Here is a 58,770-nt window from a genome sequence, read left to right as displayed (position 1 = left end):
CTGTGAGTGGCTATAACCTCCCATAAAGCACAAACCATCGAGCACCAGTTCCTGCCCAGCTGAGCCATAACTGACAGGATCAGCCGTGGGCTGCCCTGGATCCTCTTTTACCGCACTCCCAGTCTCCCAATCCAAGGAGCACCCCAGAAAAGAATGCGCCCCCAGGAGCTACTCGGGCAACTAAAGATGCTCCTGACACACAAATGTGAATGCCATTCTAAACATGTACACAGCAGCTGGGTAAAAACTCCAGGTCTGTGACTGTACAGAGACATACATACATGCATGTGCGCATATATGAGAAGGCATGGGCTCACATGCAATGCTCATTTGTATATAAGATCCAATTCTAAGAGCTCCTTTTTAGCACTTTCTAGGGGTGATGTTTGGTTATCGGGCTCCTGGGATGAGTAAAGCCACTCACAGGACCTTCCACGTAGCCAACTTCTGCAAAAGCGCTGAAGGTCGAATCCAGAGGGTTGAGTTGAGCAGGCAGGCAAACTCCGAGATGCCTCCAGTGTACTTGGGGGTTTATATTTTCTAGAGCATCATTACTTTCCTGCTCTCCTTTGTAATTTGCCTGACTTCCAGAGCGGCTGTGGCAAGAGCTCACGAAAGAGCCAGTCTTTGGCCTCACAAGCTGCCTGCCTGACTTCAGCTTCCTGTCCTGACGAGGGTCTCTGTGACTTCCGGGATGATGATGGTCCAGAGGTTTCCTAGACCAAGGTACCTAGGGAGCATGGCTGAGGGGGACTCTGACCTTCTATCCTGGCCCCTGATATGAAAAGTCTTGGTCACAAACTTACAGGCAATTCTTAGGGAAAGCAGAAGAAAAATAAAACCACCCATTAACAAAGTAACTCCTTGAGGGTAATTTCAATAATGGAAAATGTGATTTTTTTATTGAAATATTGTTTTGTCAAAACATTTCTGGATACAGAAAGCTAGAAACAGAGTACCCCAAATGGCAGAGCTGGGTAGGACCTTAAGTTTCCCCAGCGGAAGGAACTAAAGCCTGGATGAATAATCCTCCAGGTGACTCAGGTGCTGGAAGGATATTGATATGGTCCCCTGAGCAAGCACAGTACTGTTGCCTCCAGGGGTGAGGCTGGGTGAGGAACTGTCACTCACAGTGTGCCTTATGACAGCCTTGTCTCTCCTCAGCAGACAGCCCAAAACCTCAAGCTGAGGTAACACCAGAACTCAGAACAGGAAGTCCTTGGAATCTGACTGCTGTTGCCATGGTACCCACAATTACCTCCAGGAAGTTAAAGGCAGGCTCCCCCAGCAAAGTATCGCATCCCATAGGGAAAAGCGGTGAGCCTCAGATGTCATGAGAGCTTTCAAGATTCAGGCTCAGAAGGTGCCCAGCCTCCAGCAATCCCAGAATTCAGAGTTCGGTGTAACGATTGTTCCTCCACTCCACGCGCAACCTTTGTGAACACCCACTCCCGTGGGCAACAGGACTTAAGAACTGTAAGTGGAACTGGTACCTCACCCACAGCAGAGACCAAGGGCTCGCCCACTGGTGGGAGGGGCTTGCATGTAGCTCCACCAGAGCAGGGAGGCACGGCAGAGGTTCCTGGCTGGTAGCGGAAGGAGAATCACAAACAGTTTCCTCACAACCAAAGCCCACCAAGCACACAGCTCCCAGTGAGACATAAAAAAAATAACAATACATTTTGATGCCCTTGAGATGCCCTGGGATTCAAGACCAGCTAATAAGATGCTTGAGTAGAAGCAGGCGTTGCACAGCAGCCTCTCAACTGAAATGAGCCTTCTGTGTGGAGGGTCCAGCAGGGGCATTCCTTTCTGTGATGACTAGCTCTGCATAAAGTCCACACGAAGCCCCCTCCTCTCTCCTTAGATGTCTCTGGGCCACAATGAAGACTCGGAGCTCTTATCTAAAACAGTAGGCAAGGGTTTTAGGCTAGGGAGGTGGAGGTCATTCTGACTACTATGTGGAAAACAGGTCAGAGAAGCAGCTCTGTATTCCGCAGGTTGTGGGCAGACATGTGGAAATCCAGCCGTGAAAGAAAATGTGTGCACATGTATGTACGTCTGTGTGCATGTATTATTGTACATGCACACGTACACACACGCGCTGTTGCGGAGTCAACCTAGGGCTGTGCTACCGTTCGACCCCTTCCCACCTGGGATACTTTGATGTACAAGTTTGTAAATGAGAATCAGTCCAAGAAAATAGAGTCACACACAACATGCTTCCCATACCTAATTCTCACTGACATAATTTAGAAAATATAAACAACGGCAATCCAGATGGTATGCTGAGAATGTCGCACACCTGTGAAGCCCTCGGGGCAGACACGTACATGGAAAGCTTTGCGTTCCCAGCGCTGTGCCTAGCAAGCGCCAGGGCGATGCTCAGGGAACTTCAGCAGCTCAGTAGGAGATGGCGAAGTCCAGGAAGGAAAAGGTACAAGGTAGAATAATGTGTGAAGGAGCACCCACACTTACTAGTGGCCAGGAAAGTTCAAATGGGAATAGCCCTGTTCTCTCCCCTTTGAAGCTGCCAGTTTCACACAGCAGGGATAATGCATAACCCAGAGGCCATATATCTATTTCCTAAAGGTTGACTCAGCTCATATTCATAGGCTAGCTCTCAGTGTGCAGAGAGATGCTTTGGCCTTGTGAATAGAGCTATGTGTTGTAAAGCGGAGAAACCCACTGTTAATAGTTCATCCTCAAGCTGCTGAGAAAGCTGTTGACAGTCTGTTCTCATTCTCCTAGGCTTACAACTTTATATTTCTTTATTTCTACATTTTTATTTCTGGAATATGCGTTTTAATTTGTTTTTTTATTTTTGGACTCTTCCTGAAGCCGTCTGTCACCAGATAAGCAAAGATCATACACTGATAAGCCTAGCACTTAAAAATTGATGCTGGGAATGCAAATTGTGGCAACCTGCGGTAAGGTGAATGGGCATTCATCTATTATAATTAGACAAGTATAATTCGTAATTCCATTAGATGATCTGGTTTGTAGAAATAAATGTAGTAGCATACAAAGATACATGTTTAGATATCTGCGTGTTTGTGTGCCTAGGTAGATGGCATACATGCATACATTAATATAAACTTCCAGCCTTGATAATGTGTGTGCTGCTCTTGCTGTCTATGGGAATAGAACACAGGAAGCAGCTGCAGTGACTAAGGATAGGGGACCTATTTTAATGAAGAATGAGGCACCCATTTGTGAAATACCATGTAAACCTTGTCACGTTTTCTTTTTTTAAAAAAAAAAAAAAGTTTTATTTATTGTGTGCACAGTGTTCTGCCTGCATGTACGCCTGCTGCCAGGAGAGGGCACCATATGTCAGTACAGATGGTTGTGAGTCACTATGTGGTTGCTGGGAATTGAACTCGGGACCTCTGGAAGAGCAGCCAGTGCTCTTAAGCTCTGAGCCATCTCTCCAGCCACTGTCAAATTTTTCTTTGCCTACTGTATTTGTATTGCCTCAGCTGCTACTTTTGCAGTGCTTTTTGTTTGTTTGTTTTTAATGTGCTTAATTTTAAAGGAAAAGACAATTCTGTCTGCTCACATGGGATGGAAATCCCAGGAAGCGAGGTCATTCCCATCTTTCTCTCTACTATACCTCAGAAACAAGCAAACCTTCCTGAGTTCACACCAGAAGGTGCCTGTAGAAAGAATTTGTTTTGCATACCATTAATCAAATTAGTTTCTGTTGCTTGTCACCAAACTGCCCCAATTGCGGTCAGAACCGCAGAAGAATGTATCCTTTGCCAGTCCTCTCCCACGGCCCTTAAACCAAGGTCGTCACAGATCTACTGGGCTCCAGTGCGGCCCTGACTCCACCTGTTGTCGGGGGCTAATGAGGAAAGCCTCCCCTTTGTCTCCTGAGCCAAATGTAGAATTACGTGCTCACCCTGCTTGCAGCCTTCTGTTGCTCTTCCTCCTCTCTCGTTGTCAAGAGGATGAAGACCAGCCTGTGCTGCCCTCTCTGAGCTGCTTTTCCAGCCCAATAGCATAGATCTATCCACAGATGTGCCTTTGAGAACCCAGGCCTGGGGATGGAGCTCCAGGCCAGAGCTTTGGTGGATTATGAGGCCCTGCATTCAACCACAGAACACGCTAACAGCAGAAAGCCTAGATACCATCTTGCTTTGATATGTGACCCACATTTGAGGCTTTCTCTTTATTCCTTTTATGGTAGAATAGAGGTTCTTTGGCTGAGCCTCTGCTACAATATTCTGATGAGACGCTCCAGGGTCGCACGCGTTAAAACGCTCAGCTTTAGCTCTTCTGTCTTCTAGATATTCATCTCTTTCCTTCTGTGTCATCTCCACCACCGTTTATGAAAATGTTGAATGCGGTAAGTAGATCCTTTCACCAGAAGGCAGGTAATGGCAGGGCTGGGGTTGTGGATGCAAAAACCACAACTCTCACCTCAAAGCGGGAAGAGGGATGGTTTATTCTGGAGGCTCGGGGACACAGATTTAGGTTACGCTGAAGTCCATCTTCTGGCATGGTGACAGATTTCATGACATTGTACATTAACAGAACATGGAAAGTTAAAGATTGATACACCGCCTGGTACTTGGCCATCAGGTCAATAGGTCACACCAATGTGGGGAAATCTCTGCTTACAGGTGTCTGGGTTAACTGATGACATTTTGAGGCTGTCACTATATTGCAAACATGTTCCACCTGACAGTCACAAAGATGTGCCAGACAAAGAAGCAGGCGAGGAATGACTAGAAGGGACCAGAGACAGCCCGAGATAAATTGCCATTAGGCTCTGCACCTGCAGCACTCCACCCCTCCCCACTCCCCCCCCCCCACCCCCCTGCAGTCCTTGAAGCCGTCCGTCATCAGTGAATCAGTCTTGCATAATTTTCAACATAAGGCGTAGTTTCTAGGGAAACTTTCATTCACAAGGCTGAGTCAATAAAGTGCTCGCCATGCAAGACTGATGACTTGAGTTTGATCCCCTAGCACCCATAAAACCCGAGTGTGTGTGTGGAGCACCCCCAATGCAGGGGGCAGGAAAAGACAGGGGAATCTTAGGGCTTGCTAGGCAATTGTTCTTTGCTGAATTGATGAGCTTGGGTTCAGTGAGCAACTGTTATTCAAAAACTAAAACAAAGGGTGATAAAGGAAGATATGCATTACCAGCCTCTAACTGTGCACATGTTCATGTTTACAGGCATTCACAACATGCTCTCACCCACATGGCATGGGATGGTAAGCAGCGCAGGGTTACAGTGGGATTCCCACGTTTCCATAAGGGCCAGGGCCTGCACCACTGAGGGCTTCAGGCTTGACTGGCCGACCACAGGGAAGGGCAAGTCCAAGCAGCACTGTCCAGGAACCAGAGAGCAGCCCCACCGCGGAGCTGACCCTTGCTAGTTCCTCGTGACAGCAGGGCCACAGACAAACTCAGTCCACAGCTTACAGTCACCTGCCTGGACAACGTGCAAAGACACATTTCCTGGACTGTTTCTGTTTATCCTCTTAATAGCTCTAAAACTAAGGTGGTATCATGATCACCATCTCTGTCACCATTATTGTCATTGCTACCACCACCATTACTAATATCATACCATCAGCATCAGCACCAACACCTCACCACGTATTACTGCAATGGATATCACCATGACCACCAAAATCACTACTACATCATCACCATCCTGGCCTTGCCACCAGTCCCATCACTATTGCCATTAACTTTAATCATCCTTCCCATCATCACTTCACCACCCTAAGTACCTACCAGCAGCACCAGCACCATTATCATTATCCTGATGATCACTGTCATCACCATCATCACCACCACCATCATCACCAGCACACACACCACCGCTGCTAGTGCTACCATTGTCACAGTTGTGACCACAATCCTTATCATCACCTTTATCACCATTCCCATTTGAGTCAATCCCCAACTTAAATGATGTCTGAGGGGCTCAATAGGCTAGGTGACTTGCCCAAAGTGGCCCATCGGTAGGTGGCCATAATAGACATTAGAGTGGGATCCCACATCCCATATTTCCACTGGTCTCTGGTGCCTGGATGGCTTAGGATTGGTGACTTCCATTCCCATGGATCCCTTGTGGCCAGTTTTCCTTGCTATGTCTTTGAGTCCATCTGTCTGAGAGTTGGATGCCTGGGGTTCTCTTCCATTAAGGAAACTGTATAGACGTTCCTGGCGGCACGATTCAGAACAGCTAGAAGCAGGAACAACTAAATATCATCAACTGGGGAAGAGATAAACAAATTGTGCTGTAGTCACACCGTGCAATATCGTCCAGCCCTGAAAAGGAAGTGAGCACTGATACATGAATGACCCTTAGAAACATGGTAACTGAGAGGAGCCAGACACAAAGAGCCAGACACTGTGAGATTCCACCCTTACAATATCCAGCGTGGGCAAAGCCGGAGTCAGAAAGCAACTTAGTGGTCACCAGCAATGGAGGGAGGGCGATGCTTGGGGAGCCTGCTGGGGATACAGGGTCCTTTGGTGAGTGATGAAGATGTTCTGAAGCTATATGAGATTGTATAAGCTATATGAGGCTGTATAAGATTGTAACTGTACTGAATGTCCCTGAACTGTACACTATAATGAAGACGATGGTGAATTTGTGTTGTGTACTTTACCGAAAAGAAAACTCTCCGTCCTTAGTATCCCTCTGACAGTTTTAGGCTAAGGGCTCAAAGAACAGAACTTGAAGCATAGTAATATGCCTACTTGTAGATTCTTAGCTACCTGCAAAAAAACAATTGGTCTTTTTATCCCAGGCAGTTCTTGTTCTAGACCCCAAATTCCAAAGTACTTCATAGTTTGAACCACAGAACACTCCACCCTCATCTTGAGAAGATGCCTTGTGACAGATGCTAGCCAGGTCTGAGAGCTCACCAGCAGCTTAAAGTCTGCACTGATTTTCTTTGGGCTGCCCAGCCAGGGAGAGTTGGCATTTAGGTGAAGTTAAAGGCCCTTCTCTTTGATCCAGCAGCGCAAGACTCGGCTGGAGCGCCGGATTGTTGGTGCAACCAATCGGTGGCGTTTTCCCCAAGATCATTTCTGTGGGGACCTGCTGGCACTCTCCCAGATGTGCAATGTTTTGAACATAGACCTTGATGAAGCTCTGAAGAACCCAGAAAGGTAGGAAGGGTTGAAGGACCATGGCAAGGGATGCCAGAAGGGGAGGGAGGTACTTGATGGCTAGACCACGCTGGCTACAGGCAGTTCAGGCATATCTAGGAGGAAACCTCACTAGGGGAAGACACATAGGCATGGAGAGGATCTGAAGTGACTTCTTGTTCTGACAAGGTCTGGCTGTGGTGGCTAAAAGCAGCTTTTCTTTTACATATGAACTTCAGACTCCCATCAAAATCTAAATTCATCATCCACGGACCAAATGATCGCTTGAAAAAAAACCAGCGCTATGGCTAAGTGTTTTGGTGTGAATTCTGATGTGAATTCCTATGGATTCCCGTTTCTACACAGGCTACCATTCCCTTTCCCTCTCTTAGTAAGAAGCCTTAGCATCAGGCTAGACTATCACTTCTCCAAATTGCGAGTTCTACCTGTCCAGAGGACACAGCAAAGGACCTTAATGCAGAAGGATCCTTCACTTCCGAGTGTTTGTGCCCTGGCTTCATGCCACTAATCTCTGAACAGGTAGTCCTGTCTCACACGTTCGTGGTTAAGTCGGTCTAAGCAAAGGCTGCCCCTCCCCCCCCCCGCCACCTTGGAGCAATATCTGGCATGGAAGATCTGATGGCTCCATGTTTGCTGAGTGACTGCTCAAATGTGACTTTCAGCCTGTGGCTAAGGCTCCCTGAGCCTCACTTTCCTCGTCTGTGGAATGGGGATGACAGAAACTCCCTTGAAAACTCAATGGATGATTAAGTCTGGTGTGTTGTATCAGGCTGTGCCCTAGAAATGCTTAGTGTTTTTCCTACAAATAGTGGACTCCAAATAAAGTGTACGGTTTTCTCAGTGGAGTCTGCCAGGGTGTGGGGGTAATGGGTTTTCTTTCACAAACATGGGATTGCAATCCTGTCTTTGCAGTGGGAATCTATCCCTGGGACTGTGAGAAACTCTTGGAAAGCACCTTAAAGGTTCTATTTTTTCTGTTTTTTTTAATGTTGATAGACAACATTTAATTAGGTAATAAAGCTAATAATTTAGGTAATAAAATAATAGCTAATAATGTGTACCTTTAGATACCAGGAGACTTTCTGATATCATGTTCCAAGGCCAGTGTGTGTGCGAGTGTCTGGAATTGTCCCGTATAGCATGCACTTGCCCCAGAACACACACAGCTCCCCAACCCTACCTGATCAGTAAAGTCCTGGCCTGATCTCTTGTGTTGGAACTGTGACTTCTCCCACACGGGGTCATTGTCAACTTTGGCAGGAGCCAGATCCAACTGTAGTAAACACATCGCATCAAGGGTCACTCAGCTCCCAGCTTCCGTTTATTTTGGGTCTGTAGCTGTGACTTGGACAGGTCAGTGCCCTGGGTGCCCCCCAGCTGGCCGGTTCGGCTTGTTGTGTGTAGAGCTTGTATAGTAAACAGCTCTCACACCCAGGAGAGGCAGCGTGGCCGTTTCGTCATCTGGCATCTCCTGGCTCAGCTGGCAATGGGGATGTTTGTGCAGTTGGCTGAGCTCATGGGCAGTGCCCTTTAGTTTCCAAAACCAAGCTGTCCCATTTAAGGTGACGGTCTGAACTCTTAACCCTTCTCAGACATGTCACCTAAGTGACTGAGGGAGGGTGTGTGGGTAACTGGGTCCAGTCCCTCACTCCTGTTGAGTAAACAAGTCAGGCTCCCAGGGCCTTCCTGAGGTTGAGTCATTTGCAGCCCTCTCTGTCCTGGAAAGGGTGGCATGCTGTCACTGTTATTCCGGAAATGGGCTCCTGCCCAAACCACCTCCATGCACCTGGCTCCCGAGGGCTCCTGAATCACTGGTAAATAGCCTTGCCAAGCGGACGCTGGGACACACAGACCAGAGGTGGTCTCAAGTGTCCCTTGACTGATTGGCTTTCTTGGGACCGTCATCCTCTAATTGAATATGTGACTCAAGCTTTAGCTTGTTTCCGCACTCTGCATGTAGAGTACATAGTGTCTGTGAAAAGCATTAGTACTGTTGCTATTCATACTCAGTGGACATCGACCAGACACTTGTACAGCGGCTTGTACCAGGGCCACAGCAGTAAACAGACACCCTGGTGTTGTGTAGAGGACCCAGGAGTAGGCAGGCAACCAGAAGACACTGCAGAAGTTTTAGAGGGACAGACTTGGGGATCTGTGGGGCTGGGGGTGCTGGGCCAGAGAGAGCAACAATGGAGCTTTTCCTAGAGAATTAGTAAGAACCCCTGGAGACAAGAACTGACAGTCTCGGAACAACTGAAAATTAACCTCACAGCCTACCCCAAACCCTGTTCCTCCACTCAAGTTCTTGTCTCGGGACATGGACCCCCAGGTACATGGCTGGGGAGCCCTCAGCCTAGGAACAGGACCTATGAGCCTGTGGCAGCTGCATTCAAGAAGCCAGAAAAGACTGCAGTCAGACTAGGAGGCACAAGATCGTAGTGAGGCAGGAGCCTGTAGCTTTGCTGATGAGTCTGTGGGGACACAATGGTGGGTCCCCAACAGGAAAGACAAGACTAGCTCTGTACATTGTGTGGGGCGTGACAAGGAGGATGCGCTAGAGGCCAGGACACTGGCATTGACTGGGACTTGGCTGGGTGGACAAGAAGGAGCCTGGACAAAGGTTGAACAATGAAGCTAAGGAGCATTTCATTAGATGGAGACAAGCGGTTAGAAGTGACAATGCCCAGTTGGCTGGCGTGAGGACCTAGGGGTCCCTGTCCCGAGACTAGAACTGGGGGAGAGGAACAGGGTTTAGGGTAGACTGTGAGGTTAATTCTCAGCTGTCCTGAGACTGGCAGTCAATGTCCTAGAAAAGAACACTCTATGCTCTTCTCCAACAGATATTTATGGAGTCCCTACTGTATGCCATTTTAGAGTTTCAAGTTTTAGAGACTTTCCAAAGGAAGTGCCGTTCCACAGGCAGGGGTAGCCTCAAATACCTCCTTGGTGGGTCATGCTCACCAGCAGGAACAGGGGTCGGTGTTTAGGGTCAGCCACATCAAGAGCTGAGGAAACTCACACAAAGAGGAAGACGTGATAAGGTTCTGTCTTAGGGATGGGTGCTGTAAGGATTGATGATGTAGGGATACTGGAATGATGTGTGTTGTGGGGACAGATGCTGTAAGGATCGATGATGTAGGGGTGGCTGCTGTGGAGATGGATAATGTCGGGGCTGATGTTTTAGTAAATTATACAATAGGACGAGTTGTGGCCCAGTTTCTGAACCCTGCCATGAAATACTATCATATAGTTGGTAAATAGCAATAATTATACACAGGTCACACAGCCAAACTAATGGTGAAGCCGAAAGTAGCCAGACAGAGCTACATGGCCCTCGGGGTTCTATCTGGTGCAGATATATAAGGTTGGGGATGTCGCCCTTCTTTCTCCAACTCTTGGCTCACATAACAAGTTAAGACATATAGAATCTGTCTCCCACGCCTCTCATAACTATTACGGTTAGCAAGAAATTGATTTATTATTAACCTCTTGTGTTTTCCCTCAAGATTATGCATTTCAAAATTCCAAAAGTTCTTCTCTGAGAATCTCACAGACAGTGGCATCCAAAGCGGGGAAGCAGGTGAGTTGTCACCGGTGGACTCAGCCAGAACTGTGCTGACTTCACGGCTCTCCTATGGTTCCCTGAGGAAGGGAACCAGCCAAGGGCAGGTATCTGTTCTGCGAACCACCATTCTCATGAACCACAGTGTCTCACGTGAAACAGGTGCCTGCGAGCATTCTTCTATGTGTGAGGAGTGGATCCATGCTCTGCATACACACATGTATGTGGCACAATAAAGGCAAACACACCGATGACATTAGGTCGCCTTTGGAGGAGTCTACACGGAACATTCAGGCACCAGTAGCTGGATTTTTGTCCCCTTGGGACTTAGCCAGTCATGATTGACATCCAGCTTGACACTTGTTCCAAAGGCCTTTTCTGGGATGGGAGTATAAGTCAAAGTAGGGAGAAGGCCCACTGAGCCAGGTGAGGACAGTGGGAAGATAGCTGTAGTAGTTTTCCTCCTACCTTTCGTTATGCTGGAGGCTGAACCTAGGCCTTCTTATGTGCCGGGCATACACTCTATCACTGAGCCACACCCCTACTCCAAAGTCATCCCCTTAAAGAGCTGTTTGGGATTAAACCCCACAGAACAGTTGCCTTAAGTCAGACACACCTCTGTTTCAAGGGAAAGCTAGCAATTTCTTCTCATCTGTCAACTCTACTGGATCTAGAGAAGCAGTTTGATTCCTTTTCATGGTGAGGAGAAAGAACACCGGGATTGATTAGTGATGTCTGCCTCGTAATGGCCATCTTTGAAGTTGAGATTGCTATCCAGCGAAGGAACATGCTCGATCTGTAATTCTGTTCCTTCCTATAATCACCCCACATCTATGGGACTTTTTTTTTTCCTAACCCAGCATAACCACACTGCTTGAGGTCATCCAAAAAGATCCGAAACGCAAACTCTGTTTCTGAACTCCAACATAAAACAGTATCTTAAGCTGGCGAATGACAGTATCAGGAAGGAGAGATAGGTACCCCAAGTCACACCGTCCAACTAATGGCAAAGCCAAGAAACAGCAAGCGGCCTTCTAGGTCATGTCTGGTTTAGAACAATTGTCCCTTTCACCAGCCCCTCCCCCAGCTCTCTGCTCACAGTAAGAGCTGAGTCATGCAGAGTCCTCCCACCACCCCAACCCCATACCTCACCTTGGCCTGGCAATCCTTGAATCATTTCACCTGCCCTCCAGTCAAGATCTCCTCTTAATGATCTATGAGAGACACAGGTCAAATGCCCCACACAAAGCCTCCCACAGTCAGCAAAGGGCTTTCTTTACAGTGCCATTTTACTTCAGTATGAAGCCCCCTAAGAGAGTCCACTCAAGATGGTGCCTAAAGTCCCTTCTGAGCTATTTCTAAGCCCTCCAAGTCAGAGAGCAACTTTCATGACTTGGAAATCTACAACTTCGTCAGCAACACTCAGAACACTGATATCATTGCTCACGGAGTCACCCTCAAAGCGAGCAGGTGCTGGCCCCATCCTGCACTAAGGCCTGGGAAGCCCCGTTATCTACTGAGTAACTATGGCCATTGGGAGAAGCCTATGCATCCTCAGGTGGCAGCGTTCCTAACTGTGACTCAGCATCCTTTTCTCTCCCCAGATGTGATTCTAGAGTGCCTCGGCTACAAGTGGGAACTCCACCACCGGCAGATTTTTCAGTCTGAGACCTTGGCCAAGCTCTACCTGACAGCCCTGATACAGAACACAAAAAGCCCCCCAAAGGAGCTGGAAAAGATTCTGAAAGGTAACCTCCTAGGGGACCTGTGACAAGAGCCGCAGATCCCCTCAGGATTAAGAGAACATGGTCGTTGATTGACACACGGTCATCTTCATTAACATTAAATCATGCTCTATCGTGTGAGCTCACCATGTGTCGAGCCTGCCCCCTCAGCTATGAAGTGAGCAATAATTCTTGTTGTATGGTTTTGGAACTTAGAGAAGGTAATAGGTGTAGGGGTTCTAGAACAATACCTGGTGCAGAGCAAGTACTCAGTGCATCTCCATTAATATCTTTGTAACAAACAAATCTTATCCAGCCATGTAAAACACGGAGCCTACCTCCTTCTTAGAGGAGACAAGAGGGGCTATGTAGACTCTCTTGAAAAAGTTCTGAAAGGAAAGCACAGTTCTGAAATCTGACTTGTTCTCCCTGTTCGTGCTGGTTAGAGGTTTATGTGTGTGTTTTTCCTTCTGTTCCCTTCCCTGCTGTTCTGTTTTTCTTTTTCCCAGCTTGTCACCTTCCAAAAAGAATTTAGGTCACTTCTTTTATTCTCTCTTCTTTGCACCCCAGCCACCTTGGCCCTCCTCTTCCCTAGTCCGTATGTCTTCAGCAGTCACAACACCAACTTCTTCGGGCACCAGCCTGACTATCCTCCAGACTGACTCATAGGCAGGTGAACTGGAAAATCCATGGTCCCCAAAGCTAGCCAGCATGCTGGTCAGAGTGGGGCTGCATCCTCAGGCTGTGGAAGCAATGCCTTACTGTTCTGCAGGCCGCCAGGCAGCCAGAGTCACTCAGTGGCCCTCCCTGAGCCTGGAGCACACTCTCCTACCTGTTTACACCCATTTGGCCAAACAGCATCTGAACCGGCATGGAGCCAGATATGTAAGCGGCTTCTGCATCCCCACAGAAGCATGAAAACCCGAGTCCCTTCTTGCAATGTCTTTTCTGTTCCTAAGCATTAGCATTTGCCTCACGTTCTCTAGAATAGGGCTGCACTCCTCCACCTTCCCAGAGCTCAGCTGACTGAGCCATGGATGGAGACTCTGATGGCTTAGAGGGGAAGTCCATTGGAAAGTAAGAGAGCCTGTGGTAGGGAAGAGGGCAGCGCTCATGTTATCTTTCATGGGTCTAGAATTGTGTCACTAAAGACTAGGTCCCGCCCCTCTATCCCAACACCCCTGCTAGTGACAAGGTCTAGCTGCAGATCTCAGAAAACATATAGTAATGAGAACTCCCTGTCCATGATTGCCGCTGCTCTCCTCATAACCACACACACCAAGAGGTGCCAGGACACGCCTTTCCAGCATGTCCCATGGAACCGCCACCACCTTCTCGATGCCTTTAGAAAGAAGCAGGGCCTCCGTCCCAAGGCTGAACACTGATCTCCCAATCGTTGCTTGGGTCCTGTTGGGAATGTCTGTGCACTGTCCTGGAGCTGGCATGGATAAGGTTTCTAGAAAAGTGCTGGAGAGCCGAACTCTGTTGGTTCCATGGCTGCTCGTCTTCTTCCACCTGATGAACCGCTGAACTAGGAGCTAGTGACAACCGTTTAGGATGACACCCAAAGGGAACGGTCTCTTCTACTAAGAGCACTCCAACCTGGTCTGATTTCCACAGACGTCAGGGGCATGGTTAATTTCCTATCTGTCTGGGTGTTGGTGACCTAACCTGGAGGGGAGGTTGAGCCTGTGTGTCTGGCTCTCACTCCGGCTTAGCTGGTACCGTCCTTTCCTTCAAAAAAAAAAAAAAAAACCATAGACTATTCTACTTATACCAGGCAGCTAGTGGGATAGAAAAATACCCCAAAATAATGATTAAAAAAATGGCAAGCAGCATGAACTGTTATAATACTAGCCAACCCCTCCTGTGTGTCTACTGTGTGCGAGGCATTTGTGTGTGATGTCTTTTACTTTTTGCAATGGGGGGAGTAATTGGTAAGAACATGCATATGGAGACCATGCAATCAGGCTAAAAGGAAAGTGATCCAGAGTTAGGTAAAACCTGGCCCTTAGTGGGTACAGAGGTAGGCAAGGATGGTGCCTAGTGGGTACTTCATAAATACTGGGTACTTCCTGAATGTCAGAGGGTTGTGAGGGGACGCTGAGAAAAAGGAACTTTTGTTGACCCTTTTTTTCTGCAGCTCCACTTCCGCTTTGGCTCCCACCTCATGCCATCTTGAGCTCTGTGGTGCTAGAATCTATCCATTTTGTCCATTCAGCTAAGAACCATGGCACATCCTGGGGATGGCGTGGCTAGTGAAACGTCAATGCACCTACCCAATAAGTGTAAGATTAGATCCACGGTGTAACAGCAGGTTGTGGGAAGTTGGTCTTCGGAGAAGAAACAGGCCATATAGTTGGAATAACAGTGCTGTCTTCCCTATGGGGTCAGCCAGGGAAGGTTTCTCTGAGAAGGGGACCTATGTGTAGGCCCCTAGGGAAGGATAAAGGCAGGGAGGGAGTGCCTCACTATTTAGGAGACAAACCCAGTCTGGTAAGTTTAGGACCTAAGGAGAAATTGGAAGCCATGGAAGCCAGGAAGCTCCTGGGATCGTAGGTGAAGCTCTGGCCTCTGTGCCAAGGGGAAAGGGATGATCTTGGAAACCCCCCCCCCATAACCTCAGTTTAGAACAGCTCCAAGTACATGGACTAGCTAACAGTGAATTGCCTGGCCCATCCCTTCACCCAGAACTCTTGGGTGGCAGGGGGCAAAACCTCGAGAGCCACTATATGGGGCTTATTAGATGACTCAGCAGGACCACCAAGTCCAGCAATTAGAGTTTGGTCTGGGACCCACATGGTGGAAAAAGAGAACTGGCCTACACATGTGCCCCAGATATAAGGATTTAATAACATTTTTGAGAATTTTATTTGTTTTTTGAGACAAGGTTTTTCTATGTAAACAGTCCTGACTGTCGTGGAATTCACTTTGTAGACTGGGCTGGCCTTGAACTCACAGAGATCCACCTGCCTCTGCCTCCCAAGAGCTGAGATTAAAGGCTTGTGCCACCACCACCTGACATAATAATACTTTTACAAAGAAGAGAGCCGCCATGTGGCTGCCACAGCTCCCTACTCAGCCTTCAGCAGGTGGTCCCACTTGCGACTTGCTCTGCCCATAAAGCCTAGCCACCAAAACTAATGGATGAGGCCCGCTTTGCCCTCAAATTGCTCACAGCTTAGATGGGGGGAAATGGAAGAAGGACAGAGGGAGGGGCACAGAGCAAGACATTGTATACACACCCAGCAGCGCGATGCAGAATCCAGTCACCCATTCTATCAATGCTAATATTATGTGGGGGGAGGGGCTGGGAGAGAGTGACAGAGGAACTTCTGTGACACTCAGCAGCTACTTGTGAGTCCCAAACTATTTCAGAATAAGTAGGTACCTCTAAAAGGCATCCACCAAACAATCGAACTAAAAATACAAATGACATGTGCCAGGACCCAAGCTATGTGCATGGTGCTGGGGCCCCATTCTCCGCCTTCACACTATGTTTTCTTCATTAGCTCAGGCACCTGAGAAGATCAAAGAAAGGTCCCCTGTAAAGAAGATCATGATTTCCTTGAAGATCAATGACCCGGCAGTCACCAGAGTTGGTAAGGTAACCCGTCCGTCCATCTTCACATTCTGAGAAGGCCACTGTACGGTCCTCCCAGAGACAAAAATGAACAGCAAAACACAGCAAATATGTGATACCTGCTCCTTCCCAAAACTACTGAGCAGGAACTGGAGTGATGGCTCAGTCAGTACCGAACCTGCTGCATAGGTGCAAGGATCCAAGATCAGATATCGGCACACAAGTGAAAACCAGAAGCAAGCACATCTGTAGCCCAAGTCCTGGGTGGGGTCAGGGAGGCAGACATAGGCAAGCCCTCATCAGTGGCCAGCCCGCTGAGCCAAAGTGATGAGATTCAATGAGAGGCCTGGCCTCAAAATAGGGTGAAGAATGATTAACAAGAGCCTGACATCAACCCCTGACTTTCACACACACACACACACACACACACAGAGAGAGAGAGAGAGAGACAGAGAGACAGAGAGACAGAGAGACAGAGAGAGAGAGACAGAGAGAGACAGAGAGAGAGACAGAGAGACAGACACAGAGAGAGAGAGACAGAGAGAGATATAAAGAGACAGAGATGAACAGTGCAGAAAAAGTAGGACCAAGAAGGCTGGGATACTAGGAAAAACAGAGGAAATCAGAAAGATCAATGTGGTCACTGGTCAGGGGACAAGATACAGGAACGGAAGGATGTTCAGGCTCCCTTCAGACCTGGGGGAAGCTACCTTACTGAACTCACACCTGTAGGGTATAGGGACATCCATGGGCCTACCCTTCTTCTCAAACAGCACTTGATATATCCCCCCCACACACACACACTCAAGCACACTGGTCCCCATTGACTGGTTTCCAGCAGCAATAGAAGGTTCCTGCAGAGTGTTCAACCTTTCCCCCAGGTTTCCCAATCAGTCATCTGTGTGAGCACAGCTTGCATGACACACTGTGATGACACAGGTCTGTAGGTAGGTAGGTCAGGGAGCACTGCAGATAGTGCCCTGGAGCACTGACACAGCTTGTGGTCTTCATAGTACACTGCATCAGCATAGCAGTGCTCTCTTGGCACATGGTGTGTTTAGAGGAGGCCAGGTCCATCTGACCTCTGGCCAGGTAGCCTGGTTTCTAAATCACTAAGTTACCCTGGCTCTTCCCAGAACGGCCTGGTTTCTTCTGAAGTTCTCAGACTCCAAGGAAAACCCATCACTCAGCTCCATACCAGGGATCTAGAGAATAAAGTGCACTTGCCGATATGTAGGTGTATTTCACAGAGTCAAGTGGACACATTCCTGTGGGGCCATGGACCCCAGGTTCAGGAAGACAGGCTGGGGGACATGCTAGCCTTGTGGTTATCTGACACGCAAACCCTGAAGACAGGCTCAAAGGAGGATCTGCCTTCCTTACCTTCATCCTCGGCTTCCCTAGGAGGCTGCAGGTCGAGGGGGTCGTCTCCCTAGGTAGTCTGCAGCCGAGTCTGCACTCACCATTCCTCCAAACATCTCCACCCGCTCCCCGCTGCAGTAGTGAGACTGCCTGCCGGGTGGGCACACAAATCCCACACTAATGGCTCCCCCTCTGCTGCTGCCTCCTCAGCCTTCGCCCTGGCCCTGAAGAACCTCTACATGAACGAGGTGGAGATGAATGTGGACAACGTGCTGGGTGTGCTGGCTTCTGCTCACATCCTCCAGTTCAACCGCCTATTTAAAAAGTAAGGCTGGCAGGAGGGACAGGCCAGCCTGTGCAATCTGGGAGTATTCTTGGCGGCTCATTTCATGAAACGTTCCTCTTCCTTAGAGTTCCCTTTGTACCAAGCACGACTTAGAACCCAGAAAGGGGCGTCGTGAAACTCAGACTGATGCATTAGGTGTTTATGACATCCCCCCATTATGCTTATGCATGTCAGTCAAGTGATTCTTGATGCCCAGGAATGAATTACAAGTGGGGAGATCCTACCATGGGAAGAGATTTTGCAGGTATGCAAAGTGACTTCCTTCGAAGCCGGCTCTCTTCTCGATTTTACCTGAGTTCATCTGGGAATAAAAACCTTTCCCCGTTAAGTACACACACTCCTAAGCTGTCTTTCTTACTTCTGCCTGTCCTCAGACCTTTCACTTCAGATAAAACCTTGCTTTATTCTTGAAAATATTTTTTAATTGTGAAGAGTGTTGCATATAGTCATCGTAAATTTTTTTTGAAGGGGAAAAATGCAAAGATCAGGCCAGCAAGCAGTCCAGATGGTACAGGCACGTGCCACAGCCTGGTGACCTGAATTTAATTACCAAGACGCACATGGTGGAAGTAGAGGACTAACTCCCTCAAGTTGTCCTCTGACCTCCACATGCGCACAGTGGCATGCATATTCCTCTCTTGCCCACAAAGTCAATTAATGTAATTTAAAATTTGTTTGTATGAATGTAAAGATGAAGATCAGATGTGGCCATATCCCATTTTGGGGGCATGGCCTTCTCGCCTGGGCTGCTGATTGGTCTGGCTGCCCAGTAGGTGAGCTCATGGAGCCAGTGGAGGACCAGGAGAATTAAGATCCATGTTAAGGCTTCTGCCTCCTGAAGTCACCTGGGTCCTGGAGCTCGTATATCATGAGAACCTGAGGGCACGTCTCAGTACTTCTGCCTTGAGTGACGTAGCCCAACGGGGCTTGGTCACCAGCCCCCAGTTATCAAAGAGCTCTCTCTGCAGACTTGAAAGCAGCTGTATGCGCAGGCAGTGAAGACCGGTTTAGTTCTCAGTGAGCTGCCCATTCATGAGGTGCCTCGGTAGTTTGTGTCATAAACTGTAACTCTTCATCCCCTAACCACTGCCTGGGATCTGCTGAGGGCTAGGGGACGGTGCGTTGGCCATGGTCAGACACGGTTCTCGGCTTTCTGTATCTCCCCATCATTCTCCCTCCACACCTCCCAAGCAGCCCTGAGAGCTGGCAGTGTTCCTGATCTAATTGTCCTAGTGATGAGGCTGGGGCCGGAGAGACATAAATTTGCTTCCAAATAGAGCAGCCAGGACCTCAGACCTGCTGTTCTTCACCATGCTATCCCACTTGGCTTGGGTGAGGGAGCCATGTTGTCACTTCTAGGGCCCTAGCTGGGGATTGGGGTGGGAGGGCTGCTAATTCCACCCTCATTCATGCCTCTGCTCCTCCCGGAACTGTTTCTTGGGCTTCTGCGGGATGCCAAGGAAGCAGAACAGGACCAATGGGCAAACAGTTGCACTTGCAAGCCTATGGCTCAAAAATCCCCACAACACAGGAAATGAGTCAAGCAGGGTGGAGTGAAGTTAGCAACTCACAAATGTTACTTACCCAGGCTGGGTAGGATTGACTTCAAGGACAATTTGTGCCTTTGACAAGCAAAGGCACTCCTCTGAAATCTCCCTACTAGCATATCTCCAAGTTCTCCTGTGCATTGATGCCTATGAACGGGTACCTGCGCCAGGTAGAAATCCCTGCGTGGGATTTGTCTTCCTTGACTGTCCTGTTCCTTCTCCGAGTTGCAGGGATGCATACCTTCTGAATCTGTTTGGTCCTGAAGACAGGCCTGGAGTGGACTCGTGTGGCTGTATGATTCCCTATGCAATTGTGATGCAATTCGATTCAGAGACCTAGGTGGTCTGCCTGGCTCAATTAACCTCCCCAGGCCCCAGTGAGTTTTTACTTTGGGCTGTAACTGACAAGGTCATATTGTATAGCCTAGGCTGGCCTTGAACTAGCAATCTTTCAGCCTCAGCCTCCTGAGTGCTTGGATTGCAAGGATGTACCACAGCTCCTTGACAAACATCAGTTTGTATAAGTGAATGAATATCCTACCCAAGCCAAGAGAAGACACCAGCTGCTCTGGATAGGGCGAAGACAGGCTTTCTCCTGGGGAATCTGGAAGGATTTCACTAATTAATTTTAGAGGCCACACATTCAGATTGAATGCTACCTATGTTTCTGAGCCATCATCCCATTCCCGGGGTACCGGAGGAAGCCTCAGGTCGGGTTCTCCAACTGCAGTTTCTCAGAGCCTTATTGGGGATACAGATGCCCCACAAGCCAAGGATTCTGTAGGGGCTCAGAGGTCAGGGCTAGCCTGCAGGGGAGACACTGAGAGGGGCCTGGGGTCTGAGAAAGTCCTCCAGTATGTTCGTGTGGCCAGACTCGCAGGGCCACGTAGCTGCTCCTAACGGGAGGCGAGGCCACTGAAGTCAGAATTAGTTGGTGTGGTGGTTTGTGGTTGTCTGAGAAAGCTGGCCTTGACTATGCAGGCAATGATGGATGGGAGGGTCAGACTTTGCCTGAGACTTCCCACCCTCCTTATGACATAGCTGATAGCCACTTTAGCTCAGCCTAGTCCCGTGGTTCTGAACCTTCCTAACGCCGCCACCTTTTAATACAGCGCCTCATATTGCAGTGACCCCCGGCCGTAATATTATCTTGTTGCTGCCTCATAACTGTAATTTGCCACTGTTATGAATCATGATGTAAACATCTAATACTCAAGATATGTGACCCAGGGGTCGCGACCCACAGGTTGAGAACCGCCGGCCTCACTGGTTAGTGTGGCACCTAACACATATTTGGTGGTTTTCCTCTTGAAGCAGGCCTCTAGGCACCTTTAGCCCTGTGTGACCGTTAGTGTCACATTCCTGCCTCCTCCACAGACGAGCCAAGCAGAGCAGGTCCTCAGTTCTCCTTGCCTCCTCCCCTGTTTTGGACTGCGTGTCAGAACAGGAAGAACTGTAGTCATAACGAGCCAAGACTCTGGACCTGTTCGTGAGCCTGGGCACGTGAGGCCTGCCCCAGATTCTTCAGAAGACCCCAGAGAGCTTGGTATTCTAGGTTGGAGGTCAGGTCGGGCCTGCCGCATAGCTGAGCCTGAGTTCGAGACACTGATGGTGCGACTGATAGGGGTCATGAGCATGGTGCGCGTGAGTACGCATACGTGCATACATGCTCATGAAGGAGGACAACAGTGCCCCCGGGTCACTCTTACGGCATGGTGACTTCAGGCAACAGATGAGACACTGCAGCTTACCTCAGCTGAGGTCCTGGTTTATGAGCAATCACCCTGCTAGCTGCTTGGGTCTGAATCACACATTCTGGAGGTCTTTCGCGGATGGGATCTGTGCACATGTGTGTCACCTGGTGACGCTGCACAGGCTCTTGCACTGATGTCTGCGCTGGTCCCTGGCCTGGGATCATAGCTGAGTTACTGTCACAAGACGACTCAGGGTAGCTGGAGCAGAACAGGAAGGGAAAGGTGAATCCAGAGTTTAGGGCGATCCCGGGTCATAGAGGACCTCAGAGGTCCCATCAACAACTTCCTCCACTTGGGTTAGTCGGCAAAGTGGGAAACCGGAAGCATGAAGCATGGTTAAGCAGAAACCCTCTGCGGCGTGGGCTTCGCGCTTGGGGCACTGTGAGAGGTTGGTCCTGAGGTGGAGCTGAGAGGAAGAGAGGACCTGATCTAGACTCGGGCAGAAAAGAAGCCCAGGAATCACGAAGATGAGGCCTGATGGTTTTGCAGTCTTAGGAACCAGGAGTGCTAAAACAGAAGGTAGGGGAATTCTAACATGCCCTGGCAGAAATGAAGATATTCTAAAAAGACATTTGTGCCTCTCAGTCTGCCAGACTACAGAAACAATGGACTTGAAAGAGATGAAAATTTCCCCCAAGCATCTCATGCCAAGAGAAGAAAAAGGTGCCAGCCGCTGGGGTAAGGGGATCTTGTATCCTAGAAAAAGATCCCACACAGTCCTGAGAACTTGTCACACAGTCACACAACCATATGGGATGAGCCTGAAGCCCAGGCAGTGATGTGTCCGTGGTGGGCAGAGCCTTCCAGTTAAACTTTAACGTCACATGGGAACCCCAAAGACAGACATGGGGTGGTATGGCTCACTGTATCTCATCTCTCTTTCCCAATGTGCCCACAGAAAGAAACAATAAATTGAATTATTAGCAGAAGAAATCTTCTTTTTCTGCCCTCTACTTTTAATTAGCTTCTTGAGGCTGGGTGGCTGCACCTGGCTTGGGACTCAGGCTGTGACCCTTAAGTTTCATAACAAGACTACTGTAGGCCTAGAATCAGCTCAGTGCAGGGTTCTCCTGTCCTCACACCCAGCCCTGAGGGGACAAGTCTCCTGGCAGTAGTGAGGTCATCCTAGAACACAAGGTGGAGGGCAATTTGGTCATGGCCAGGTAATCAATTTACTCATTTGCTGGTTATTTCTTACCTCTCTCTAGCAAAGGCTCTAAAGTCAGGACATGAAATGAAAACAACCGGATGCCTTAATTTTGTCTTTTTTTTTTTAAGGGAGAAAAAAAAAAACAAAGACAAATAAACTGAAACTTGTCTATCATAGCATAGGTACGCCACACACCCAGCTCTGAATATCCCAGCTGCTAAGGCTAGAGGAAACGTGATGAGTCACATGGGGTTAAAATTGCCTCACAATCTAGAGCAAGAAATCAGCTCAGGGTGGCGCAGCCGTCATGGGCATCTTCAGGGTTCTCAGTGATTGCTAAAGGGAAAATGGACAGCGACCCTCTGTTCTTTTTCACCTTGGCAAAGGTGCCACAGCAAAAGAGATGTCACCGAAAGCCATTCTCTAGAGGCATGGGCTGGGGAGCCCCCTGCTCACTGGCCAGTCTGGCTTCATGGATGGATATGTTTGGACTATGTGGGGTCAGTGAGACGGGTCAGAGTGGAAAGACGCACGCCACCAAGCTCCAGAACTTTAGTTTGATCCCTAGGATCCCCCAAGACGGAAGGACGGAACTGACTTCAATGGGCTGTCCTTGGAATCCCAAACACAGACCTTGGCCTTCACCCACCTGTCCACTCAGACATAGAAACAGCATCACTAAATGCAAGTACCAGATTAGACTTTAGGTGGATCCCAGCTGATTTTACACTAACCACAGGGTGCTAATGAGCCCCAATGAGGCCCTGAGAGAGCTGTGGCTGCTTGCCCTCTGCGCCCTCTTTGGTAAGGCAAACGTGCCTCACGCCTGAAAGTGACCTAACATCAGATAAAACTGTTAAGGGACAGATACTTCCGAGATGCCACCTTCTATGTGGCAGTCACCCTTCGACAGCTCCCTGCCTCCAGCTCACTTCGGTTTCACCCTTCCCTCTGCACGTCAATCCTGTCATCCCTGTTTTGCCTTTTGGATTGGCACTTGCTTCTACCACCGGCCTTCCCACGTGCTTTTTCCTCTCTCAGAATACTGGCCCCTCAATCCCGGCCCCCGCCACTTCCTTGTCCTGCTGTTTCAAGTTCTAAATTCCACACTTTCTGTTCCTGATCGCTTTTCCCATTAAAGCACAGTCAGATTCCCTCTTTCCTGCGTTCCCATGGTACCTTGTGCTTTAGCCTTTTAGTCCAAGGGTGTCCAACCTTTTGACATGGAGACACTATGTCATCTACAAATGCGTTGAGCTGCAGTTTGGACATATGCTAATTATAACAGCCTGGTAATCTGTTCAAGTGTGTACTTAATAGATGGCATGTGTCTTCCCATTGGTCATTAGCTATGTTCCTTGTACACCAAAGTCCTGGGCCAGTGTCAGGCACACAGTGCGTGATCAGTAGATAGAATTTTGGTGAAGAATAGGTCAGTGGAAATCAGGCCTAGTTATAAGAAAGAATTGAGACATTTATCAGAAAGATACTGTTGGGATCTGTTTGTGGACAGAAGAGAATAATATTTGAGGCTAGCTAGCAGTGTGTTGGGAAGAAAATGCCTTGGGTAGGAGAGCATCCAGAGGCCATCTTGGCAAAGCTTCTCTGGCTCCAAGCCACGATGCTACTTTCTGCTAAAGAGGCTGCTCATGTGCCGTCTGAAGAGTCTGAGCGCCTTCTGGCCTCACTCCCTCCCTTAGCCTGGAGCTCTTATAACAGGCCTCAAATTCCTAAAATAAGGACTCCCTTTCTTTCCCGGTGAGAGGTCTCTGCCACCACCCTAGAGCTGACCTAAAGTCTCTGCCCTCCCTCCTCTGACGGCACGTGGGGCCGTCAGTACCAGCAGTTCTCTCTCCACAGGTGTGTCAACATGATGTTGAACAGACTCATGCCGAGCACCGTCAAGAACTTCTATTTGGCCGGCTGCAAGGTGAGGGTGGCTGGGTGAGGTATATGGGCCCTGGGATGCCAGAACTTTAAGAGCACCTGGGCCCTGGATGTCATCCATGAGGCCGAACTCCAACATGGCTACTCAAAAGCACCAACTCAAGAGTAGAAATACTTAACTTTTTTTACAGCGTATATTAACCATATTCACCCCATCCTCCATCTTCTCCCGCATCCTTTCCTTTTCCCTAACCACCAAAATGAGTGTCCTCTGTTAGCTTGCAGTTTGTGCTGTCCTTACGCTGTTGGAGACTGGTTGACTTACCAGGGGTCACGGATTTTAAAAGTCTATCTCCCAGCAGCTATCAATGGCCAATAGCTTCTAGGGTGGGACTTGGTGCCCACCTCCCCTATAGGACCTGTCTTTTCATTCTTGCTTCTAGAATGTATGCTGGAGTAGCCTCTGAACTCCACATGGGTTAGGCTTCTCCAGACTTGCAGTGGGTCGCTGAAGGCAGCCCAGGCTCTCCAGCACGCAAGCCTCTGCTCAGGCAGTCTGAACAGTAGCTGGACCAGTTACGATGTGCGATTACAGAAAGAAGGCACCTTGGAACCTCAGTTTCTCCATTCGTGCCATAGGGATAACTGGGAACTGACCTCACAGGGAGTAGTTTAAATCGATGGAGTTCAATACTCTGAGGATTGATAATGCTGTCCACCACCCCACCCCTCCACACTCCCAATCTTTCCCCACCTCCACCCTGGCCCCCATCCCGTCCCCCACGTGCCGACCCCAGTAGAGTTTGTCTGAAAACCGGGCACATCTGCACGCAGTGTCACTGCAAGCCAGCAGAGGGGGCTGGGAACCAAGCATGTTTTATCCAGTGCCTTCCTATTTTGCTTCCTCAGTACAAGGAAGAGCAGCTCACTGTGGCCTGCGAGAAGTGGCTGGCGATGAACTTGGTACCTCTAGTGGGGACACAGATCCACCTCCGGCACATCCCCCAGCATCTGCTGCACAAGGTGTTGAAGTCCCCCAGGTCAGAGCTGGTGTGCTGCCCCCAGGGTGGAGGTGGGGAGAAGCAGGCGCTGCGGGGGACAAGGAGCTATCTCAGCCATGGCCAGACCCACATCTCTGTGGACTTGCCAGTTAGTTCCCAGTTCTCTGCTCTCCTGAATAACCAGGCCTTTGATGGGAGCCAAACTCAGGGTATTACAAGTGGAGTCAGTTCTTTACCCTCCTAGGTAAGGACTTACTGATGTCAGCTGTCTCATTACCTGACTAGGTCAGAAAAGCAAAGGACTATTGCTTAAATTATTTTAAAAAAGAGGAAGAAACCCGACAACATTCTTTCATGTTTATTATGGAAAACAAAGAAAGGGAGAAGAAGAAAAGAAAAACTTCTCACCCCAAACAAGATTTCTTGTTTAGTCCCTTACTCCTTTACTGAATATTTTGAAGCCTGAATATCCAACTGCCTGTTTAACCTCTCTGTCAAACCTAAATACCCAACTCTCAGAGCCCCCTGCCTTTGCTGCCCACCCCTCTCCTAGCGCAATGTCCTCAGAACACATGAGAACCTTGGGATTCCTCTGGCTACTACTTTGATCTCACCTAGACCATGAGGCCAATTCTGTTTCCAAACTGAGTACTCCACAGTGCCTCTGCCGTCCCAAGGCCAAGCCTCGATCATCTCTCACGGCCCATGGCAGGACCCGCTAACGATACACCTACCTCCAATGCTGATCTCGCTTCTGGCTTTGATCTCCACAAGTGAAATCTGGTTCTACCATCTCACAGTTTGACACAGCCACACACAGACCTTCCTCGGACTCTCTGCAGAGATGTGGCCACACTGTGCATGCTCCCTTCCACCTGAAATCCCCGTCCTGTCCTGCCAAGCGCTGTGTCCTCCTTTGTCCAGCTGTTTAGGGAGCCACAGGCAGCTCTTGGCTTTTAGCTGATTCCTAATGTTTTACCAACACTCTCACCTCAGCTACTGGCTTTCAGTGCAGATTTCTCATCTCAGATTATTTCCTTATGTTATACTTCTAGAAAAGAAATTGCCGAGAAGAAAGGACGGTCTCTTTTGAATTCCTCTTTTAAAAAATATTTTATTTGAAAATTTTAATCTTCAGGAAAAGCAAGAATAGTGCAAAGAACCCTGGCTTCTCAACTTGCAGTGGTTCACCTCTGACTCCAGGCACCTTAAGCTGTGCACAGCCACCCTGAAAATGCATCGGGATGCCTCTAACTTCCCTGACCTCACAACCACCGCAGGGTGTCCATTGTCCACTGTGTGATCTCTCGGCTGACAGGGATGCCTTGTCAGTATGATTGCCCAACACTGTGAGCAAGGAGCACACCATACTTAGCACTCTCCGAGGAAAAGATCAAGACTTGAAGCTTGTTTTCTACTGAGTGTGGGTGGCTTTATTCCATCACAGAGTAGAAAAACTCCTCCAAACCCCTTTCACTCCCAGGTACACCCTTTGCCCTGAGTCATCCACCTTTGTGTTCGGTCCCTGTCCTGTTTGCCTCATTATTTACATATATGTGAATACACACACATACACACAAACACACACACACACTCACACAACTCACACACCTCTCTGATCTGGGGTAAGCTATGTACAAGTGCTCCTTCACCCCAAATGCCATTGGGGATGGTTTCCTAAGAAAGAGAATCTTTTTTAAAGATTTCTGTATTTATGTATTACATATATATATATATATGTAATATATATGTGTGTAATATATATGTGTGTAATATATATATATATATATATATATATATATATGGGTGGTTTTTGTCTGCATGTACATTCACACACCAGAAGAGGGTGTTGTATCCCATGGGACTATAATTACAGATGACTGTGAGCCACCATGTGGGTACTGGGAATTGAACTCAGGACCTCTGGAGGAGCAGCCAGTGCTCTTAACCTGTGAGCCATCTCCACCTGTCCCCCAGCCCCAAGAAAGAGAATTTTTTAAACTCTAATGACAAGACAGTTATCAGCTTCAGGAAACTTGCCATTGGCATGATACTTGGGTATCACTGGCCCTACTGGCATTGCTGTCTCTCCCCCTAAATCAAGGCTTAGTTTCAGACCACATGTTAGATTCGGTTGCCAAGTACGCTGGTTAATTTTTATTGTCAACTCGACACGACCTAGAGTCACCTGGGAACGGGGGACCTCAGCTGAGCACTTGCACAGAGTAGCTGGGCCTGTGGCCACGTCTGTGACAAATGTCTTGATTGATGCGGAAGGGCCCAGCCTCTGTGGTACCATCCCCAAGCAAATGGGCCATGTAAGAAAACTAGCTGGGTGTGAACCAAGGCAAGAGAGTGAGAGAATGAGAGAGGAAGAGAGGAAGAGAGGAAGAGAGGAAGAGAGAGAGAGAGAGAGAGAGAGAGAGAGAGCCAATACGTGGTGCTCCTCCATGGGTTCTGCTGCTTCATGCTTGAACTCCTGTCCTCATTTTCCTCGCTAATGGACTGTGACCTAGAAGTGCCAACCGAAATAAACACTTTCCTTCCCCGAGTTAGTTGCTTTTGGTAACAGTGTTAGATCACAGCCACAGAAAGACAGCTAGAACATCAGGCCTCTTTGGGACTCTTTTCAGATGGCTCTTGGTGCTCACAGGCATTTTCTAAAGAGATGCTCCCATTGGGTGACTCTCAGAGGTGGAGATCATATTCTACTTTAAAGGAATATTCACAGTAAAATTAAAGAATGCAGATGTTTGTCGTGTTTATGCGGTAGAAAGTATCCTGATCTTAGAAATTCTGTGTCGAGGGGACTCTGAGATGGTTCCGTGAGTAAAAGTGCCTTCTCTACAGCCAAGAGGACTTGAGTTCAGATCCCAGCACTGCTGACAAACTGAGCATGGTCCCATGCACGCCCGCAACCCCGGTGTTGGAGAGCAGTAGAGATGAGGGGATCGCTAGGGTTTGCTGGCTGCCAGGCTATAAGAGAAATGTGAGCTTCACAGTCAGGGAGAGACACTGCCTCAAAGGAACAAGGCACAGAAATGATAGACGAGGATACCTGATGTCCTTGGGTGACCTCTGTTGGCCTCCATGCGTGTGTGTGTGTGTGTGTGTGTGTGTGTGTGTGTGTGTGCACGCGCGTGTGTAGCTCCATGCTGGATCATTAACCTATTCCATAATTTAGATTTATCTTGTGACACCCAATGTCCTCAAATGAACAGAGGAAGGAGGGCAGCAAGGTAGGGTCCATTATCTAACAGGATCCCAGAAGCCATTCAGGAGCAGCAGGGCGCCCGTGGGCTCCAGGCACTCTGCTCTAGCTCCCTGTGTTTTTTCCACTCTTGTACCCACCACCCTGTGCTCCACCTTCCAACAGAGCAAAGGTCAGGACACGGAAGAATGTGTAAACATGGCGTCCTTAGACATGACATAACACCATCCATCCCTCTCTCAGGAAAGGCTGAGCTGTCCCACACTGGTAACGTTTGACTGAAAAAGACGGGGGAAAAATAACATCTGACCACAGCCAGAACATGGGTGATGGCACAGGCCTGACAACATGCTCACCCGGCAGGAAAATAGTTCCGGAGCATGACGTGTCAAATGTCTAGACTCGCCAACCTGGCAGACATGGGGTGGAAACTGGAGCTTGTCCTTCTAGCCCTGTGCAGGAGGCTTACTGCCTGAGGGTCTGCATCCTCGGTTCACACAGCCTGAAGTGAGCAGAGACTCAGCAACCCAGACTCCTCACTTCCTCTCTCAAGCTGGTCTGGACCTTCAGCAGCCACTGGCTTCACAGCAATTCCATGCTGGGAGGGTGGAGCCAGACGGATCCCAGAAGCCCAGTGGTCATCCAGTCTAGGGCAGTCGGTGAGCGCCAGGCCAGTGAGAGGTCCTCTCGGGAAATGTGGTAGAGAGGGAGTGTTTGAGGAAAGAAAACACGTAATGTCAGTTTCTGGCCTCTACACACACATGTACAGACATGAACAAGCGTATAAGCGCACACCTCAAAATAGACAGACAGACAGACAGACAGGTAAAGAAAGAAAGAAAAAGTAAATGTGACCAGACTAGAGGGTATCTTGTCAGGGCAGTTACTGAGAAGGGTTGGCACCCCCACTTCCCACGTCTAACCCAGAGGGAGCACCACCTCCAGTAACTGAACACTTTCACCAGGCGCCATACGGACTGCCTTCCGTGCCCCCATCCCCGACACTGAAGTCACTACCTCTTAGAGCAGAGAGCTAATAGAGTTCTGCCGGCTCCTGGGCCCACAGCCGGCCTCCAACATGACATCCTCTCCTATTCATCCTGGAAGTGAGGCCTCCCAGAAAGAAGTCAACCAGGCCTGGGATACATGTCCCGAGAGGTTGCGTGAGCCCAGAACATGCATGCGCACCCACGCGCATACACACACACACACACACACACACACACACACACACACACACACACGGCGAGGGTTGGAGCATTCCTGGGCCCCACTCAGCTGATCAGTCACTTCACCCCCAGCCAGTGAGAAAGACACAAGGAGCAATGGTCTTTTCTCAGCAGAAGGCTCTACTTCTGGACTGTCCAGCATTTCCTCTCTGAAAGCCCCTTCTCCTTGACCTCACCTCTTTTCAGTTTTACTTTCCATTTTGCAAACTATATACAAATATATACGGTTTTCCTGACCTCCTGGGCCTCCGACTTAATTTGTTTGCCTAGAATGTAGTTCCCAGTTCATTTTCCTTGTAGAGATCACCACCAGGTGACCCTTGTTCTCCTAATTCTAATTTATGAAAACCTCATTCCAAGTTCTGTGTTCCTGGAAACCCCAAGGGCTATCCAGTGCCCAGCTACGGAAAAGGGTACCCTACAACAGAGAGCCCAGTCGCTCTGTTTCCAAGATCCCCTGCTTTCTATCTGTAAGCCAGAGAAGCTCAGAACCTCATGAGTTCCCTAAACAAAAGACACCGTGAGATGGTATCTCAGGGGGCTAAAGGTGCTTGCTATGCATGCCTGATGACCCGAGTTCTGTCCTCAGACCCAAGTAAGAAGCTGGATGTGGTGGTGCACATCTGTAACCCCAGCACTCCTACTATGGGATGGATCGTGGAGACTTAAAAGCTCAAGGGCTAGCCTGGGCTACAGAGTCCAGCTGAAACAAGGGAGCTACTGCCTCAGCAAGATGGAAGGTGAGAGCTGAGTGCCGACAGCTGTTCTCTGGCCTCGCACAGATCAGAACATATGCGCACTTACACTCACATACACCGTGGAATGCACGCACGCACGCACACACACACACACACACACACAATATTGTTTAAAGAAGAAAGACATCCCTGTCATCCTTGTCACACCTGTCCCACGCTATGACATGTGTGTGATGCTGCACTGTCATACATGGAATTTCTGAAGCTGGTCCTTCTCTGGCAAACAGGAACAATGCCAACCAATTACTGAGCGTTGTCAAATACAGAACACTCTGAACGGGTCTCCAGAGGACTCATTCTCACAGCAACCCAGTGTGCTGGGTCCTTTCACCGATAGTTTTCATCCCGTGAGATGGAGATCATGGGAAATGAAGGATCAATCAAAACTGTGTGTCCCCTTCACTCCACACAGCAGGTGAGCTGGATTTGAACCCAGGATAGAATATTCTCGGAGCCATGGCAGTCACCAGATTCTAGTACACCTTTGAGACCCGTTCTCTTACTGATTGATGGTCAAGACCAACAAGGACGCTGATCTTACTGCTTTTTATTGGAAATGTTAAAATTTTGTATTGTATTTATTTGGGTGTGTGTATGCATGTGCAAGCATGCATGCATGTGTGCATGCACATGTCCTGGCACATGTATTAAAGTCAGAAGAAAGGAAGGAAGGAAGGAAGGGAGGGAGGGAGGGAAGGAGGGAGGGAGGGAGGGAAGGAGAGAGAGTGAGAGAGAAAGAAAGAAAGAAAGGAAGAAAGAAAGAAAGAAAGAAAGAAAGAAAGAAAGAAAGAAAGAAAGAAAGAAGGAAAGATCAGAATATCAGGTCAGGAGTGGTTAAAGACACACCTGTAATCCCAGCACTCAGGAGGCAGAGGCAAGTAGATCTCTGTGAGTTTGAAGCTAGCCTGGTCTACATAGTAAGCTCCAGGCCAGCCAAAAGAACATAGTCTCAAAAAAGCAAAACAAAACAAACAACAAATTATTACCAGCAAAGCAATTCCCCTCTTTTCCCCAGTGCAATTCCATTCCTAAAAAGAAGGGAGTTACTGGGAGGTGCTTGTAGGCCCCCTGATCACGTGAGTGAACTCTATTTGCATACTTGTACATCTGCAAATAACGCATTATGCTGCCTTCCCAAACAGTATCCTTACAGTGCTAGGGGGGTACCACAACCTATTCGCAGAGTCTGGGCCATGTGCTCCCTCCCAACCCCTGATGATGTATTTAATCAGATTTTCTAATTCTGCATGCTGTGCAGGGTCCTATGGAACAAATCCACAACCATCTCTTTTCATTATTTTTCTAAAGGTCTTTCATTTTATGAGTTCTTTGCTATGACAAACAGAGCAGCAATGAACGTCCTTGTTCACGGCCTGTTCATGTGGGCGTGGCTTTCTCTATGGTCAGTGTTCAGAAAGGAAGTCTATTGTTTATGTGCGGCATTTTCCTTGAAAACCAGAATAAAAAGTCAGTGTCTAGTGCACGACCATGATTTTCTCCTAAAGAACACATATCAGTTGCATTGCAGTAGCTGCAAGCAAATACCAGGGAACTTGCACAGTGCAAGGCAGGAGACTGAGTTCCATCAGCATTGAAGTCTTCAAAGCTCTTGGATGAATAAAAGCGTGGATGAATATTCGCTTCCTGGCTACTTCCTGCAAGAGCTAATGCAGCCATGTCACGTGCGACTGACGTTGAGACAGCACTGTCACCTACAATGTTCAAGCTTAAGAAGTGTGCAATGAAGTTATGAAAACAGGAAAAAGATCTCACAATGCTTTCAATACATTTATGATTTTATATCTGAATGCATCTATCACTCTCCTGGGGTCCATGCGGCATGTGGGGTGGGGCTGCAGGTTGGACATGCCTGGAAATGCTTTTAGAGACTGATGTCGTCCTAAATGCAGAGACCTCAGCTTCAGCAAACGTCTTAATAAAAGCCAGGATGTGATGAACCCCAGATGACCCCTCTTGTTACTTCTGACTCGTCCTTGCTAAGAACTCAAGAAACTTTCTAGCCTTAAAAGGCCACAAATGTAGCGTCTACACTAGAAACCACACAGTTTGCTCCCCCCACACCCAGCTGACTAAACTCTCTATGGGGACATGGCACCTGCCCCTAAGAAATGCCTCCCCTTCCCGCCTTGCTGCTGTGGCCCAGACAGTGACCAACTTGGTTCTGTCTGGCCAGACTCAAGCCTCTGCATCTGTAGGTGGCCTGGGAACAAGGAAAAGGAACGAAGTAATTACAACGTGTCCAGAAATAGTATGTGAGGTGGGAGGGTGGTGTTTGCGTTGCTCTTTGAGACATGATCTAGCTTGGTTCTCACCTACAGTGACCCCTTGAGGTGGGGGATGAAGAGGCTATGTACCTTATAACCAGGTGTTCTGCCCAAGGTCTGACACCAGACGTATCGGTGGATTTAAGAAGTGTCTAAACAGTTCCTTTGACAGCTGAGTCAGCAGGGCTTAGAGAAGGCTACGGTGGCTTTGGATACGGTGGGCTTTTTTTTCCCACTATGTCACTCTGGCTGTCCTGGAACTCACAGAGGTCCACCTGCCTCTGCCTCCCGAGTGCTGGGATTAAAGGTGTGTGCCAGCACACCATGTGGTACAGTGGGTTCCTGAGGAGACCCCTCCTGCTGCTGTGGCCACAGCTTGGACTATGAAGCCAAGAACCATCACTGCCATTTTGAGGAAGACCTGCTATTGCTGAACACACTGTCATGTGCCAGACGCTGCCCTAAGCACTTTGTCTGTGTGTGGTCAGCACGGTCATGGCCCCAAGGATGCCCAATCATCCCTGAAACCCCTGCCTATGTCCGAGTACATGACAAAGGCGTGTTGGGGTTGCAGGTAGAATGAAGGCAGCTAATTAATTGACTTCAAAATTCAAGGCTACCCTGGGGTCATAGGGGTCAGCCCAGGAGATCACAGGAAGACTCTTACCACATGAGCAAGGGAAGAGTCAGAGAGAGAAAGGAGATTGGAAGATGCTGCATTGCTGACTCTGCCAAAGAAGGGCCCAAAACCAGGGGATGGTTTCCCAGTACCAAGACAGGTAGGGGAAGGATTCCCTCAGAACCTCCAGGAAGGACCAGCCGATCCTGTTCTCACTATGATCAGAGCCCGGTGAACGCCATTTTGTACTTCCGACCTCCAGAACCATGATGAATTTGTGTCCTCTTATGCTAACCTGTGACAGCTACAGCCACAGTCTCTCCGCCGGTCTTCACCACTGCCATTCTGAGAAGTAGCTAGGACTGCCCTTTCAGAGCCGAGAGCACAGCCATACCCTAGAGGTGCCGGGCCCATGCCTGGGTCTGAGCCCAGAATGTTATTCATTCTAAGAAAGTTACTAAGAAAGTTATTCATTTCAGCCTCTAGACAGGCCAAGGTCCAGTGGGGCCAATGAGACACTCTGGCTGCACGTTTTAGCAGGTGAGAAGGAGCAATGGCTGACTGAATAACCTGACTTATTAAATATCTGTGTGCAATGTGTCAGAATCAAGATTAACGCGAAGAGCCACAATGAACACAGACTGAAATATTAAATAAACACAAGGCTGGGACCAACTTCAGCAGCTCTCAAAGCTAGGTGCATCTCTCTCCTTTCAGAGGCTTGTGTGCTATGGGGTTACAGTTAAAACCCATAACGACTTGAGAACGCAGCTTTCCGTGAGAGCTCGCCAAACGAGAACACTTCAGTAGCAGCATGGCAGGTAGCTGAGAGTTCAGGGCCCAACCTCTGGTTCCTAGCTCTCCCTCAGCTGAGTCAAGTCACCCTGAACAGGTTACTCAGCATCTCACTGCCCGAGGCCACTTACAGACTCTGGCTGGCTGTGTCTCCCCCGCAGACTCGTTCCTATCTTTCCTTTCTCTTACAAGTGACCGGTCCCTCCTAGTCCTAACGTTTCTTCTCCATCTGCCCTTTCCACCAGGTTGTTCACCTTTAGTGAGTTCCATCTCCTGAAAACTTTACTCATGTGGGTTTACTTGCAGCTGAACAGCAAGGTCCAGGCGATTCCAATTCATGAGACCATGCTGGCATTTTTTAGCAGGTAATGCACCTTAACGTTGACCGATAAAACGTATGTATTTTGGTTTAAACCATGTTAATGAATTGATTAATCATTCACATATTTATTGTATGAACGTGCAAGCCACGGATGTGCAGGGAGGTCAGGGGACAGCTTGTAGAAATCAGTTCTCTCTGGGAATCCCCAAGATTCACACTCAGGTCATCTTTACTCACTGAGCTATCTTTCTATCTAGCTTAAAATATTGTGAGGGAAGGGGCTGGAGAGATGGCTCAGCGGTTAAGAGCATTGCCTGCTCTTCCAAAGGTCCTGAGTTCAATTCCCGGCAACCACATGGTGGCTCACAACCATCTGTAATGAAGTCTGGTGCCCCGTTCTGGCCTGCAGACATACACGCAGACAGAATATTGTATACATAATAAATAAATAAATATTTTTTAAAAAAAATATTGTGAAGGAAAAAGATGTCGGTAATATGCTTTTCATTAGCACCATCTGGAGAGCGTAGGGTGAAGCCCGTGGTGACAGAATGCTTCAGAGCCCTTAGAAGAGACGATTGCACACGGTTGTTTTGCTCTGAGATATGCACTTGCTTGGGGAACTGGTGTGCCCAGTAATGACCCTGCTGCACAGGAAAATGACCGTGCTACACTGACCTTAAAACATCTGGCCAGAGGTTTTTACTTCTATTTTTATAGATTGCATAGAGAATGCTGGGTTTTCTGGAAAAACAAAAGCATTTGAATGGGCAGAAGTTTCCTAGCATGAATCTAGCTTCTTATACTGTAAAAACTAGTGATTAGAGTGATGATACTGAGTGCCCGTTGAGTGTGTCTTACCAGGCACCCCTGAGAAAACTTTCTACTCATTACCTCTCCTTATCGGCATAATACTGAAGGACTCTTGTTTATTTTAATCTCTCTCTCTGTGTGTGTCTCATGTGTATGTCTGTATGTGGTGTGTGGGTGTGTGCACATGCACATGTGCAAGCATACATGGGTGTGATGTGTATGGAAAGTATGTGTGTGCACACAGATTTATGTGTGAGTACAGGGGATGGAGGCCAACCTTGGGTGTTGATCTCTTTCCACCTTGTCTGCGACAAAGTCTCTTGTCTGCAGTTACATGCAATAGGTGAGCTGGCCATCAAACTGGGTTGTCTCTGGTCTCTGTCTCCTATCTCACCACAGGATCCCTGGGTTACAGACACATGCGCCACCCAGCCTGGATCCTCATGTATTCTAAGGATCCAAACTCAGTCCCTCTTGCTTGCATGGTGAGCAGTTTACCTGCTGAGCCATTTCCCCGAGTTAAGGTCCATTCTGGCTCAGGGGCAAGGGTTTCCATCCATGGTTGACTGGCTCTGTTACCCCTGGGCTCGTGTGGACACAGAGCAGTGTGGTGGGTACAAAGCTTCTCACTTCATGATGACCAGGAAGCAAAAGCAAAGTAAGGATTAGGGTTGCGCTATCACTTCCTAGAACAGACAGTAGAGGCCTCTTTCCTTCCCATTAGGCCCAAAACTGAAGGTTTCTCCATCCTTAGTGACCAAGTCTAGCCCATGAGCTTAAGGGGAATATTTAAGAGCAAACCATAATTTATTTTAAATGTGAACTCATATCCATACATCCCAGATGGTGGGTGAGTGTGGTGACCCTGTAGCTAGAGACGATCCCAAGTCGTTGTAAGGAACCTGCTCTAGAAAGCAAGCTATGAGGAACCCGGCTGTCTTCTCTGGTCCATGATCCTGCAGGAACAGAAATCGCGGCCTCTTTGCATGATGAGGCATGTTCTTTGTACATGGGAACTTGACAGATAAGTATGTTTTCACATGTTAATGAGCAAACTAACCTGTTTGAGCCAAGTTTCCTGCGGCTTGTTATGAAACATCTCATCCATTCCTGTAACATCCGGGCAGCATGCTAACTGCAAAGCCTGCTCTTTTCTTGTCTTGTTATTTGGGGAAAGCTTTATTGGTGGCAGAATTGTGTGTGCTGTGCTCTGTTTCTATATAATTTGCTTGAAACCCAAATGTTTTAGTCCCACCTCCCCCGGTCTTTTAATATCCCAGAGACACTCTTTCCAATGAGTCATGCCCGCAGGGAAAATTACCACTTGGCTGCAGGTCAGCTCTTGTCTTCGCACAGGGAGATAGGGAGTGAGCTATTGTGTGGTGACTCATTGGAGCTGTGGTGAAGGTGTGAGGAAGATGTGCTAGGAGGGAGTGGAAGTGTGGGCCCCTCCACCAAGGATGGGCTTCGTGGAGCTGACCCACGGGCCTTCTTCCCAGTGTCGGAGCTGACCCATAGGCCTTCTTCCCAGTGTCGGAGCTGACCCACGGGCCTTTTTCCCAGTGTCAGAGCTGACCCATAGGCCTTCTTCCCAGTGTCGGAGCTGGCCCACGGGCCTTCTTCCCAGTGTCAGAGCTGACCCATAGGCCTTCTTCCCAGTGTCGGAGCCGACCCACGGGCCTTCTTCCCAGTGTCTAGTGCACAGACACTTCTCTGGATACTGATGCGCATTTAACCCCGAACATCACACTTCCATCTACCCAACATTGCCCCAAACCCTAGATCCTTCCCTTTTCCTTGGGACTGTTATTCACCTGTATCCACATCCTCTATCTCACTGGCCCAGCCTAAGCCCTGAGGGCAGCATCTTCCACTGAGGTGGTGAACGTATTGGCGAAATCATTTAAATGACCATGATCTTAAGCCATCTTCTTGAGAAGACATGGAGTGGACACTGAGGAGCAAATATTATGGAGACCTCCGGCGTGAGACTGTCAGAATGTGGCAACAGTGAGACAAGCTGATTAAATGCTAGCGAGCGAGGGGGTGTGTGCAGCTTACCAGGGAGGCGGCAGAGCTCCAGCCGTGGGAGCAGTCTGGCCGGCTAGGCATCCTAAGGGAGGCTAAGAATAGTAACCAGTGTAGCAGTCACGTGGCTCTGTTCTCACCTGTTCCAGCCTCATCCTAAGAAAGACTAGAGGCAAATACAGATATGTATGTCTGAGTTATTGCTACTCCATTTTCCCCCCTCATGGACTTGTACAAAATGTTTCATTCATTCACCAAATACTTCCTGGATGTGTGCCATGCCCCTGGTACACTCACAGGAGGATTCTTGATTTAGCCAGGTGCTTTTATTGCTAAGTACACCGGTGTAGGAAGGGAGGCTGTGCCCCACATCGCACACATGGGAACACACGCATGCACACACATGCAACACGCACACACATACTTGCACATGTGCACACACGTGCACATGAACATGCAGACAGACAAACAGACACACCTTGCACCTTATAGGTTGTTTCTTCCCAGTGATTATTTTGGAAAAATAGACAGGCTGTCCAGGCTGTCCAGGATGAATCTTAACATTTCCTTATAGGAAAGAATGGGTAAGCAAATGCTTCCCTCGGCCGAGGAAAAGCTCCCAATCCCTTCGACTTACTGAAGAATCCGGGAGAGCTGCTACATTCTTTTTCGTGTTGCTGTGATAAAACACAGACCAAAGGAAGCCTAGAGAGAGAAGGGTTGATTTCAGCTTTTAGGTTATAGGCCATCCTGGAAGGAAGCCATGCAGAGACCACAATGGAGAGCTGCTTACTCATTTGCCTGGATTGTGCTCCTACTTCACCCCGGACCACTCACCCAGGGGTGACACGGCCCACAGTGTCCTGGATGCTCCCACATCAATGGTTAATCATGCCAATATGACAGAGGTTGTCTATGCCTAGGGGAGTCTAGTTTGTGTCAAGTGGACAAAACCTAACCAAACAGCTAGCAAAGCCCATATGCTTGATAATGACCAAAGCAGAGGACTTCAAAGTCCATTTAAAATATTATTTATTGGGGGCTGGAGATGGCTCAGAGGTTAAGAGCATTGCCTGCTCTTCCAAAGGTCCTGAGTTCAATTCCCGGCAACCACATGGTGGCTCACAACCATCTGTAATGAGGTCTGGTGCCCTCTTCTGGCCTGCAGAATCCACACATATACAGACTATTATATACATAATAAATAAATAAATATTTTTAAAAAATAAAAAGAGAATAAAATATTATTTATTGCTGGATGGTAATGGCGCACACCTTTAATCCCCCTTGGGATGCAGAGGCAGCGTAGTCTACATTGTGAGTTCCAGGATAGCCAGGGATACACAGAGAAACCCAGCCTGGAAAAAGAAACTATAAATATTATAAAACCTACATATTTATTTATGTGTATGGGGGTTTTGTCTGAACGTACGTCAGCCTGTACCACATGTATGCAGTGCTCACAGAAGAGGGCATGAGATCTTCTAGGATTGAAGTTAAAGGAAGTTGTGAGCTGTCATGTGGATGCTGAGAATCAAACCTAGGACCTCTGGAAGACCAGCCAAGGCCTTTAACTGCTGAGCCATCTCTCCAGCCCCTAAAGTGTTTAGTTTGGAAACTAAACTGTAGAACATTTGTGTGGAAAAGCACACAGATCTTGAGGGAATTTCCACATTGAATGCACCTGTGTGCTCAAGCCCAGCGTGCAGCATGATGCTATCTCTCCTAGAAGTCTTTGGTCCCATCCCACATCAGTCATGACTCCAGTAGGGCCTTGGACCAGAAACCCAACCCTGGCACGTGGAGGTGACCACGCTCATGTCTCAGATGAGAGTTGAGGAGAGTGACCCATGACACCCTTGGCAGAAGAAACTGAGCAACATGACATCATTGGACCACTGTGCAACTGTGTTATTTACCCCTTGTTGGGGTTAGGAGTAAAGGGGCCATTTCCAGCCTCTTTGACTCCATAAGGTGTCTAGGTCTTCTTCTCTGAACTCAATTTTTCTCCTTTCAGATGCTTCTGTCAGGTGTTGCCATGGCAACAAGCAAACAAACAGTAACTAACACCCAGGTATAAGATCTTCGGATTCCTCTATGGTACAGTACCTGTTGGAATCCTCGGGTCTGTACCTGGTGACTCGGGTTTGAAATGCAGGCCCAGCAGTGCTATGAGCCTCACACTGACTCATCCGCAAGGGAAGCTGACTCCAGCAGACTGTGGGAAGGGGGAAGTGAGAATGCCGAGGCTGGAATGATCTTTAAAATTACAGTCTGTGACCTCGGAAGGGGATTTGCCTCCCGCACCTCCTTTCAGGAGGTCTGGAGAGAACACACCTTGAAAGCAGGACCCAGAGGCGACCAGTTTGTGTTTGAGTTTCCAGGACCTGTCTTCCCTAAGGGGTCAGTCCCTGGGGGTTGAGGAACCTTAGACAGTTTGCTCCTGAAAAGGAAGCGATGAATCGTCAAGGAGATCCGTGCACGGGTAGAGTACAGTGGCCTGGAAGACAGGACCTGGAATTCACCGGCACAGCCAGGCAGGAGGTCCCCAGACTGTTGTATGATGTTGGGTCCACGGGGTGGGGGTGGGGGTCACGCAAAGATGGGGACAGACCACCGGAGTCTAATAAACCAGAAGCAAACTTTATTCCGGGAAAATAAACATAAAAAAATTAAAAAACTAAATCTCCACAAAAAGCTTATCAGCTAGCTGAGACCACAGCAGAGATGGATTTGTAAGGTTGTGGCAAAGGCCGGTTTTTGAACTCCTCTTTTGATAGCAAGCATTAGGCAATAACAAAAGAATTTTTGCAATCTCAAGGTAAAACTTGGACACAAACTGCCCTTCTTTGCAGTTTCCATTAACAGAGTTTTTCAGTTACGCTAGCGTTTGTATTTAGTCCATTGTTCTTCCCTGGCATTCCTTGATAGTGTCTACCATGGCTCTGCACCTCCGGACACTGCCAGTTTCACATAGCAGGGAAGGGTATGGAACACCATAAAACCAAAAAGTCAAAAGTCACATACATCCCATCATTTAAAAGTTAGCTCACGTCAATTTCTGGTCATGGGTGGCCAGGCAGGTATCTAAAAGCTGATCCTCGGTTTGCAGAGAGCCGATTCAGCCCCACAAATAGAGCTATGGGTTGTAAAGCAGAGTAACCCACTGTTAACAGTTAAGCTGCTGAGAAAGCTGCTGACAGCCTGCTCTCATTCTCCTAGGCTTACAACTTTATATTTCTTTATTTCTACGTTTTTATTTTTGGAATCCACATTTTTATATTCTCATTCTTGGACTCTTCCTATGACATCTGATGGAAGTTTGCTGTCACCATCAGGTAGAAAGGTGCTAGGCTAGACCTGTGTTGTGGCTTAGACAGAGGATGTCTCCAAGCCATAGGAGAAGAGTGAGGGTGGTTGGTTCCAGAGTGTGGGCCACACCCCTCAGGCCCTTTGAGATTTTAGAAAATCAGAGGCTACCACGTAGGTGGATCTCTGCGTGTTTGGTAATGAATGCCACAAGGAGCCCGTGCCATGTCCCCAAGATGCCTGAGTCCCAGGAGGACTTAGAAAGTACAGAAGACTTTGCTGGGTTCCAGCAATTATGCCAAGTACATGCCAAGCACCATCACCTCAGTTTCTTCTCCCCATCTAACGAGACACATGTGACTCTTGTCTCCTCAGAGAAGAACTAAGCTCAGATGGGCTCAGTCACATGACTGACGGGTGACCAGGCCAGGAGTGAACCATGGTGTGCCTGACTCCAGGCCTCCATATTGGTTGGTTGATGGGCTCTCAGATCAGCCATGGCAGCGTGTCCTCAGCCCTTTCCTAGGGTTATGGAACTCAAGTGCTTGTCTCGAAGTTCTTCCCCAGTTCTCTGAGACAGGATGGTTGTCCAGAGAGGGCCTGGAGGACAGTCCTTCTGGCCCAAGTACTTCCCAAAGGGAGGACCAGGCACTGGGTCTCCTCCAGTAGTCTTCCCACTCCCAGCAGAGTAGCAAACTGGGAACCTTATGGCCTCTGTGTTTGAGGACGATATGCTTCCCTCTAGGCGTGGCCTCTCCCTGCCGTGGTTGCATCTGACTCTATTTAAGCTGCAGTTCACAGATCACCCTTATGTCAAGAGCGGCAGGTATGGGTCCCCATGAGCACATCTTTCCCTGGGAATCTGACCTTCTCTACCCATTCCTGACTTTCAGCCTGTGTTGCAATTCATCAGCATTAACATTGGCACAGGGCCTCCCAAAACTGTAGCGAAACCAGGGACCCATCGCTGGTTCTTGGGTTGGTCCTAATTCTACCAGCCATGCTTTGAAAGGCCTAATTTGGTTCTTCCTGCAAGGGCAACATTGTTAAGGAGTCAGATGTTTGATTCTGGGGTTCAAAGCCTGGCCAAAGTTCAGTTTAGTTTCCGTGAGATGGAGCTGGCAGAACTTAACCTTGTCTGTTCCACAGATTTGTAAAACTCAAGAAAATGTAAATTCCCTGTGATTGGCTTATGTTCCTGTCAATCATTTAATACACACATCCTAGGCACCTACTATGTGCCCAGCTCAGAAGTAGAGGGGAATGTAACCTCTCTTTGTGTTGTCTAAATGGTCCCTGCCTCCACGCTTCTGCCTCGTCCAACCCTGCTGCAGAAACCACTGGTCTCAAGGTCATGGCCTTCAGTGGCTCATGCATTCCAGAGAGTTCTCTGAAGCCTTTCTGTTCTTTTTCTTCCCAGCTTTCCCAAGAAGTGCTGCTTTCTGGAACGAGATGCAGGACAGACCTGGATGCCGCTCTTCCTTTGCCTGCGTCTGCACGGCATCACCAGCGGTGAGTGTCCCCACCTAGGTGACTGTGCCCAGGGGGAGGCTCTTTGGGATGAACCCCCAGCAGACATGGTCTCAGACACTCCCCAGAAGACGTTGCCACAGGAATGATCCCTGGGTTTGTCACTCTCAAGATGTATGACGTCCGTCTCAGTCACCCCAGCTGTAAAATGGGGGATAAGCAGACGTTCCACGGATAGCATAGTGGGCAGAGAGGGCCATCATAGTGTGCTTTCTGTTGTGGTGATGAACAGCATGACCAGAAGCAAGTTAGGGAGGAAAGGTATATTTGGGTTACACTTCCAGGGCTGTTCGTGAGAGAAATCAGGGCAGGAACTCAAGCAGAAACAGAGAAAGGCACCATGGGAAAAGTTGCTTACCTGCTTATTCCGAGGCTCACATTCAGCTAGCTTTCTTATAAGGCCCGGGTCCACCTGCCTAGGAATGGCACCAACCACAGTGGACCAGGCCCTCCTACATCAATTAGCAATCAAGAAAATGTTCCCACAGACAGACCCACATACCAATCCGAGGGAGGCAAGTCTTCAGTTGAGGGTCCCTTTTCCCAAGTATGTCGTGCTGACAGCCAAGCCTGGCTTCACACTTGCGGTGACTCCTGCCTTAGCCTCCTGAGTGTGAGGGTTGCAGGCCTGTGTCACCACCAAAAGCACCGCCCCCATCTCTTTTCTTTTTCTTGAGACAGAGTATCATATACCCTAGGCTAGCCTCAAACTCGATATGTAGTCAAGGATGACTTTGAACTTCTGATCCTCCTGCCTCCACCTCCCGAGTACTAGGGTTATAGATGTTTCCCTACACTCTATTTATGTGGTGCTGAGGATCTGAACCTGTTGAATTATGCATGCTAGGCAAGTACTCTACCCCCTGAACTGCAGGACACAACCATCACTCAAGGCTGGTTCACCCCCCCTCCCCCATCTAATTGAGTCACCTGCTGCTGCAGGGGATTAGCGTCTAGGTCATTTGTTTGGCATTTTGGGAGAGACACTGACTTTCTCTTAAAGCATTTCTCCAGAGAAGGAAATGCAGGCTTTCCGGATTCTGTACTGTGGATCCAGCCCCTTCATCAAGTAGACCTCGGTTCTTTAGAGGTCTTCAGTTGCTTCTGCTCAAAGTTCGTTGCAAAGTCACACTCTGCCTGGCTCTCTCCTTGCCACCCGTCTGTGAGCTAATCTGTCTCTGGTTGCTGACATGCTCTGGCTAAGCATATTAACCTCAACTTTATTTCCTGTCTCCCCCTACACACACCCTGCAGTGAATACTGAGCAGAGTATGAGACCAGAAGAGTTCACTGCCGTTTATTGGCTTTAGAATTGGCTGGACTGATGTGGTACAACAGGCTTGGGGGTGACACTTTCAATTCCCCTTTATGACACACACTGGGACGTTTCCTACAGACTAACTCAATGCTTCCTTTGCTGTGTACACCAGGGGCACATATTTTTCATTTGAGTGCATTTGAGAGGCATTGTTCAATGACTCCCAAAGCTCCAGGTCGATGCCCTAAGCTAGGCTTTTGTTGCCTGGACCTCATGCTCTGGGTTGAGGAAAGGTGACAGGATTTGGAAAGAGGAGGAAAATATTGTCCGTAAGTTCTGGGCAGCTCAGGAAGCCACTTGCTGAGAGAGCTGCACCTAGAGGGACTTTTGAGAACGATTTCAAAGCCATCCCCAGATCTGTGGATGTGGTAATAGCTGAACCCCTGGGAGTGGCTGAGGCAGTCAGGAGCTCTGGCCAAGCTGCTTCTAGATGCTCTAGTGACATTGATAACACTATCGTTTTAGTCCCGGCCCCCTGCCAAGCAAGGATTGCAGCCAGGAGACTGGAAATGCCTAAACTGAGGGGATGGTGTGTTCTGTAATTTATGAATATCTTAGGGACTCTGGGAAAGTGGGGGCGGGGGGATAAGAACAGAATCTGATCAGTGGACAACTCACAAGAATCCGCTTTCTCCTTCTCCATTATGAATCCTAGGATTTGAACTCAGATCATCAGGCTTGACAGCAAACTCCCTTTTCTCTGAATTGTCTCACTGACTGCTGTTTTTGTTTGTTTGTTTGTTTGTTTGTTTGTTTTCTGAGACAGAGTCTCATGTTACCCAGGATGGTTTTGAACTTGCTATGACTGGTCTCATGCTTCTGATTCTTTTGTCTTTACCTCACAAGTGCTGGGATTACAGGTGTGTGTCGCCATGCCTTGTCAGAAGCAATATATATATATATGTAAAATTTTCAATTGTATGGAGTGGAGGATGAAGTTGCCTGCAGAAGTCAGAAGAGAACATCAGGTCCCCTGGAGCTAGAACAATAATTGAGCACCTGTTGAAGGTGCTGGAATTGAACTCGGGTCCTCTACAAGAGCAGTAGGAACACATAGCCACTTAGCTATCTCTCCAGCCTTGCCAGAAACAGTTCACAGCCTAAGTAGCTGCCTCCCTTCTTCTCTGTGATGTTTGCTGATAATACCGTCGAGAGGATGGAGAAACCTTGGCAGTGTGTGGCGGATTGTTCAAAGGGAAAGGCCCTGCCTGGCCTGTTTCGGGGCTTTGATGTCAACCTTCTACTTTCATGTAGTTTCCTGAGAACCCATGAAGGTTCATCTAGCAGTGATTGCTCTGGCAGGGTTGTTGAGACCATGTTTCTCTAAAAATCATAGAACTTAAATGCTAGAATTATTTGATTTTTTGGTACAGAGTCTCACTATATAGCCCTGGCTGACCCGGAGCTCACTATATATACTAGGTTGGCCTCAAACTCACAAAGATCCTCCTGCCTCTGCCTCCCAAGTGCTGTCCTTAAAGACATGAACCACCACATCCAGCTAACTTAGACTTTAATAAATAGTATACAGTACAAGACATTTCTTATTAAATTGAAATTGCTCTCCAGTTTGGAGTGATTTTATTCTTTTTGAAGTTTCTTTGTATAAGTGTGTGTGTTATGGTGTGTTTATGTATGTGGATATCCATGTCCATATGTGTGTAAACATGCAAACATGCGCATTTTCCGCCTTATCTATTGAGGCAGGGTCTCTCACCAATTGCGCTGGTCTAGCTGGTCAACTTGCTCCAGGGATCTCCTGTCTGTCTCCGCAGCTCTGGGACTACAGGGTCCACCCAGAACTCTAATCGTTACACTTGCATGGCAAGCACTCTGCCCACTGGGTTATTTCCTTGGTCCTGTACATTGCTTTTCTTTTAAGAATAAATTTGGAAGCGGGAGGGTGGAAGGGGAGAGGGGAGGAAGGAAGGGAAGTGGAAAAAAAAAGAATAGCTTAATAAATGCAATAAAAAAATTAAAAACTTAAAAAAGTATAAATTTGGAATATGGATTAAAAAATAAATGACTTCTGCATGCAACCATAGTGATTCTTAGATATTGTTTTAACAACAAACATGTAACAAAAAAACTAGCCCTTTTCTGCTTACCTGAGGGATCCCTTTTTCTTTCTGTAAGTCAGACATTTGAGGTTGTGTTATGAATAAGCCTGTAACCACTTCCCCTTGTGTTTCTTTAAGGGAAGGATCTGGAGGAGTTAAGGCACATTAATTTCTTCCCCGAGTCCTGGCTGATCGGGGTGACAGCCAACCATTATCACGCAGTGAGTCGGCTTCTCAAGGAAGCACCCAAAAAATTGTCTTGCCTCTTCGGTTTTGCTTTTTCTGGACATAGGTCCTCACTTGAAATCTCTGGGCCTCTGAGGTCAGGGCATAGCTGAAGCCTCCTCCAGGGGAAGTGGAGAGGGTGAGGTCCCACATGGCCTCCAATCTGGAAATTTTGCCAGGGTTGAAGAGCTATGGTCATGCCTTCCTCCAAACCCATGCCCTAGTGGACACAAATATGAATGTGCTTATTATGGAAACTGTTCAAACTACAGAGGAAAAAAACACCCTCAGACCATCCCCCAAAGACAATAGCCTCTGTCAACATTCCATTGTCTCTACCGCCTTTCAGTGGGGAGCTCATTCTCCACACTAGTTTATTTTTCTGTAGTTTGAATTACTTGCTTGTAGAAGATTCTTCACAGTAGAAATGCTGGCCCTTTAGCATATGTGCAGCTTTGTCCCTGGTACATATTAATAAATGCTGGGACCAAGCGACTCTGTCCCCAGGAAGAACTACCCCCCTGTACACACACTTGGCAGCACGGAGCATTTAAATCTTAAGCTGCTTTTGTTAACTGAGACGGGAACAATGACATCTCATCCCTAAATATTCATTTCTTTTCTGACCAGCAAACATGAGTGTTTTCCACGTGTCTGCTTTGTGGATTGTCCATAGAAGCTGCCCTGTTTCTTGCACATTTCCAACGGCGCATTCTCAGAGATGAAGCGGGGCAGTGTTTGAGTTCTGAAGATGCATGAGTCACGAGTTAAAATTCAGCCAGTTCCACAAGTACTTATTGTGATGTTGGAGCCAGCCCTTGAGTGCCCTTCTCCCCACACGTTAGAGGGCAGCTCCGTGGAAAGTCCTTGCTTCTCCAGAATATAATTCAGAACTCTTTTCTAAAAGTGACCAAAGAGACAACACTGAGAAAGTTCCCAGCTCCATCTTTCTGCCCCCTGGCCCTGCCCAATCCTTCCTTTCATCCTTGTCTGTAAGGTCTGCTCCTGAAAGGGGCACACCCCACTTTCCAGTCCTCTCTGTAGAATGTCACACAGGGGCCTGCCCACTCTTCAGTTCGTGAACGTGATCCTTCACATGACGATGTTGCTGGTGTACATCTTTTATTGCCCTGGTCACACTGCTTAGCCATTTCTCCTCTACATACACTGGGAACAGTACTTGTGGATGGTAGATTTTCAGTAAATGTCTGAAGCTAATACCGTGGGGCTTGGCGTTCCAGGACTGGAAGGATGGGAAGTGGTGAGGGGTGCTTTACCATGCATCAAGTAAGCTGTGTATACTTCCCTTCCAGCTGGAGAGTGGGGGCAACATGATCCACCTGAAAGATCTTTCTACACAAGCCATGAGGTTTGGGCTGCTCTTTAGGCAGGTACTGAAAACTCAACCCAGCCAAGGGTAAGGGATACCCCTTCTATGCTGAGCAAAGGGTCTCCATGGGACTGACTACCTGCAACCACTCTGACCCCTGGTAGTACAGCCATCACACTCCTAAGAGATCCAGTTCATAAAACAGAGGACTGGAACAGACCAGTCAGGGATCTGATATGTGTGATCCAAATTTTCCCACTAGGGTGACTGATGGTCCCACTTTTCCCAGGATGGAAGAGGTTTTCTGGGAGTTGAGTTTTTTTCCTAAAAGCAAGAAGCTTCTGGGGAAACCATGGGCTAATCACTTCCCCACTAGCCCCCAAACACACACACACACACACACACAGAGAGAGAGAGAGAGAGAGAGAGAGAGAGAGAGAGAGAGAGAGAGAGAGACTGACAACTGTGAAAGGTTCAGCAAGTCTCCAGTCTAGGTGATCAGACCTGCCTCATTCTGGTAAATGGGTGAGTGGATCTCAGTCAAACCATGATTGGCCAAGAAGCTCCAATGTGAGGCATTCCAGTGCTCAGTCACAGGACAGGGCCTGGGGTTGGCAACTGCGCTCTGTCTTGGGCTTGTTACAATAGACATGTGTATATTTTAATGCCACTTAAAGGTAATTAGCAGGGATCTTAAGAGAACTCATGTTTCAGGGACTTGGGACCTACATCTAGCTGATCCAGTGTCTGGTTGCAGCGACCCACCAAAGTGGATTTTTGTGGCATGCCTCATAGGTCCATCACACTGGAACAAAACCCACCGCAGCACATGGGTCGTTTAAGACCATACCTAACTCATTATTTCTCCCCCGTAAATGTTGGAAGAAGTTAGTAGCTGTGTCTGAGCAGGGAGAGTTTGAATGAGCAGGGAGAGTTTGAATGTGTCTGAGCAGGGAGAGTTGAATGAGTTTGGCGGCATCCTGTCGCCTTTGCATACTGACGGCATCTCCCTCTCACTCTGTCGCTTCTCTTTCCCAACGTAGGAATACACCACTCACTCGGAAAGGATTTCTATATATGGCTACTTCTTTGAGATAAAGGGAATCAAACATGATACTACCTCTTACAGTTTTTCTATGCAGGTAAGAAGCCAGAGCACAGGAAAGGCCCGCCTCTGAAGCAGCCACTCAGGGCCAGCCGATTCATATGGGATTAAAGGGAATCGAGGAATCATTATGACAGACCGTGTCATAAATCTCTGCTCACTCTCCTGTATGTGAATCCATGAGATTTTCACAGCCAGCTAGGGAGGTCGGTATCCATAGTAGACGAGGCTGTTCATCCACTCTGAATGACTTCCCTTTCATGTGGCTTCCTGACAAAGTCAGGGTTCAGCTTGTCTGTCCCGGGAGTCAAATCATCCTCAGTCTGTACATAATGGCTGATGTTTTGCCCACGGTCATTCTTTGAAGAAGCGACAGGTAGTACCTACATGTGAGAGAGGAGATGAATCTGTCTAGCGTGGCACAGGACAGTGTAGGGGACATCTGGGGGATCAGTTGAGGGAGTGACGGTTCAGTGTTCTCCCGGAGCACTCAGGAGAGGTTGAAGAAGAGCATTTAAGGGCAGGGAACTGCAGTTAGACTGCCTGGCGAGTTGTGTGTGTTCAAGTCCCATGAACCTCCTGCCTTTAAGACGAAGACAGTAAGAGGACCAACCTCGGAGTATTAAAGGTGTTAATCGTGCAACGGGCTTGCAACAGGTTTTACATCTAAAGCATTGTGTATATTTTACTTCCATTTTGTTTTATCTGAAATGTGGTAGTTAGGGACAGAACTTGGGGCCCTGTGTAGTCTAACCATGCGCTGTACCGTGGAGCTACGCTCCCAGCCCAGTGCTGAACATATTTGGTAGTGAGGGGAGTAACAATAATGGAGACATGGTGAAGGACTGCTGTACTCCATTTAGAATTTGCTTACAAATCTCTTTTCTAAATTCCAAACTCCCTGAGAAACTATCTTTCACGTGACCTTTTGTTTTTGCTGTCAGTCACCATGCCTAGAGCCTAGGGGAGCTTTAAGTGATTGAATAGGAGGGTGGATGAATGAATGAATGAGTAAATGACGACATCTGAGTTTTAGTATTAGTGTGGTCACCCCCTCCCAATGTGTCCCCACAGCGAGTCCCTTCTCTCCCAGGGTCCTCCATTCTTAGTCATCCGGCCTTTAGGCATCTTTCTAACTAAAGGGAAGAGACAGAATATGTAACACTACCATTGACCCTTCTGTATACACGGTTGGAGCTTTATCCCAGCAAAACAATAAGGAAGCCCGATGTTGATGGCCAAGCCCTCGTCCATTGAACGTGGTTTGCATATGGAGAGGTCTCAGATGTCACGGGGTTCCAGTGGCCCTCAGGAAATTATGCCATTTGGGGAGAATGGCCTCATGCTATCTGTATAGAACGAAACAGGAAGGTTGTGTGCCAGGACCTGTTTGCTAGCTCTGGTCACCCTGGTCACAGCGTTACTACGTAGGACGGACCACTCTCTTTGCAGAGAATAAGACACACAGACTTGGAGTGCCCCTCCCCCATCTGCGAGCACAGTGCCATCAGCCTGAGAGCTGAGCGCCTGGTGAAGTATGAGATCAGAGCCCAGACGTTGGTGGACGGCAAGTGGCAGGAGTTCAGGACAAACCAGATCACGCAGAAGTTTGGGTTCACCAAGCCAGGCTGCAAAAGCCACGTGAGCACCCCCTTTGTCTGGGTTTTCTCTTTCTCTTCTGTTTTGTTTCGCTCCTTCCCTCCCTCACCCCCTTTTGGGCATTCCTATCTTCAAGTTACCAGTGATCTATCAGAGGATTGTTTTCAGTTTCTTAAGGATGAGCATGCTCTAAATGATACCAATGAAAAGCCTCCCAAAACAAATAACAGTAGTTGGGGATGACTAACAAATCAAAACCAAGGACACAGCAGACCCATCTTGAAAATGTCAATAGGTGTTTACATATAGAAGTAGGTATCACAGCTCATCAGTTCCTCTGAGATCCTTCCCAGGCTATCTGCCTCCCACTGGCTAACTCAGGAGGCCAGAACCCCTGTCAACCCCAGGGCGGTACCAACATCTAGACAAACTTACTACCTGCTTGGCATTTGGAGGCTATAGTTCCCAAATAGTCAGAGGACCAACAAGGGACTCTTTGGGCTGTGGGTTTGAGGTTGAGGCTCTTACTGGTACCCTATTGGGAGTGATACTGTGCCACAAACCAGTTATTCTGGGTTCAGGCCTTGGGGACACCTGGGGCTTTGAGCTGCCCCTGTGGGTGATCAGGAGACCACACAGGTGGTGAGAACAAAGGTTGCCCAGGTGGGGCTTGGGTTTAATGCTTCCTAAGGCTTCCCAAAGTGTTTCCTGGGGTGGGGTGGGGCGGGGATGGGAGGAGGGGAGACTGGAATCAGACCGCCTCTCTCTGTGGGGGGTGGGGAGAAGCTAGGCTGAAAATGTGCTTCACCTTGATCAGGCGACAGCACAGGTGTGGCCTTGGGACTGCTCCCAGAGATTGATACACTTTACTGTATCTCGATAATGTCTAAAATGTTTGTTTATACTCTCTGTGGGCTGCTCCGCGGTAGTCAGGGTTGGGAACCAGGAGTTTAAGCGGTTGTCTTTGGCTCAGCAGCCTCATCCTGAAAGTCTCACGTGTTCTGTTTTGTTCTCTCAGGCCTTGAAAATCCAAACCGTGGGCATCCCAATCTATGCCAGCTTTGCATTCATTTTCCCAGCATCTTGATAGTTTTCAGAGGAATCTATGGGATCCCCCGCCCTGACCGACCTGTCTACATAAGAGAAAATAAAATGACATTAACGAGGGGAGCCCAGGGTTCCGTTGTCTGTGCCTCTGAGCTCCACAGGGTCTCTGCTCAGGCTCTCCCGTAATAGGTTAGCGGTAATCTGTTTCTCTTTCCATCCAAAGGTATGATTGGGGGGGGGAGCTCATGTCCAAGTTCGCTCAGGCTGTTGACAAGCTGACCTTGCAGCTGCATGGCTAAGAGCCTTAGCTACTAAGGGTCTCACACAATGTCCTGCAGTCCTGGATTAATCCATCCATCCCCTCTGGATTAGATGTTAAACCCTTCCCTAAGAGAGAGGGGTTGTACAAAGGGTCACCTTCGGGTGTGTCCACCTCTCTGTGGTAGCTGTTATCTTTGAGAGCGTGGAGAGTTGAGAATGTTCTGCAAACAATGAGGGGGCGAACATTCAGTCTGATGACTGCCGAGGGCTGACACACAGTTGAGGGAGTTTTCTCCCCAACAGAGAATCTCAGGAGGTGTGGACGTGGAAGGTTGACCTGGGGGAAGAGTCAGAGCTAAAGAGATGGACTTTGGAAGCGTGTTTCCAAGCCTGTCTGCTCCCTCCTGTGTCCCACACTTCCACACTGTGGTTCCCATTCAGGTCCAGTCAATGAGAGGTAGTGACGGGAGCTGGGGGGACAAGAGACGAAAGAAACTGGGGTAGCCATCACCTCCGGGCTACACAGCAAGAGTTTGGTAGAGTTGGAAATACATATGATGCAGGGGGGGTGGATATTGGAAAACATGGCCTTCACAATTCAGCTGAAGGTGAGGACCAATGAGACACTCACTTAGGCACAGAGTCTATAGCCTCAGAAATGCTCGGTAACCTGGACAAACGATATCCTAATGCAATGTTTTAAAACCTCAAAACCAATGGAAAAAGAACTCACTACGGTAGAGATGGATGAACCATCGTGAGGTGCACACTTATATGGCCAGTGCTCATATCAAAACATAGTGGAGTCGGGCAATAGAGATGCACATCTATAATCCCAGCACTCAGGAGGCAGAGGCAAGCAGATCTCTATGAGTTCAAGACCAAGCTGGTCTACAAAGCAAGTTCCAGAGCAGGTGGAGCTGTTACACAGAGAAACTCTGTCTCAAAAAAATAAAAAAATAAAAAATTAAAATAAAATACTAAAACAAACAAACAAACAAAAAACACACATAACGGTCAGGTCTTGGATGTCCCAGCCAGCCTCTCCTAGGCTCCTTCACCCCGACAAACACTACCCAGACTTCCGACACCACCAACTAGTTTGACCACGGAGTCCGATTGGCTGTTTTACAAACAGAAACACTCCTCGGCCAGCGTCCTAGTTACTTTTCTTGCTGCTGTGATCCAGTACCTCACAAGGAACAAATGAGGTAAGAAAGGGCTGCTCGGGCTCGCAGTTCAGAGGTGCCGTCCCTCATGCAGGCGAGCCATGACATCCGGAGCTGGAGACAGCTGGTGACGTCACCCCTGCAGTCAGGAAACAGATAAACGCTGCTGTTCAGTCTCCTCCTCTCTCTTTGGTCTGCGCCCCCAGCCCACGGATGATGACACCCACATTTAGGCTGGCTCTTCCCACCTCAGGTGACCAAATCTAGAAACTCATTGAAGACACCCAGAAGTCTGTCTCATAGGCAATTCTCAATCCTGTCAGGCTGACAACCCATAGTCACAGGTACCCATCACGGCCGCATACCTTCATACAGCAGCACGTCCGAGAGGTTTGACCTCAGTTTCCTGGAGGTGCAGTTTTACCAGACAAGCATGGTTGTTTTGCTCCTTAGAAAATCAGTGTTGCTTAGTAACGGGTTGCTGATGAACAATGAGAGACAAAACACAGAACGGAGGCGACCACCATCACTGAGGAGCTTGGCAGGGAGACCCTCTGGTGTGGTTTTGGGGTCTCTTCGACGTTTTGGGGATTTTTTTTGATTTTTCATTCCAAATGGGTTATGCACGCGTGGTGCAGGAGATCTGTGGGTGTTGCTAGAAAGGACTGAAGTCTAGAAGCTTCCATTCCTCCTTAAGGATCCTCACTGTACCATACACACACACACACACACACACACACACACACACACACTTATCTTTCTTCCCAGTGCTCCCCTCCCCCACAAAACAACAAGTTTAGGAATCTGCCTCACCACCCTGGGTGAAAAGAAGAAAAAAGAAATCATCCTCTAATACAATATTCACACAGTCTCCACGAGAAAGCTCCCCCATGGAAGAACCATTGGCTCTAATTCTGAGAATCTGCTCCTGTCCACCAGAGGGCAGAGTTGACCTCGAACTTGGGAGTCAGAATTGCAGTAGCTGAAAATGGCAACCTTTGTAGCATTAACTGTTAACTTGACACTGTCTAAGTCATCTGAGAAGGGAGTCTCAGCGGAGGATTGCCCAGATGAGACTGGCCTGCACACATGTCTGTAGGGCATTGCCTCCTAGTTAGTTGATGTAGAACGGTCTAGCCCACTGTGAGCAGTACCACTCCCTGGGCAGGCAGACAGTCCTGGGTTGTAGTAGAAAGTTAGCTAAGCATGAGCTTATGAATGAGCCAGCAGGCAGCATCCCTCTACAGGTTTGGTTTTCAAGGTCTCCCTTGAGTTCTTGCCCACAATGATGTACCTGGCAGTGTAAGTCAAATACATCTTTTCCTTTGCAAAGTTGCTTTGAGTACTAGCAACAGAAGCGAAACTAGAACATGCACCTTGCAGCACTGGGTCCTCCTTGCTTAATGGTTAAAAATGAAACTAACACATCTGGGGTGAGAGGCAAGGAGTCCAACCATACAGCCTCTGAACTTGGGAAGTACAAGTCTTGAGACAAAAAAAAAAAAAAAATTCTCAAGAGGTTCCCACCAGCTCAAGGCAGTGGATACAGGCACTGGGCAGTGTTGCGTCCTATGACTCTGCTTGCTTCTCTCATCATGCACTTCATTTCCCAGGCCCTAGAGAAGGAAAGATTTGTCCTCGCAAGTTAGCTTCAGATCCCCTTGATGCATAGCCACTTTCAGGTTCCAGATGACCTAGATTTGGCTCCCAACTCTGCCTCCTCCTAGTTGTGGGCCTGGGCAAGTCAGCTAAACTCTCGGCCTCAGAATCCCGTCCGACGTCGGAGACTTTGTCAAGCACCTAAACCCATCGCCAACACTCGATAAACTTTATTCCTGTTGCTCACTTGCTGTTTGGAGTGATTTGGTACTTATTGAAGGTTGAGGCAGACACCATGTAGGCTTGGATGCGTCCTCCTTGGGGCCTGATGCAGAATGAGGCGGCTGGACCTGTGGCTGCCTTGGGTCTTTCAGGCTGCAGTCACAGGTGGTGATTTTTGAGAGTAGAGGAGAAACTGAGCCTGTGGAGCAGGCGTGGTGGTACTCGGGAAGAAAACACTGGCTTACTTTACTGTGGGCTTGACAGAATAAGATGAAACTGAGGGTTGGGAAGATGGCTCAGTGGGTAAAGCGCTTGCCACACAAGAAGGAGACTTGCGTTTGACTCCTCAGAACTCACATAAAAAACCAGATGTGGTAGTGGACACCCCACCACTGATGAGGAGGCCAAGGCAGGAAATTCTGGAGCTAACTGAGCAATCAGTGAAAGACCCTGCCTCAAGAAAAAAAAATGAAAAAAGGTAGAATTGAATATGGCACATACCTTAAATTCCAGAACTTGGGAATCAGAGTAGGCAGATCTCTGTGAGTTCAAATTGAGGTCATCCTGTTACAGAGCTACATAGTGAGACCTTGTCTAAATGTCTAAATAAATAAACAAATGAATGAATGAATATAAATAAACGAAGGTAGAGAGCACACATACGTGGGGGAGAAGAAGGAAGAGAGAGGAGGATGAGGAGAAGACAGCAGTATAGAAAGAGTAAGAAAGGCCCTTCTGCAGCTCCTTTTTTATTATTTCTTGTAGATCCATCTGCCTCTGCCTCCTGAGTGCTAGGTGCCAGGATTAAAGGCGTGCACCACCACTCCAGGCTTGCCTACCTCCTTTTTGAAATAGCCTCTTATTATGTAGCCCAGGCTAACCTGGAACTCACAATCGTCCTGCCTCAGGATTACAGGCATGAACCACCACACCTAAGTCTCTCTCCTCTTTTCAGAGGTTTTGTGTCCTACAGACCATTATGTCTTGCAGTACCAGAGGAGAGAAGCCCTTGTAAACCTAGGATGGGCAGGGAAGTGCCGGGCTTGCTAGCTCTCAGAGGATGGGTGGACCGCTCAGGGCAGTAAGGAGGGCCAGACTGGCCCCACTTCTCCCACAGGATGGATGTGGGGTGTGAGATTTGGATGCATGGACCCGAGTCCTTGCCAGTTGACAGTGGAGGAGCTTCTTCCAGGAAAAGAGAACCCCTCCAACTCCGCCCCCAGGAAGCCCCAAAGAAGGGCTAGCTGACAGAGCTGCTTACACGCACAAAAATACCATATACTCGTCCTACCCTGGTGTGGGAGAATTGTCTGTATTCTGTCAATCATATTTTAATAAAACGCTGATTGGCCAGGCAGGAAGTATAGGCGGGAAAACCAGACAGGAAGTAGAGGTGATGCAATGAGAACAGGAGAATTCTGGGAAGCAGAAACTTCCTCAGCCTCTCCTGCGCAGACCACTGAAGAGGCAGCATGTAACCTGCCCAGCTGAAAAAGGTACAGAGCTGTATGGCTAACATAGATGAGAATAATGGGTTAATATAAGTTATAAGAGTTAATAAGAAGCCTGACCTAATGGGCCAATCAGTTTATAACCTTATGGAATCCTGTGTGTGATGTTCTCTTTGGGGCATACCGACTGTGGGGTATCAGGCGGGACAGATACCCCAACAAGCCGGCCCTCATGTTACACTACCCAATGTGGTAGCCACAAGCTAAGTGCAGCCGCTAAGTGTCTGAAGCATGACCACTGCAACAAAGAGGCTGGGTTCTGACTTCTCTGCCATCATACTGATGTAAGCTTAAATAGCCATTGGTGGAAGTCAATGGAGTGTGCCCACCCTGGAACATGGACCAGTGCTCCTTGATGTCACACGCCCCAGGGCTCAAGATCCTCTCCCTTCCTGTACAAATGGCACCAGTCATGTCTCAGGCTCACTTTGGACCACCCCAAAACCTCAGCTGAACTACTCAGAGGGAGTCCACCTTCCAGGGGCCAGGAGAAACCATACTTCAGGTCAGGGAAGCAGAGCTCCGTCTGTATTGAAATATCACTGGTACCTTGCTCCTTCTACTTGTGTGTATTTGTATTTTAAATACACCAAAATGAAACAGACTAGAATGTTGCCTGGGAGTCACATCCAGTAACCAGTCACACACAGCTCATGACTGCCATGTGGGCAGGTCAGGAGCAGGAGACCAGGAAACATTGATGTTCCTCATGATTCTGACTCATGTGACCCTTGTACTCCTGATCCTTGACTCCACAGATAGGTGAGCTGCAGCCAGGTCAAGAGTTAGGGTTGCAAAGGTGAGCAAAAGACACAAACGGGCCTTGCCATTATGAGCCCCAGTGTCTGGGAAGAACAGCTGTGGAAGTTGTTAAGGCAGTGAGGAAGGCTTGGTGCACTGACGTAGGGGCAGCTTGTTGCAACTATAAAGCAAATAAAGAGGCCTAGACCCTGTGGGGAGCAGGCAATTCCTAAAGGAGGATCCTTCCCAGGAAGAGGATGCTTTATCCAAGTAGGAGTAAGAAGCAAAATAAGCTAATGGGGGGATGTGGGGAACTTGATTCCTTATGCACTGCCGACGGAATATATAAAGTGAAAATATGAAACGTAAGTGAAGGTTCCTCCTAGAATGATCTAGAGAAACTAAAGCACATGTCCACATAGAAGCTTGCACGTGAATGTTCATGGCAATAATATTTGCAAGCTCTCAAAGATGGAAAAGGCTAAATATCCTTGTATAAGTGAATGGAAAGATGAAATGCGGGCAAGTCATATAATGAAATATTATTCAGTTTTGGGGTATAGCATGGTAGAGCATGTGCTTAGCATGTTCAGGGATCTCTCTGGCTTCATCCCTGGCAAAAATAAAGTAATGGAAGACCTGTGCTTGGTACATGGATGAACCCTAAAAATAGCATACTGAGCAAAAGAAGCAGCCATCAAAACCACATCTTGTGTGATTTTGTTCATAGAAGAATGTGTAGAATTTGGGCATGGTGGGTCACACCTGTAATCCCAGTTCTTGAGAGGCGGGGACAGGGAGATAGGGAGTTCAAGTCCAGCCTTAGCAATAAAACAAGTCTGATGCCAGCTCGAGCTATGTAAAACCCTATCTCAAAAATACACCAAGAAACAAAAGGAAAGTGTTAGGAGGCGGGACCTCCCTAGACAGAAGGGCCGAGGCCAGGAAGGCAGGGAGCCTTAGAGACAAGAGTCAAAGGATACAAGTTTCTGCTTGAGGTGAGGAAAGAATGCTACAATGAGCGTGATAACAGTTGTTAAGCTCTGTGAGTGTGCTGACCGCCACTGACCTGTGCGCTTGGATGGGCAAGTCCTGGGATGTACAAATCCTACAACACGGAGCTGATGGGAGAGCAAAGAGGAGGAAGGTGGGAGCTCAGCAGATTCTGGTCCAGATGACAGCACATGCAGGGAAGCCTGGTACCTTCAAAACACACATTCTTCCTGGGCGGCCAGGGCTATCAGAGCCAGCAGCAGGCTGGGTGATAGGACTTTGGGGATCCTGAAGGATAGTGGAAATATGGATGTATTAAATTTTGATTTCTCTTCTAAGTGTGTGCCTACCCTGATGACATGCGTACTTTTTTCCAATGTTGCTGCAGTGAAGTGTCTTTTTGCTGGATGGCCTTTCAGCAAAAGTCATGGAGTGGTCTTGGAGGTTGTGGAGGGGTCATGAAGGTCAAGCAGCATCAAGGATTTTTTTTATTTCAACCCTAGTAGAGGGGAAGAGCTTGGGCAGGAATGATGTCTCTGGGGCTCAGGACTTGCTCTATCCAAAGCGGGGGAGGATCCCTCTACTTTTCTCTATAACCCTTTAGCTTGCTTTGGTCACAGCTGTTATTCTTTTGCTCTGGTCCCTTTAAGGGCAAGCCACGCCCACTCCCAGCGACTTCTGACCTCCTGGTCACCATCTTAACTCTTTCTCTTCTATCCCCGACTCTTGGCGTGTGCACACGTGTTTTTCCTCTCTCCGCCCTCTTTTCTATTTCTGTCTTTCTTTCTCTCCTTCTTCTTTAAGTAATAAATGTTTGCCCTTATGCCTAGCCTTACGTCTATTTACTATGTCCTGTGAGCCTTTTATCCGCTGTACCGCCCACCTGACTCGTCCGGCCGCATGGCGGGACTAGCCTGCCACCCTGGAGATCTTGCAGGGACCCACAGCCATCCTTGTCGGACTAGCGGCTGCTCTGTGAGCCTGCCAGGGAACACGCCTGCCTTTTAAACAACAACAACAGCCATGTCACTGTGGCCACTCAGGGGACAGACCTCCACACCCCCCATCATATTGTGCAGACTGTTCCAGAAGTGATTTACCAGCTCATATAAAGTTCAATATTCTAAAAAGAGAGGCTGGCTGCTTTTCTTGGGCCGACGTGCATGTTAGAAAAGGGATCAGGGCCTGGGGCTTGGTGGTAGAGTACTTGTCTAGTACGCGTGAAGCCCTAGGTTCCATCTCCAGAATCATCTATACTCAAGCCGTCGTGAATGCCTGTATCCCAGCACTGGGGGTAGGGGTGGGGGTGAGGTAGAGATAAGAGGGTCAGAAATTCAAAGTCATCCATAGCTATATAGTGAGTTTGAGGCCAGTCTGGGATAAATGAGACCCTGTTTGAAAAGAAAAGGTTGGGGGGGAAAGCTTAAGATGTTCAGTCCTGGGCCAGAGTACGGTGATAATGGCCTCGGTGAGTCACACAACCTTGAATCTACACCCTGAGTCCCTAGCTCCACCACTCATCGATGGAGAGATTCCGTATCTACACCCTCTTGAGTCTGGCCTGCACCTGAGGCTCGACTTGGCCAGCATAATGTAGCAGAAGTATTAGCACATGAATCAAAAAACTGAGG

General features: G+C 48.3%; 1 protein-coding gene across 2 annotated transcripts; it reads left to right on the top strand.

Annotated features, from left to right (window-relative positions):
• The first annotated feature begins 1,230 nt into the window (after positions 1-1,230).
• On the top strand, positions 1,231-50,766 carry Btbd16 (BTB domain containing 16). 2 transcript variants are annotated; one of them, XM_048455168.3, is made up of 16 exons: positions 1,231-1,476; positions 4,296-4,354; positions 6,996-7,144; positions 10,651-10,724; positions 12,311-12,454; positions 15,943-16,032; positions 17,586-17,700; positions 24,033-24,102; positions 24,969-25,099; positions 34,203-34,322; positions 41,850-41,941; positions 45,476-45,558; positions 46,876-46,953; positions 47,936-48,034; positions 49,450-49,638; positions 50,615-50,766. In XM_048455168.3, exons 2-16 carry the CDS (start codon positions 4,337-4,339, stop codon positions 50,681-50,683), a joined length of 1,521 nt encoding a protein of 506 aa, XP_048311125.1. In that variant the 5' UTR covers positions 1,231-1,476; positions 4,296-4,336; the 3' UTR covers positions 50,684-50,766. The 2 variants fall into 2 exon arrangements, with proteins under 2 accessions (XP_048311125.1, XP_048311123.1); XM_048455166.3 differs by having other exon boundaries at positions 6,993-7,144.
• Positions 50,767-58,770: the final 8,004 nt, after the last annotated feature.

The sequence above is a fragment of the Myodes glareolus genome, chromosome 7 (assembly GCF_982192425.1).
Source record: "Myodes glareolus chromosome 7, mMyoGla1.1, whole genome shotgun sequence".
Taxonomy (NCBI): Eukaryota; Metazoa; Chordata; class Mammalia; order Rodentia; family Cricetidae; genus Myodes; species Myodes glareolus.
This window is presented reverse-complemented; position numbering and strand designations above follow the sequence as displayed.

Bases quoted from the DNA above. Each gene is read 5' to 3' on its own strand.
- Btbd16 (XM_048455166.3), top strand. The intron at 10,725-12,310 runs GTGAGTTGTCAC...TTCTCTCCCCAG, and splicing joins CATCCAAAGCGGGGAAGCAG to ATGTGATTCTAGAGTGCCTC. The intron at 16,033-17,585 runs GTAAGGTAACCC...CTGCCTCCTCAG, and splicing joins CCCGGCAGTCACCAGAGTTG to CCTTCGCCCTGGCCCTGAAG.